Below are 72,089 nucleotides of genomic sequence, written 5' to 3'. Positions count from 1 at the left end.
CGCGTGCGGCCCAATGGCGCCTCCACGCTGAAGCCATTGGTGAGCAGCAGCGGCACGAGCACCTGGGCCCTTGACCCCCATGTTGAACACCCCCCACGCTGGGCAGCGTGGCTCCCTTACGCGATCTGTCCCAGTCTCTTATAGGGGGCGGGCAGCGATACGGAGGAAGAGTGGCAGACAACCGAAGAGGAGGAGACTGCTGAAGAGTGGCAAATGATGGAAAAGTTGGATGATGAGGACATGGAGAAGGAGGAATGGGAAGGGATGGAGGAGCTTGAGGTGGTGGTGGATGGAGGAGACAGTGGATAAGACAGAGATGGAGGAGCTGGAGGTGGTGGAGGAGGAGCTGGAGGTGCTGCAGGTAGGGGAGCTCTCGAATCACTCACCCCTCACTCACCCATCACCCAACCATCACCTGCCCTGACTCACCAACCAATCATTCAACCATCACTCACCACTCACTCACCACTCAACCATCAGCCACCCCTCAACCATCACCCAACAGTCACTCACCCCTCACTCACCAATCGCTCAAACATAACTCACCCCTTACCCCTCACTCACTACTCGCTTAACCATCACGCACTCACCAATCACTCAAGAATCACCCACCTCTTACTCACCCCTCACTCACCACTCACTCACCTGCCCCTTTGTCTCTGTGTATGGAGCAGCCCCACCCAAAGCAGCTGTTGGGAGAGCTGCACAGGGAGGTGACCCAGACTGCGACCATCAACCGTCCAGTGCGCATGCCCCTCGTCAGCAAATTGCCCGAAGGTGATCTCGCCAATAACAATTAATTATAATTTTTATTATTATCAACACGAATTTATTAGCACATTTGGCATTCACGCCCCCTCTTGTTCCATTCCGGGGATCTTTGTCTTTGTCCCAATTGAGTGATTTCTGGTGTAACTTTTTATATTTGGGCCAAACCTAGACCGTGATGAGTGACGTCGCGGGATCTTTAACGTCCACTTCCAAGTGAGCGGCGCAGGCCATTTTGCTACCGTGTGTGGAGTATTATCGGCCAAACTTCAAATTGCTACAAAGGTCACCTGGCAAGTGACTCGGCAGTCGGGGTCCCACACAGGAACATGCCCCCCCGGCCCCACCATTCCCTGCCGCGAAAGCACGGACAGGAGCCTCGTGAGACACGTTGAGGCTTTCCTGGGTAAACGAGCATCATCATTAACAATACAGTAGAACCTCTCTTAACTACCACCGCGGTTATTGACTTAACAACAGGCCTCCATAAAGTATAGTAGTTTAAGGTAGTGTATAGTGTAGTGTATAGTAGTTTCGTGTATTGTAGTGGTATACAGTAGTGTCGTGTATAGTAGTGTATAGTGTAGTGTAAGTAGTGTAGAGTACAACTCCTCTTAACGACCATCTCTATTAACAAATCGCTTAATGACCGACCTCCATAGCGCCCAATGTGTTCGCTTACCGACCATTCCCCTGTTAACGATGGGCTGTTTGTTGTAGGTGTAGTGACATCGGGGATGTCACTATATGGTGCTGGCCCGGAAGGGCCGTGGCGTGCGATGCATTGTCATCGTGTACGTCCCGTGGTGGGTGTAGTACCAGCCCTAGCGGGGCTTGGTGAGCGCTGGGATAGCGCAGGCACCACGCATAGCGTGCAGTGCAGTCTCCCACGAGGGGGAGCGGGAGAGTGTCAGCCCAAGGACAGGGTTGCCTCGGGCCATGGCACTCTAGTTGACCCTGCAGACACAGAGAGGCCCCCAAGTCGGGGGACTATGGGGTGATCACGTGTCCAGGGAGAGCTCTCGAGAGGGATCAAGGGGGAGCTAAAAGGCTCCAAAAGGCGGACGGGGCCAGGGGCGGAGTGGCCACGACCTGTGAGGGGATATAAGGCGGAACCCTGAGAGGGACCGAGGTCACTGCATTCTACAAGCTGAAGCTCCATGTCCACCAGCTGAAGCTCGACATCTCAAGCTGGAAGCTCTACGTCTTACGAGGCAAACACGTGGTCGCGGACCCGAGTGAGGCCCGACCCTTCGTAGCAGTAACTCCTCTGTATAGACTAGTTAGCTGGGTTGTCACCACCCCAGGCTGTTTCTGGTGAAGGGGCAGTTACCCCTTTGTGTTACGTATTTCAAATAAATGTGTTGCCTCTAAAAAGAACGTCTGCGACTCAATTGGACTCACTACATAGGTACTACAGTAAATATGAATTTATGCATTGATTAACCAGGTTTCTTTCGATATTACAGTATGTGTTTATAATGTTGTTAGAACCTTCATGTATTAATATATATTGTTTAAATATGATAAAGTATGTTTTTTGTGTGCAAAGGGGGTAACTTTCGATGCTCTCAGAACGAATTGAGCCTTGGACGTGTATTTCCTATGCTCGCTTCACAACCAAATCACTTAATGACCAGTTTCATGGAACCAATTAACATCATTAAGAGTTCTACTGTACAATACTGCTGCTGTTGTTCTTGCCTGCAGACATCATGCAACTCTACGGTCACCTACTGAGTGACGGCCAGTTAAAGGAGGTCCTGTCCACGCGTGAGGTTTGGTATCTTGGGATGCACAATCAAGCAGTGGGCTCCAAGAACGATGGCTATGATGCGATAGATGACCATTATAATTCGTTAAGAGTCCGGAGAATCTGGAGGAAACGCAAAACTAGGGGGAGAACGTACAAAGTCCACACACTCACGCACACTTGCACAATACAAAGATAAAGACAAATATTGTCTGTATAGTCTTTACAGGCTGTTGGGGCAAGTACTGTTAGCGAGCACCTATGAAGGCCCACACGTCTTATGTGCGGGTGGTGTGGCCAGCAGCACATGCCGGTTGCCTTTGTCTCCCCAGTGTTGATGTTTACACTCTGCTCCAGGTATTCATTTATGGCTGAGTTGACCTAGGGGGTGCCCAGGACCGGTTCAGGTATTCGCCACATGCACTCACACTCTGCAGAGCAGGGGGAGAACACACAAATTTCACGCAGAAAGGGGTGCTTGGGTCAAGAATCAAACCCAGAATCCCTTCCTTGCAGTGAAGCGTGAGTGTTACCACTGCACCACCCTGCCGCCCAAATTTCATCTGACGCCCTGTTATCCGGCACAGCAGACGAGAATCAAGACATATCATCTTTCACTATAATTGACAAAGCGAGGCTTATTCTACAGCCAGTGTTCTGATCGCAGCATGGATTTGGTCTCTGTTTTCTTTGTCTAATGAGCACTGAATGAGCGTTGATTAATCGTCGTGCGATTATGTGATTGTTGCAGGTCAAACACGAGCACCTGTACTTCAGGTATGAGGTGCTGCGCAGGATTGGCCACAGAGGCTTCGGCCAGGTCCTGCAGTGCGTGGACCACAAGACCAACACCCAGGGGGGCATCAAGATATTCAGAAATGCATTCAGGTGAAACTTCAAAGTGGCACGCATCACAATGAGGCTGTCATCGTTCATTTTACTATCGTGGGCAGCTGGGTGACAGCGCAGTGGTTAGTTACACTTATGCCTCATAGCAAGTAGTGTCTCATAGCAAGTAGATCCAGGGTTCAAATCCTGACCAGGGTGCTTCACTCATCGAGTTTGTATGAATTCGACCCTGTTCTAGATGGGTTTCCTCTGCATTCTCCAGTGACTTCCCACACTTACACGCAATGTAAGCGGTGTTGGCCAAACATTCCAATGCTGAAAATTACCCACAATTGACTCAACTGGGATCGCACATGACCAACATGACCCCTGACTGTGAACCTGTTGCACAAGGTGTCCATGAGACATCGTGCCTTCCTTCGTTGAAGCCTTGCGCTATTCTTTGTCATGGAATCACTCTGGATTGGCCGGTATCACTCAGTTGCTTTCACAGACACATAAGCGGCTCAGCCATGGTTCAGCTCAGCTCATGGAAATTCTGTGCATGCCTAGGACCGTGTTCCGAGCCAGCATGGCTTTTGAGCCGCAGAGGTTGGGAAACTGTTGGCACTGGCTCCCCTCCTGGCTGTTGCTGCCTTCACGCTTGTCTCTGGTTCCTCGGCCATCTGCGGAGTTATCTGTCTTCAAAAGCGAGTGACAACCGTGTGGTGCATCACACATCCACGTTATTGCTGATCATGATTGATAAATGGGGTCCTTCCTCTGTGCAGCGTCTCGGAGAACCAGGAGAAGGAGCTGCTAATTCTGTTCGAGCTGCAGAGCAGCGACGATGAGTACAACGGCAACGTCGTCAAACTTCTCCACTCCTTCCACTTTTGGAGGCACAACTTCATTGTCATGGAGTTCATGAGGTACCTACCGCAAATCCGCTAGGGTCCTCTATTTGACTTGCTCGTGATACCACACATTATGATCACACTGACGCTGCCACGTTACTGGAGGAATCCGATGAGCTGTAAAGCTCTTTTTTACAGATGTCCAGTAGGGGCGGGTAAGAACTTTACAACAACAAACAATACAACACACACGATAGGAGTGCAAAGTAAAAGAAAGGTAAACAAATCACCCAAACACGTAAAAATATACAACTAAACCATCCCCACAACTCCCTTTTCTCCAGCAGCCCTGCCCACTTTTACATTGCCATGCCCCCTCAACTGGCAGGGTGACACACTTGTGCCTTAGAGTAAGAAATACTCAATATTAGTGCTCACCCTTTATCTGGTTTTCATAGGTGGTCACCGCCATACTCCGGGTAAGGTACAGACATGGAGCGTGCCTGTGACCACAATACGAAAAAGACTGCGATTGTTTTCTCACTCAGGTTCCTTTCTGTGTGCAGTTTGTATGTTCTCCTCTGCTTATGCATGGGTTTCTCTCTGGCTTCTCAGGTTTCTTTCTGCAGCTAAAACTAAGCCACACAATGTTACTGGGAATGGCCAAGCATCCCAAATGCTGAAAAATTCCCTGCAAATTTCTCCCTCGGAATTACACACAGCAACATCGCCTACCACTCTGACAAATTTAGCTGGACCCTCTTGAACAAGAGTCTTGAGACTCGGTGAGGGTTTGCGTGGGGGACAAGCAGAATAACAACATTTCACAGGATACCACTGACTTTGTATTGTTACCTATTTCACAGGTGCAGTCTCCACAATGTCATAAAAGTGGCGGGAGTCTGCAGGTTGAATATTGGCTTGGTGAAAAAATACACCAAGTCAATCCTCAAATGCCTGAGCCACCTCCGTGACAAGAGGATCATTCATGGAGACCTCAAGCCGGTAAGTGGACACGATGGGCAGCACAACTCCAGTTTAACATTGCGCTGCTATGAGAGCCTCACCGCAGAGAAGAGCGACCACATCAATCAAATAGTAAATTTGTTAACTCTGTTAATCTGTCTGCAGCGGGAGAGTCATGATCAAATCTGCTTATGATGATCCAATATGAATAATGACACTTTCGTGTAAAGTTGTGGTGCTATTGGGGACTCATCAGAGAGAAAAGCGGCCACATCGAGCAAAGAATTGCAGCACATTTGGAGAGACAACCCAAAGGAAAAAGCACGATTTGAAAATGCACATTACCATCCAGCGACTTCTGTGGTGCTATTTGAATACTGTCAAATGCAAAACGCAATGGAAAGCATTGCTAAATCCATGCTGTGTATTTGATTTGCTTAATCGTTAACTCGCACTCACAGCTCTCAGCTTCGGGTTTCATGTAACTGCTTCTTTACGTGCAATATGTAACATGAATCTCATCTTATCACATTTAAAAGGGGCACCTCGAGTGGCAGCCATGAGAAAAAAATACTTCCTTTTCTAAAGTCAACAGACCTTTACCTCATTGGACACCTTTTAAATGAGCCATCCTCTGCTTCCCGAAATTTTGATTATCGTAACCTCTGAGCGTGAACGACCTCTGCCGCTCTTCATCTAGGGCAGGGATCGGTAACCTGCATCTCCGTAGCCGCGTGCGGCTCTTTAAGGACTGCTTCGTAACGTTATTTATTCAGGACCACCGTCTCGTATTCACCACACAGTGTATTACGGCTCTTGAAAGATTTGAGTTTTTTTTACCGAATAAAAAAAAATCTCTTGTTATTTTCGTTACCGACCCCTGGTCTAGGGCAACATCTTGGTCAAGGACCCCGTGGCTGGGACCGTGCGGGTAACGGACTTTGGTTGCAGCTTCCATGAGACTTCTCAGAGAAAGTGACCTCAACTGCATGCATGAGTATGTGTGTCGGTGTACGAGCGGTGGTGTAGCGGTTAGCGTGCTGAGTTACGAACCTGGCTACCCGAGTTCAATTCCCGCTCATGAGCAACACAAGTCGGGAGCCATTCCCTGTTCATCTTGGAGTGCGACAGGCAGCTCATCTGGCTCCTACATTGTTCACATCATCTTCGACCACATAGTTCGAGAAGCCTTCCATGGCTGTACCTGTGGAATTTTAATCTGGTACAGATACAATGGGTTAACCATGTTATGCACAGTGATTACCTGGTGGTTGCTGCATACTGATGAGTTGGAGGTTCTGCTGCTGAACCTGCAGCATGCCACTAAGAGATAGGCCTTACCATCAGCCCCACCAAATTAAGCACCTGGAGAAGTGTCCATACTTGGGCAGTGTGCTTATGACCTACTCCAGTTGGGCAGCAGAGATCTCCCTCCGAATCAGTCGAGCGGCATTGTCTTTGGATCAACTGCTTAACGCTGTGTGGAGCTACCTGGTCTGTTACTCCACACGAAGATCCCGGTATTTTCGGCAACAGTTTTGCCCTCCCTTCTCCTTGCTTGCGGAATGTGGACCCCTCTCATAGAATATCTTCACTGGTTCGAAATTATCAGGATGACCTGCCTATGATCCATATTGTGTTTAACCAGGCTGGCTTGTGCGAGGAGCACACAAATCCTTGAAAGATCGGACGGTTAGAGGCAACATGTTTATTAACAATTGCTACGATACAGCACGTAGCGAACCCTAACACTTGAAGGGGTAACGGCCCCTTCACCCGCTGCCTAAGGAGGTACTGCCTCCGGACTGGCGTGCCCTACTATTGGGGCTATGGTCTCTGGATCCTCCGGCTAAGGGTGACCTAGGGGAGGCTATTCTGACCTGACCCAGCCAAGGTACAGGTCCCGACCACTGGGCCGTTCCGTCCCGGCCCTTACCAGGATGTTGGGCCCCGAGGGTTCCAGGGTTGCACCACTGGCCCACTCAGACCCGGCCCTTACAAGGACGGTGGGTCAGGGGAGTCCCAGGGTCCTGGCTAGCTGGTCTTCAGTCTTCAACTGGCTCGACCCTTCCAGAGGTCCGGCTTTTATACAGCTCCGGAGGCGTGCCCGCCCCCAGCCACGCCTCCCTTCCAGAGAGTTCCAAGGGGGGTCCCGAGGGATCCCAGCACACCCCGCAGCCCCCCCCCCCTCCCCCCTTGCCTCGGAGCTGGGGAATCTAGCGGCCCCTATTCCGGTCCGAGGTATTGCCCCTGGTGGACCCTGTCTGCAGCTGCAGGTAAGTAGTGCGACCCATTTAGTATATATATAGCTCTAATTGAAGTGCTACACATGCCCAGGCAGTTTCTGTTTCGCCGGATAGAGGGGGTTAAACAGACACGGCACGGCCTGGAGAAGAGATGGAATGTTGCAATATGGGAAGGATGTGAAGCTGAGTAGACTTGCTTAAGACTCGCAATGTCATGAACGCTATTGGGCAGTTGGAGGCAGTTACCCTCCAACAACAGAGGGCAGAAGAGCGACGCTCACGACAATGAGCAGAGTGTCGAGTCACTAAAATGCAGCAAGTTGGCATGGTATACAGGAGGTTATGGGTACGATCCCGATCCTGATGTTTGTATGTTTGGAGTTTCCATACATTTCTCTCCTTGGTCACATGAATTTTTCTCTGGGTCCTCCGATTTTTCCCTCTAAATTTAGAAACATGCTTTTAGAGTGTTTGGCTGCTATACATTTGCACATGATAAGCAAATTCGCTGAGCTATCATTTGTAGCCAGATCGCTTCTGAAAAAGTATCTAAGTAGCTCAGTGGGCCTTACCTAGTAAAATAAAAATAAAAGTCTTCTGTCCTGTGACCTGTCAGCGAGCCTTTGGCACTGCACGTGATCTCGGAGTGCACCTGGCCTGGCACAAGCACCCTGGTGATGTCACCGCCACTGAGGGACGAATGGCAGCTGTTGTTGCTGTGTGTGAGTGTGTGTGGTTGTGTGTGTGTATGCAAGCATGTGTGTGGGGAGCGGTAATATAGCAGTCATTGTGCTGCGCTATGAAACCATTATCCTCAATTCGATTCAACACCAGTGACGATTATCGGAACCGATGATGGGCCTCCGCTCGCTCCACTCAGCCTTCAATGAGTACCCACCTACCTTACCTTAAAGGGCCACCCACCCACCTTACCTTAACGGACCACCCACCCACCTTACCTTAAAGGGCCACCCACCTACCTTACCATAACTTGCCACCTACATTACCTTAATGGGCCACCTACCTTAACGGGCAACTTACCTTAACGGGCAACCAACCTTACCTTAAGGGGTCACCTACCGTCCTTACTGGGCCACCAACCTTACCTTAACGGGCCACGTAGCTTAACGGGCCACTTAGCTTAACGGGCCCCCCATTTACCTTACCTTAAGGGGCCACCCACCTACCTTACCTTAACAGGCCACCCACCCACCTTACCTTAACAGGCCACCCACCTTACCTTAACGGGCCACCCACCCACCTTACCTTAACCGGCCACCCACCTACCTTACCTTAACGGGCCACCTACATTACCTTAATGGGCCACCTACCTTAACGGGCAACTTACCTTAATGGGCCACCTACCTTACCTTAATGGGCCACCTACTTACATTGATTTGGTGGATGAGTGGGTAAGAGATTGAGTGGGTGAGTGAGTGTGTGGGTGTGAGTGGGTGAGTGTGTGGGTGTGAGGGTGAGTGGGTAAGAGATTGGGTGGGTGGGTGAGTGAGGGTGAGTGGGTAATAAATTGATTTGGTGGATGAGTCGGTAAGAGATTGAGTGGGGGGGGGGTGAGAGATTGAGTGGGTGAGGGTGAGTGGGTAAGAGATTGAATGGGTGAGAGATTGAGTAGGTGAGAGATTGAGTGGGTGAGTGGGTAAGAGATTGAGTAGGTGGGTGAGTGGGTAAGAGATTGAGTGGGTGAGTGAGGGTGAATGGGTAAGAGATTGAGTGGGTGAGTGAGTGTGTGGGTATGAAGGTGAGTTGGTAAGAGATTGGGTGAGTGAGGGTGAGTGGGTAAGAGATTGAGTGGGTGAGTGAGTGTGTGAGGGTGAGTGGGTAAGAGATTGAGTTGGTGGGTGGGTGAGTGAGGGTGAGTGGGTAATAAATTGATTTGGTGGATGAGTGGGTAAGAGATTGAGTGGGTGAGTGAGTGTGTGGGTGTGAGGGTGAGTGGGTGAGTGAGTGTGTGGGTGTGAGGGTGAGTGGGTAAGAGATTGGGTGGGTGGGTAATAAATTGATTTGGTGGATGAGTCGGTAAGAGATTGAGTGGGGGGGGCTGGTGGGTGAGAGATTGAGTGAGGGTGAGTGGGTAAGAGATTGAATGGGTGAGAGATTGAGTAGGTGAGAGATTGAGTGGGTAAGAGATTGAGTGGGTGGGTGAGTGGGTAAGAGATTGAGTGGTGAGTGAGGGTGAATGGGTAAGAGATTGAGTGAGTGTGTGGGTATGAGGGTGAGTGGGTAAGAGATTGGGTGAGTGAGGGTGAGTGGGTAAGAGATTGAGTGGGTGAGTGTGGGTGTGAGGGTGAGTGGGTAAGATATTACCACCCACTCAATCTCTTACCCACTCACACCCACACACTCACTCAATCTCTTACCCACTCACTCACACTCACCCACTCAATCGATCTCTCACCCACGCTGTGTAGACCACGGCGTCTGGAGGCAGAATCCAGGCCCCCGCTGTTTCCGGTCACGTGCGTCACGTGCACCACCAGCACTCAAACGCGTCATACACCAGCCGGGCGCGTGGGGGCGGAGCCTCGTGGTAGTGACGTCACATCTGGTACGTCAGAGCCACGCTTCCGCTCACAGTCGATATAAATGCGAACGAGGCAGCGGCAGAAGCATTTGGAGAGCGAATCGACGACGAGGTGAGCGTCTCTGTGACATCCTGAAGGATTCTGCCATCTTCAACGCCACCACCACCACCACCGTCAAGGACCCAATCATGGAAGAGGGGGATACAGATGAAGATTGGGATACAGAGGAGGAGTGGGATACGGATGAAGAGTGTGATACAGAGGAAGAATGGCAGACGGCCGACGAGTGGGCTATGGAGGAAGAGTCGAGTATGGATGAAGGGGGGAGATGGCCAAAGTGTGGCAGATGGCAAAAGAGGGGCAGGATGGGCAAGTGCAGCAGGTGGAGATGGAGGTGGTGGAGGAGACAGAGGACATCGAGGTTATGGAGGCAGAGCTGGTGGAGGAGCTGGAGGCGGTGGAGCCGACACTGCAGAAGAAGGGGAAGAGCAAGTGGAGGAAGTCGCTCCGTGCGTTCCTCCACCGCGTGCTCCTCTGTGGCACGGCGGCTCCAGAAGATTAGGGTGGGGGGGGGGGTTGGGGGACCACGGCTGGACTGGCAGGAGGCTGGACATCAGTTGGCTGGGCAGGACTGGAGGAACAACCACGACCACGAGACCTGCTCACATTTAACATTGCCCCCCACACACCCCACACTTCCCACACACCACCCACCCCCCACACACACACAAATATACACCCTACAAAAATCCCGTATTTCGCCTTACCAGACTGTTGGGCAAGTGCTGTTAGCAAGCAGCTATGAAGGCCGTCACGGCGCTGGAGGGGTGGGTGGCCAGTACCATGGGCGGTGTGTGGGGTGTGTGGGGGGCGATGGTAAATGTGAGCACGTCCTCGTGGTCGTGGTTGTTCCTCCAGTCCTGCCCAGCCAACTGATGTCCAGCCTCCTGCCAGTCCAGCCGTGGTCCCCCATCTCCCCCCCCCCCACCCTAATCTTCTGGAGCCGCCGTGTCACAGAGGAGCACGCGGTGGAGGAATGCACAGAGCGACTTCCTCCACTTGCTCTTCCCCTTCTTCTGCAGTGCCGGCTCCACCGCCTCCAGGTCCTCCTCCACCAGCTCTGCCTCCATAACCTCGATCTCCTCTGTCTCCTCCACCACCTCCATCTCCACCTGCTGCACTTGCCCATCCTGCCCCTCTTTTGCCATCTGCCCCTCTTCATCCATACTCGACTCTTCCTCCATAGCCCACTCGTCGGCCGTCTGCCATTCTTCCTCTGTATCACACTCTTCATCCGTATCCCACTCCTCCTCTGTATCCCAATCTTCATCTGTATCCCACTCTTCCATGATTGGGTCCTTGGCGGCGGTGGTGGCGTTGAAGATGGCAGAATCCTTCAGGATGTCACAGAGACGCTCACCTCGTCGTCGATTCGCTCTCCAAATGCTTCTGCTGCTGCCTCGTTCGCATTCCTCTCGACTGTGAGCGGAAGCGTGACTCTGACGTACCAGATGTGATGTCACTACCACGAGGCTCCGCCCCCACGCGCCCGGCTGGTGTATGACGCGTTTGAGTGCTGGTGGTGCACGTGACGCACGTGACCGGAAACAGCGGGGGCCTGGATTCTGCCTCCAGACGCCGTGGTTTACACAGCGTGGGTGAGAGATCGATTGTGTGGGTGGGTGAGTGAGTGTGAGTGAGTGAGGGTGAGTGGGTAAGAGATTGAGTGGGTGAGTGAGTGGGTGAGTGAGTTGTGTGGGTGTGAGGGTGAGTGGGTAAGAGATTGATTTGGTGGATGAGTGGGTAAGAGATTGAGTGGGTGAGAGATTGAGTGGGGGAGAGATTGAGTGGGTGGGTAAGTGGGTAAGAGATTGAGTGGGTGAGTGAGGGTGAGTGGGTAAGAGATTGAGTGGGTAGGTGAGTGTGTGGGTGTGAGGGTGAGTGGGTAAGAGATTGAGTGGGTGAGTGAGGATGAGTGGGTAAGAGATTGAGTGGGTGAGTGAGTGTGTGGGTGTGAGGGTGAGTGGGTAAGAGATTGAGTGGATGAGAGATTGAGTGGGTGAGAGATTGAGTGGGTAAGAGATTGAGTGGGTGTTTGTGAGTGAGTGGGTAAGAGATTGAGTGGGTGAGTGAGTGTGAGTGAGTGAGGGTGAGTGGGTAAGAGATTGAGTGGGTGAGTGAGTGTGAGTGAGTGAGGGTGAGTGGGTAAGAGATTGAGTGAGTGAGTGTGAGTGAGTGAGGTGAGTAGGTAAGAGATTGAGTGGGTGAGTGAGTGAATGTGAGGGTGAGTGGGTAAAAGATTGAGTGGGTGAGTGTGACTGAGTGGGTAAGAGATTGATTGGGTGAGTGTGAGTAAGTGGGTAAGAGATTGAGTGGGTGAGTGAGTGTGTGGGTGTGAGGGTGAGTGGGTAAGAGATTGAGTGGGTGGGTGGGTGAGTGAGTGAGGGTGAGTGGGTGAGTGAGTGAGTGTGTGAGGGTGAGTGGGTAAGAGCTTGAGTGGGTAAGAGATTGAGTGGGTGAGAGATTGAGTGGGTGAGTGAGGGTGAGTGGGGAAAAGATTGAGTGGGTGAGTGAGTGAGGGTGAGTGGGTGAGAGATTGATTTGGTGGATGAGTGGGTAAGAGATTGAGTGGGTGAGTGAGTGAGGGTGAGTGGGTGAGAGATTGAGTGGGTAAGAGATTGAGTGGGTGAAAGATTGAGTGGGTGATAGATTGAGTGGGTGAGTGTGTAAGAGATTGATTGGGTGGGTAAGTGGGTAAGAGATTGAGTGGGTGAGTGGGTAAGAGATTGAATGGGTGAGTGAGTGTGTGGGTTTGAGGGTGAGTGGGTAAGAGATTGAGTGGGTGAGTGTGAGTGAGTGGGTGAGTGTGAGTGAGTGGGTAAGAGATTGTGGGTGAGTGTGTGGGTTTGAGGGTGAGTGGGTAAGAGATTGAGTGGGTGGGTGGGTGAGTGAGTGAGGGTGAGTGGGTGAGTGAGTGAGTGTGTGAGGGTGAGTGGGTAAGAGCTTGAGTGGGTAAGAGATTGAGTGGGTGAGAGATTGAGTGGGTGAGTGAGGGTGAGTGGGGAAAAGATTGAGTGGGTGAGTGAGTGAGGGTGAGTGGGTGAGAGATTGATTTGGTGGATGAGTGGGTAAGAGATTGAGTGGGTGAGTGAGTGAGGGTGAGTGGGTGAGAGATTGAGTGGGTAAGAGATTGAGTGGGTGAAAGATTGAGTGGGTGATAGATTGAGTGGGTGAGTGTGTAAGAGATTGATTGGGTGGGTAAGTGGGTAAGAGATTGAGTGGGTGAGTGGGTAAGAGATTGAATGGGTGAGTGAGTGTGTGGGTTTGAGGGTGAGTGGGTAAGAGATTGAGTGGGTGAGTGTGAGTGAGTGGGTGAGTGTGAGTGAGTGGGTAAGAGATTGTGGGTGAGTGTGTGGGTTTGAGGGTGAGTGGGTGAGTGAGTGTGTGAGTGAGTGGGTGAGTGAGTGTGTGAGTGAGTGTGTGAGGGTGAGTGGGTGAGTGAGTGTGTGAGGGTGAGTGGGTGAGTGAGTGTGTGAGGGTGAGTGGGTAAGAGATTGCGTGGGTGGGTGAGTGAGGGTGAGTGGGGAAGAGATTGAGTGGGTGAGTGTGTGGGTGTGAGATCCACGTCAAGCTTGAAGAAGCCTCCAGCCACGCGTTCTGGGACCCAGCTTGTGGTCAGACTGGGATAGTGGAACCGTGTCTAGTTCCGCCGTAGCGTGGTTAGTTGGGTGATCACCATCCGAGAGTTTGTTGTGCTAAGAGTTTCATTAAACGTGTTGCTCCCAAGACGTCTGCGACTCGGACTCCCTACAACTACAAAGACACCGACCAACACAAATATAAACCTACCCACACACCCACCCCATGCACTCCACGCACCCTATGCACTCCACGCACCCCATTTACCGTAACAGCAACATAGCATGAATCGAAAACGGCAGCACAATCCGCAATTGCAAGACATGACACACTGTTGTAAATGTTCTTAATGTGTTTATTTAAGAAAATATTTAAATACAATGCACATCAACGACAGTAGCGTTTCTAATCACATTTATCCTCACTGCTAACGGATGGCCCTGGGATTCGCCGCACGTCTGGCTTGGTCTGCGTCTCCACCACCACCAGGCCCTCCCTCCAACTCCCACAGCCCCGGGGCAGCCTGCCCCTTCCATGTCCTGGACACCGTGGCCAGGTCATCGTCTGAGGACCGCCTAGATGAAAACCAGCATGGAAGGGTCCGGGATGGGTCTGGCTACGGTTCTGGGCTAGTCCAATGTGTATGTTAGGCGTGCGTGTGGGGTGAGTGTGTGGGGGTATGCGTGTAGGTGTGCAGGGTATGTGCGGGGTTCGTTCGCGTGGGCGGGCGGGGTGCTCGTGTTTGTGTGCGGAGTGGCGTGTGTGGTGCATGGCGCTTGTCTGTGTGTGTGGGGGCACGTGTGTGTATGGGATGTGTGGAACAGTAGCGCAACGTTTAGCGTGCTGTGCTGCGAACCCGGCGACCCGAGTTCGATTCCCACTCACGGCCAACAACAGTGCCGATTATCCGAACCGGTGCTGGGCCTCTGCTAGGTCAACTTGGCCTCAAATGAGTAGCCAGTGCGGTCTGTAAACATCGTCACTTGGGAGGCAAAGGCGGCCGGCCATGGTATTGGCCACCCACCCCTCCAGCGCCGTGACGGCCTTCATAGCTGCTTGCTAACAGCACTTGCCCAACAGTCTTGGTAAGGCGAAACGGGGGATCTTTGTAGGGTGTATATTTGTGTGTGTGTGGGGGGTGGGTGGTGTGTGGGAAGTGTGGGGTGTGTGGGGGACAATGTTAAATGTGAGCAGGTCTCGTGGTCGTGGTTGTTCCTCCAGTCCTGCCCAGCCAACTGATGTCCAGCCTCCTGCCAGTCCAGCTGTGGTCCCCCAACCCCCCCCCCCACCCTAATCTTCTGGAGCCGCCGTGCCACAGAGGAGCACGCGGTGGAGGAACGCACGGAGCGACTTCCTCCACTTACTCTTCCCCTTCTTCTGCAGTGCTGGCTTCACCGCCTCCAGGTCCTCCTCAACCAGCTCCTCCTCTGCCTCCATAACCTCGATCTCCTCTGTCTCCTCCACCATCGCCACCTGCTGCACTTGCCCATCCTGCCCCTCTTTTGCCATCTCCCCCTCTTCATCCATACTCGACTCTTCCTCCATAGCCCACTCGTCGGCCGTCTGCCATTCTTCCTCTGTATCACACTCTTCATCCGTATCCCACTCTTCCTCTGTTTCCCAATCTTCATCTGTATCCCACTCTTGCATGATTGGGTCCTTGGCGGCGGTGGTGGTGGTGGCGTTGAAGATGGCAGAATCCTTCAGGATGTCACAACAGAGACGCTCACCTCGTCGTCGATTCGCTCTCCAAATGCTTCTGCTGCTGCCTCGTTCGCATTTATATAGACTGTGAGCGGAAGCGTGGCTCTGACGTACCGGATGTGTCGTCACTACCACGAGGCTCCGCCCCCACGCGCCCGGCTGGTGTATGACGTGATTGAGTGCTGGTGGTGCACGTGACGCACGTGACCGGAAACAGCGGGGGCCTGGATTCTGCCTCCAGACGCCGTGGTCTACACTGCGCGGGTGAGAGATCGATTGAGTGGGTGAGTGTGAGTGAGTGAGGGTGAGTGGGTAAGAGATTGTGTGGGTGGGTGAGTGAGTGTGAGTGAGTGAGGGTGAGTGGGTAAGAGATTGAGTGGGTGAGTGAGTGGGTGAGTGAGTGTGTGGGTGTGAGGGTGTGAGGGTAAGAGATTGAGTGGGTGAGTGAGTGTGTGGGTGTGAGGGTGAGTGGGTAAGAGATTGAGTGGGTGGGTGGGTGAGTGTGAGGGTGAGTGGGTAATAAATTGATTTGGTGGATGAGTGGGTAAGAGATTGAGTGGGTGGGTGAGTGAGTGAGGGTGAGTGGGTGAGAGATTGAGTGGGTGAGAGATTAAGTGGGTGAGAGATTGAGTGGAATGAGAGATTGAGTGGGTGAGTGGGTAAGAGATTGAGTGGGTAAGAGATTGAGTGGGTAAGAGATTGAGTGGGTGAGAGATTGAGTGGGTGAGAGATTGAGTGGGTGGGTGAGTGGGTAAGAGATTGAGTGGGTGGGTGAGTGGGTAAGAGATTGAGTGGGTGGGTGAGTGAGTGGGTGGGTGAGTGGAGTTGGTACGTGAGTGGAGTTGGTACGTTTTCTTCCTGGCCTACACAGCGTGGGCGAGTGTGGAGTTCTGTTCTCAAGAGAAAGTGTGGCGTCTATGTGTGCGTTTTGTGTAGCTGTGTGTACGCAGTGCTTCTAGTCTCCAATTATTCCACATTATGCTGCAGAAATTAAACATTTGCGCCCTCGCTCTGTGCTCTCTTTGATGTCCCCGTTCCTGCTGCGAGGACTGAAGAGAGGCCTTTAGGCCTGGCATACGCCTAGGCCTCAGGCTTCATATTGGTTAATCGTTATTTTTGTATAATTGGAATGATTAATTAACTTGTATTTCATAAATTACATTTAAAACGTATAAACACAATCTAATTGGTTAATGGTAGTGGTAGTAGTGTGAATGTGAGTTACTGTGCGTGTAGTTTATTGTGTCATGGATTGGTCTATGTGCACCTAGCCTGGCACGGGTATTATGTTTTTTTTTATTACACACAAATATACAAAGATATTGTACATTTGTGCGTGTCTGTTATGTGTGTCTGTGTCCGTTTTCGAATCTATGTCCGTAGCTGTGTGTGTGTTTATTCATGATGGGTGGTGATGATGATGGGTGGTGGTGTTGATAGGTGGTGGTGATGATGATGATGTTTATGGGTGGTGGTGATGATGATGGGTGGTAGTGATAATGGGTGGTGGTGATGATGGGTGGTAGTGATTATGATGATATTTATGGGTGGTGGTGATGATGATGGGTGGTAGTGATGATGGGTGGTGGTGGTGATTATGATGATGTTTATGGGTGGTGGTGGTGATGATGATGTTGATGGGTGGTGATGATGATGGGTGGTAGTGATTATGATGGGTGGTAGTGGTGATGGTGATTGATGGTGGTGATGATGATGATGGGTGGTGATGATGGGTGGTGATGATGGTGATGGGTGGTGATGTTGATGGGTGGTGGTGATAGGTGGTGGTGATGATGGGTGGTAGTAATGATTATGGGTGGTGGTGATGGTGGGTGGTGGTGGTGATGGGTGGTGGTGATGATGATGGGTGGTGGTAATGATGATTTATGATGGGTGGTGGTGATGATGATGGGTGGTGGTGATGATGGGTGGTGGTGATGATGGGTGGTGGTGATGATGATGATGGGTGGTGGTGATGATGATGGGTGGTGGTGATGATGATGATGATGGGTGGTGGTGATGACGATGGGTGGTGGTGATGATGGGGGGTGGTGGTGATGATGATGGTTGGTGGTGGTGATGATGGGTGGTAGTAATGGTGATGGGTGGTGATGATGATGGGTGGTAGTGATGATGATGGGTAGTAGTGATGATGGGTGGTAGTAATGATGATGGGTGGTGATGATGGATGGTGGTGATGGCTGGGTGGGGAGGGGCTGGGTGGGGAGGGGCTGGTCACCCCGTGGTGCCTTTATAAAACTCAATGTTTAACCTACTCACGCCGGCTTGTGCCCGCCCTCACAGTCGGGCATATTTGCGGAATACACCACGCCGCCGTTGACCCTGGCCATTGGCTGAGCAACCCAACGTGCCTACCAGCTCTCTCCGAAGGAATGTGTTTTAGATCATGGAATTCATCAAATGACCCCAGCTGGTCCACTAACGACAAAGAGGCGTGAGACTAATGTTTCCAGGTAAACAAAGTCTTAAATAGCTCTCCAATGTGATTTCGAGATGAACCACGGGTTTGCTCGACACGATGTCCGACGTTCATCTCCACCTACTGGGAGCTTCTTCAGGAACTTTTGTTTCTATCTACACGAGGTGCAATCCGAAAACACTTGAAAGAGCTACACAGCATACATGCCAGAACACATGCAATGATGTCATACGTGTTATTTTCATTTTCAGTATTGTGTGGTAAATCCGTGTGCCAGACTATGTGAACACCACGGTCGAGACAATTGTGAAAAATTCACAGCGATAACCTGAACTGAATGTGAACACACTCTATGTTAAGGATTAGTGAGAGTTTGACAGAGTGCTTGATAGTGTGACAGAATGCGTGAGAGTGAGTGTGTGACAGTGCGTGACAGTGAGTGAGAATGTGGCAGAGTGCATGAGAGAGAGAGTGAGTTAGTGAGAGTGATGATGGGTGGGTTTTGGTGGTGATTGTGGTAATGATGAGAAGTGGTGGTTATGGGTGGGTGGTGGTGTGTTGTGGTGATGATGATGGGTGTTGATGATGATAGGTGATGATGATGGGTTGTTGCGGATTTTTCTTCACTTTTTCGTCCAGTTCATTAATGCTTATTCATGTGCATGTGGTAGGAAACCAGATTGCCCAGAGAAAGCCCACCTGTGAGGATGACACAATCACATTCTACTTATAGGTCAGCAACCTACTCCACACACCGAAACAAGATTCTCTCCGTTCGATCCACCAACCCTGCCACAATGCCCCCATTGTGCGTTTGCAGGCTCGTCAGCGGCGTCAGTTTGCGTTGTAAGGGGGTCATCGCGTGGCCATGCTGGACGTGTTTGAGGCATTCGTCAAGGTGAGCCCTCACTGCCGCTATTCACAGCGTGTCCTGTGCCATGGGCCTGTATCGTTGTATGACATTGAAAATAATTTGTCCAGGCTTTGATGAGCTGAATCCAGAGAATAATACATGTCATGTATTTTTTATCATTTATTGTTGAAAGAAATCTATAGCTGCACTGTGCAGAAGTTTAGAACAAATTGGAAGTATTTAGAAAATAAGTCACTTACATTTTTTTGTGACAGATTCTAGTATTTAAACAGAATCTGTTTTTACAAATCCTTCATGACCCACAAAATGTGTGGGTTTGTGGAAGAGCCATCACCCACAATTCCTATTGATAGCCATTTAATTTTTAAAACGCCAAGTGGGGGCCTTGGGTTATGGGAATTAATTTTCTTTCTACGTGACTTTACCGAAAGAACCAAAGAGTAATTCCTGCAGTCACGAAAGCTCCAAATCAAGTTTTAACCACCTCTACCGGGAGGTTTGAAGTTTGTTTTCTCTCTCTCTGTGTCTCTGTGTCGTCTCTCTCTGCTTGTATGTCTGTCTGTGTGTCTCCGTGTCTGTGTCTTGTCTCTCTCTCAAATTTCCACTTAACTTCAAATTTAGCAATCTTTGAAAGAACGTAATCAACCAGGCTATACGTTAATTGTGTGTTGACCGACTCTCTGTGTTGCATTGCATTACATTTCCAAATGTTACTAAGTTTGTTTTAAGTGTGTTTTTTCTCTCTTGGTGTGTCCTCGTGTTGTAGTATTTCCTGCAGTCACGAAAGCTCCAAATCTCTCATTGACATGCTAATTTCTCTACCACCCTCTCTCTCTGCCCCCCTCTCTCTCTCTATTTAAGGCCTCGACACAGAGACATTGTTTCTCTGTGTGCCTGTGTGTGTGTCTCTCTGTGTGTCTGTGTTATTTCTCTCTGCTTTTGTGTCTATGCGTCTCCGTGTCTGTGTTTTGTCTCTCTCCCAAATTTATCAATTTTTAAAAGAACGTAATCAACCAAGTAGGGTGTTGACTGTTTTGTTAGCCGACTCTCTGTGTTGTATTGCATTATATGTCTAAGTTTACTAGGTTTGTTTTCTCTTTCATTTGTACCTGATGATGATTGCTTGTGTTGCAATCGAAACGTCGTATGCTATTATTTAATTTATTTTCTTTTCTTTCTACGTGACTTTACCGAAAGAACCAAAGAGTAATTCCTGCAGTCACGAAAGCTTGAAATCAAGGTTTCAATATGGGGTTGTAATGTAAGTTTTGAATCAATAAAACCGAATATTTGGAGCACTCTGTTCAATCATGTTTTTTCTGATATCCGTAATAAGTTAAGCGAATTAAACTAGACTCTTGTTTGATGAAAATAACATGTTAGTTAATTCTAGATTTAAAGCTTTCGTGACTGCTAGGATCCATACTCTTTGCTTCTATTGGGTAAAGTCACGTAGGTGTTATTTTATTTTCACCTACGTAACATGTTAGTTCTTTGGGGATTTAGGATAAATTTTAGTGATGACAATTGATGTTGAATCAAGTCAATGTTGGAGATTCTTTTTGACTTTGGAGATGTATCTGATACAAACATGACAATGTCACCAGCAAAGATATTTAATTCTGACTAATTTTAAGTTTAGTACAAAATTATCTATCTATATATATAAAAAATGGAAATTTGTGATTATGTGTGTCTGTTCAAAATGTTTAGCGTACTTCCCGACATGCAACAAACTTTAAATTTGGCATGTGGGTACTTTCCAGACTGTACACCATGCAAAAATTATAAAAAATACACTTTAGTATATTTTTTTTTGGCGGGAGGGGGGGTGTGTGCTCAATAATGCAAATATTTTTTGCACGGCAAGTGAGTTATGACGTCACATCTGTCATGTGACCCTTACCGGTGTGCGGAAGCATAACGGAGTGTGCCTGCTGATCGCGGGTAAAGTGAAATACAAATGTGTTGCAGGTCTAAGGCGTTCTTTGCGCAGCATTACTTTATTGTTTCAGTCGTTTACTGCCATACGCACCCTGAAAGTTGTGTGTGTCTGCAGCAAGCGCGTGTATGTGTACCTATGGGCGCGCGCGCGTGTGGGGGGAGCGGTACTGTAGTGGTTAGCGTGCTGTCTGTGTGTGGGGGAAGTGGTAGTGTAGTGATTAGCATGCTGCGCTACGAACCCGGCGACCCGAGTTTGATTCCCGCTCACGGCCACCACCGGTGACGATTTTTTGAACCGGTCCTGGGCCTCCCCTAGGCCGACTCAGCCTCAAACGAGTAACTGGTGTGTGTGAACATCGCCACTGGGGAGACGAAGGCAGCCGGGCATGGTGAATCCAAGTGCCGGGCGAAGCCGGGTAGTAAAGCTAGTCTATATATATAAAAGGGAAATTTGTGAATGTGTGTCTGTTCAAAATGCTTAGCATACTTCCCAATATGCAACAAACTTGAAATTTGGCATGTGGGTAGCTTCCAGACTGTACATAATGCAAAAAGTATAAAAATACTTTTGTATTTTGGTGGGGGGGGGCGCAAAATGGATATATTTTGCACGGCAAGTGAGCGGTGACGTCACATCTGTGATGTCACCCGCATGCGGCAGCGTCACGCAGTGTGCCTGCTGACGTCACGCAAACCCCCCCCCCCTACCCTCCGCATAGGCCGTGTATTAATTCAAGACAAGAATCTAAGTCTCGGTCGAAGCCGGGTAGTAAAGCTAGTTTAAATATAAGAAAATCATTGGACCTAGCATGGAACCTTGTGGAATGCCATTTGTTTTGTTACTTTTTGTGGTCGAGATGTTATTACTATTGTAGGGGACTGTATGTCAGAGGTATGTTTGGGGCACGCATTGCGATACAGTGGATACGTAAGCATGGGAAACTGCAAGGGGAAATATCGGGGAACGCACACGTTGAGTTAATTAACAGCAGGTGGTCTGTCCACGGGGGGGGGGGGGGGGGGGGGATGGTCTGATTTGGAGTGGGGCCTAAGGAGCCTGAACTCAGTTGGGGGCATAAGGCTGGGACAAGACTGAAGAAAGACGACCAAGGCGGAGTGCAGCTGGGCTAGGTTCAACTGAACTGTTTGTACTGACTACACGGAAATAAAGACTTACCTTGGTTAAAATGAACTCCTCAGGAACGCCTTTACACTTTGTACTTATTTAAGAACGATCTGAGAGGTAACTTAAATAATTTTTTTGTTAAATCTGAAAACCGTAATTGACCAAGTCTTGTGAGTGGAATATAATTTTCAACATACTCTGGCTTTTGAAAAGGCAATGAATATTGCACAGCAGTAGTGCTCTTTTATGCCGTTTACTGATGAGAACATTTAAAATATCCATAGCTGTGGTGGTGCAGTAATCCTCATGAAAAACAGACTTTGCTGTGTAGGAGATTGTGAGCTTTTAGGCAGCAGTTTGGGATGTAAGTTTTTCGAATATTTAAGTAACTGTTGAAAAAATAAAGATCGGTCTATAATTATTAGGGTCATCTGAAGCCATTTTCATACAGTGGACAAATGAAAGTAGATTTCTACAATAGTGGAAATGCACATTTGGTAATTGAGAGGTTGAAAATGTGAGGGTTTTATAGATGAGATTTGCCACAGCCACAAGTGCAAATGCAGGTAACTCGTCTTCTGCCATTGGATGACGTCTTAATTGACTCTAGCTTATGCAGTACGTTCAGTTCATATATAGGACTAAATGAAGAGTAGAGATGATGACTTTTTCACGAAAAAAATCTAGGGTTGGTGTGTGAAGAGGAAGAAGTGAGTGATGCAAACCGTGGTGTATTTGGATACATTTTGCTCTGGCGTGTTTTGTCAAAGACATAAAATGCGATTTTAATGTCACAATGTCTTGTTTTGTGAACACTTAGATGTATGTATATTATCTTATATTTATAATAATGGTAGATCATTTTTTCCATTGTTTTCAACTAAATTGAAGTTTCATCAGAAGCCTTTTTGCTTATTGTGAATTTAGCATAGTTTGATAGGATGGAAATGTAACGTTTCTTACTTGGCGACTACATCAAATTTTTAGCATTGGAGGTTATTTGACGATGTTGCATTATTCCAGGCTTTTCTCTAGTTTTTCATCATTTCTAGTTTTTGTTAAATATGGATGGTTACCCTTTATTCTTTACTTGTTTAAGGGGGAATGCACGCCAATGATTTTTAGGAATTGGTTCTTAAAATATGTCCGAGCACTTTCAAAAACTGGAATTTTTGTTCACTTCATTGCAGTCAAAATGTAGAGTGTAATGTATTGATGATTTAAGGTCAAAATGTTTAATTATCGTATTGGAATTATTTAATGAGTTGATTTTTGTCATGTTTTAAGACAAATGCCAAAGATAATGGCATGGTCACTGAGATGGTTACCGAAGACTCCCGCTTGAATAGTTACTGGGCTAATTTGTTTGGAGAATATCAAGCATGGATGAAGAATATTTTTTTACCTCTTGGGTCTAGTGGTTGAAATAATTTGTTTATTTAGATTGTACTGGTTTGTAAAGTTCAATGCATCATGTGGTAGGATTAGCTAACAATGATGACGTTATCCTGCACTATTTAAGACCGGAAGCAGGTGGATGGCTTCACTATTCTGCCAAATCGCCCAAAGATGCTGGATATAATTTACAGCGAAACGTCGTACAACTCAAATTGAAAATTTCGTGGATCCACTCTTCAACACACCAGTGCGCTAAAGTTAAATATTTGTCTTTTGTCAATGTGACACATTTTTTTACTGATTGGCCGTGTCGGGTGGTGGAGGGTTGCGACATTTATAAATAACGCGATCTAACCCAAAAACCTTTATTATGAAGAAGCAGTCCACTCTACTGATCCTAAACAGCCCAGTAGCAGCACAAACAGCAGCCAGGGGAGGACCACTCTCGAGTGGGAGCTCATCCCAGGGTCTTGACCGCGATCTGACAGCTGAGCTCGGGCGGGTTGAAGATGCACATGAGGTTTCCGAGCTGGTGGAGCGGCATGCCGACCATGCAGTTGCTGCTGGAGAAGGGGACGCGCACCTCGGCCACCAGCTGCTCGGCCTTGCCACGCGTGCGGCCCAATGGCGCCTCCACGCTGAAGCCATTGGTGAGCAGCAGCGGCACGAGCACCTGGGCCCTTGACCCCCATGTTGAACACCCCCCACGCTGGGCAGCGTGGCTCCCTTACGCGATCTGTCCCAGTCTCTTATAGGGGGCGGGCAGCGATACGGAGGAAGAGTGGCAGACAACCGAAGAGGAGGAGACTGCTGAAGAGTGGCAAATGATGGAAAAGTTGGATGATGGGGACATGGAGAAGGAGGAATGGGAAGGGATGGAGGAGCTTGAGGTGGTGGTGGATGGAGGAGATGGTGGATAAGACAGAGATGGAGGAGCTGGAGGTGGTGGAGGAGGAGCTGGAGGTGCTGCAGGTAGGGGAGCTCTCGAATCACTCACCCCTCACTCACCCATCACCCAACCATCACCTGCCCTGACTCACCAACCAATCATTCAACCATCACTCACCACTCAACCATCAGCCACCCCTCAACCATCACCCAACAGTCACTCACCCCTCACTCACCAATCGCTCAAACATAACTCACCCCTTACCCCTCACTCACTACTCGCTTAACCATCACGCACTCACCAATCACTCAAGAATCACCCACCCCTCACTCACCCCTCACCCATCACTCACCACTCACTCACCTGCCCCTTTGTCTCTGTGTATGGAGCAGCCCCACCCAAAGCAGCTGTTGGGAGAGCTGCGCAGGGAGGTGACCCAGACTGCGACCATCAACCGTCCAGTGCGCATGCCCCTCGTCAGCAAATTGCCCGAAGGTGATCTCGCCAATAACAATTAATAATAATTTTTATTATTATCAACACGAATAATTTAGCACATTTGGCATTCACGCCCCCTCTTGTTCCGTTCCGGGGATCTTTGTCTTTGTCCCAATTGAGTGATTTCTGGTGTAACTTTTTATATTTGCGCCAAACCTAGACCGTGATGAGTGACGTCCGCGGGATCTTTGACGTCCACTTCCAAGTGAGCGGCGCAAGCCATTTTGCTATCGTGTGGAGTATTATCGGCCAAACGTCAAATTGCTACAAAGGTCACCTGGCAAGTGACTCGGCAGTCGGGGTCCCACACAGGAACATGCCCCCCCGGCCCCACCATTCCCTGCCGCGAAAGCACGGACAGGAGCCTCGTGAGACACGTTGAGGCTTTCCTGGGTAAACGAGCATCATCATTAACAATACAGTAGAATTTCGATTTAAAGCTTTCGTGACTGCAAGGATTCATCTTCTTTGGTTCTTTCGGTAAAGTCACGTAGAATGAGAATAAAATAGTAAATTGATAAAATAAAATAACACAATAATATTCTCACGACGTTTCGGCCACAACACAAGCGGCCTTCATCAGGTGAAGGGACGAGACTGTCTGGTAGGACAGCGCTGGAGTGAAAAAAGCCACGTTCAGATCACGACCTTTAAGCTGTGTCAGAAGAAACAATGCGCCTTGACAAAGGAATTAGCATATAATTTAGCATTGAAATGGCCGAGTGATTAGCTTGTGACTGGTCACAGAAATGGCTATGTTAAAGTTAAAGCATACACATCCGCAGAGGCACCCCTTGACAAAGGAATTAGCATAGAATTTAGCATTGAAATAGCTAAGTTAAAGCATACACATCCGCAGAGGCACCCCTTGACAAAGGAATTAGCATAGAATTTAGCATTGAAATAGCTGAGTGATTAGCTTGTAACTGGTCACAGAAATAGCTATGTTTAAAGTCAGAGCATACACATTCACCGAGGCACCTAGTACAAATCAAACAGGAGAATTTAGCATTGAAATAACTAGGTGAATTTAGCATTGAAATAACTGAGTGATTAGCTAGTGACTGGTCACAGAAATGGCTATGTTGAAGTCAAGGTCTACACATCTGAGCTATTCACAGTAACTGGGTATACAATACAATGTATAATGAATACTACATAGTGAACCAATAAAAAACTAAAATATAAATTACCTTAATGTTATCAATAAACTCTATATTCTCCAATCAGCTAAGCTACCAACAATAAGTCGTTATATATCACAATGCTATATGGCGAAAAAAAAATGGGTGGATTCTTACCCTCAACTTTAGCAACACGGATAGCTACGGGCCCCGTTCAGACGGACGAGTTCATCCAAGGTCGGAACAGAGGAGGGGGAGAGAGACAGCTGCGAGGCGCTATTATACTCCATGTTGTAAACCATACCATTAACCGTGGTGTGAGAGGTATTAAGAGTCAATGCTGGTGAAAGAGCTGCGGTCTGAAGGTCATCATAAAATACAATTAATTAAGAACGGAAATGGTTTAAAACATCTTTCCAATGGTTACTAAGCCAGAATCCATCTTCTCGGTTGAAATTGTCTCTGTGCTTGTATATGTGAATGGCCTCATGAACGAATCTCTCATGGTAGCCGGTTGGTTTGCAAAGAACCTCCGTCTTGGAGAAGTCAATGTCATGTGAGCCCACTGAATTATAACAGTGATCTGCCACGGCAGAGGAGTTCGTCCTACCGTGTTTCAAGTCTGCTTTATGTTCACGGATGCGGTCCGAGATATGTCGTTTGGTTTCTCCAATGTAGCTACTACCACAGAGGCACTTTAGTTTGTAAATGCCCGGGTACTGTATGTCTGGAACAGCATCTTTTACAGATGGAACTAGATCACGGATTTTATGTATTGTGTTGAATCGGACCTGGATCTTGTGTTTATTCAGGATTTTGGAGATCTTTTTAGTGACCCCTGCAATGTAGGGTAAGGTGATGGTTTTGAGTGGCTCCACAAGAGAATCCTTCTTCATGACTGGAGTGATGGCTTTGCGGATTGTGTAGTCGGAGTAACCATTAGCCCTGAGAGCCTGGTGTACGTGCTTGAGTTCACTGGTAATGTGTTCCTGGTCGGAAATGCATTGGGCTCTATGGTATAGAGTCTTGATGAGGGAGTTCTTCTGGGATGGATGGTGGTGGGAATCCGGTTTCAAGTAAGCATCTGTATGGGTGGCTTTCCTGTAGACAGAGTGGCTCATTGAACCATCATGTCTCATTTTAATTAAGACATCCAAAAATGGTAGTTTGCCATCTTTTTCGACCTCCATGGTAAATCTGATGGCTGGGTGTATAGAATTGATGTGGTCACGGAATTGGTCTAGAGCAGGCTGGCCATGTGGCCAGATGACAAAGGTGTCATCCACGTACCTCTTCCATAAGGTCGGGCGTAGAGTGGCAGTCTGGATGGCGTCAGTTTCAAAATTTTCCATGAATACGTTGGCTACAACCGGAGATAGGGGGGAGCCCATTGGGGTGCCCTTAGTTTGTTTGTAGAAAGTTCCATTCCAGGTGAAGTATGTGTTGGTTAAGCAATGTCTCACCAGGGGGGGTACATCAGTGTGCAGTCCTTGATGAACCAGGTCTTCAATGATAGCGATGGTGTCAGGTACCGGGACTTTGGTGAACAAGGACACCACATCAAAACTGACAAGCAGGTCGTCTGGGGACAGGGAAATGCCTTTGATTGTCGATACCAGGTGAGTAGAATTTAGTACCGCAGAGGTGGTTTTTCCAGTGAAAGGTCGCAGTATATCAGCAAGAAAACGTGCCAGTTTATAGGTGGGGGAGTTGATAGTAGAGACGATGGGACGAAGGGGTGTATCTTCTTTGTGTATCTTTATATAATCTTGTTGGTCTGGCAGCAGAGGGTTTCAACGAGAACTGTTTGGTCTCATCAATTAATGCTGTTGAATCAGAGATGATTTTGTTCGTTTTGGTAACCAGGCTGTTGGTGGGATCTCTTTTTATTTTTGTATAGCTGCCATCGTTGAGTAGTTCTTGAATTTTGTTGTTATATTCTGTTTTGTCCATGATGACAGTGGCATTGCCCTTGTCGGCTGAGAGGACGACAATATCATCCCTCTTTTTTAATTGAGATAATTCAAAACGTTCGTCTTTGCTGATGTTGCTGGGTGGCAACTTAGCGTTTTTGAGGGTTGCAGCGATTTCAGATCTTGCTACGTCTGCAGCGATGGGACTCAAGCCCTTGAGTGCAACTTCGACATGGGCAATGATATCATTAACCGGTAAGTGTCTCGGTGTGACAGCAAAGTTTAGACCGTTAGCTAAAACGGATTTCAGACCATCAGAAATGGAACTGTTACTGCGATTAATTACGACTTTGTTGACGTCTATCTTTTCGGTGTGTGGGTCCGATTTTTTGCTGGAGAGGTGATTGAATTTGGAAATCAAATTGTCCCTACATTTGGTCGACATAGTGGCAGCCGAAGAGGTAGTCATATTGTCTACATGTTCCCAATCCGATGTAGACATTGTTGCTGTCAATGTTAAGTGTGATTTGTAGAGTGTCTTGTCTAACTGGTCGAGTTCGGTGCGTGTAAGCCTGATTTTTTCTGAGAAGAGCGAAGCTAGTTCTAGCTAGAATTCGTTTTGCATTGAGAGAAGTTGCAACAGCAGAGGGTAGTGTAAATGCGGTTGGTATTACCTTAGAGTCGCGGCATCTCTTCAGAAAGGTGAGAGACTCGATTAGTTGAGCCTTCTTATCCCGGAGTCTGTTGAATGATCTCAAGGATGTGTGAAATCCCTCCCCGTAGAGGCGGTTAAATTTCGATTTAAAGCTTTCGTGACTGCAAGGATTCATCTTAATGGGTTCTTTCGGTAAAGTCACGTAGAATGAGAATAAAATAATAAATTGATAAAATAAAATAACACAATAATATTCTCACGACGTTTCGGCCACAACACAAGCGTCCTTCATCAGGTGACGGGACGAGACTGTCTGGTAGGACAGCGCTGGAGTGAAAAAAGCCATGTTCAGATCAAGACCGTTAAGCTGTGTCAGAAGAAACAAAGCACCTTGACAAAGGAATTAGCATATAATTTAGCATTGAAATGGCCGAGTGATTAGCTTGTGACTGGTCACAGAAATGGCTATGTTAAAGTTAAAGCATACACATCCGCAGAGGCACCCCTTGACAAAGGAATTAGCATAGAATTTAGCATTGAAATAGCTGAGTGATTAGCTTGTAACTGGTCACAGAAATAGCTATGTTTAAAGTCAGAGCATACACATTCACCGAGGCACCTAGTACAAATCAAACAGGAGAATTTAGCATTGAAATAACTAGGTGAATTTAGCATTGAAATAACTGAGTGATTAGCTAGTGACTGGTCACAGAAATGGCTATGTTGAAGTCAAGGTCTACACATCTGAGCTATTCACAGTAACTGGGTATACAATACAATGTATAATGAATACTACATAGTGAACCAATAAAAAACTAAAATATAAATTACCTTCATGTTATCAATAAACTCTATATTCTCCAATCAGCTAAGCTACCAACAATAAGTCGTTATATATCACAATGCTATATGGCGAAAAAAAAATGGGTGGATTCTTACCCTCAACTTTAGCAACACGGATAGCTACGGGCCCCGTTCAGACGGACGAGTTCATCCAAGGTCGGAACAGAGGAGGGGGAGAGAGACAGCTGCGAGGCGCTATTATACTCCATGTTGTAAACCATACCATTAACCGTGGTGTGAGAGGTATTAAGAGTCAATGCTGGTGAAAGAGCTGCGGTCTGAAGGTCATCGTAAAATACAATTAATTAAGAACGGAAATGGTTTAAAACATCTTTCCAATGGTTACTAAGCCAGAATGCATCTTCTCGGTTGAAATTGTCTCTGTGCTTGTATATGTGAATGGCCTCATGAACGAATCTCTCATGGTAGCCGGTTGGTTTGCAAAGAACCTCCGTCTTGGAGAAGTCAATGTCATGTGAGCCCACTGAATTATAACAGTGATCTGCCACGGCAGAGGAGTTCGTCCTACCGTGTTTCAAGTCTGCTTTATGTTCACGGATGCGGTCCGAGATATGTCGTTTGGTTTCTCCAATGTAGCTACTACCACAGAGGCACTTTAGTTTGTAAATGCCCGGGTACTGTATGTCTGGAACAGCATCTTTTACAGATGGAACTAGATCACGGATTTTATGTATTGTGTTGAATCGGACCTGGATCTTGTGTTTATTCAGGATTTTGGAGATATTTTTAGTGACCCCTGCAATGTAGGGTAAGGTGATGGTTTTGAGTGGCTCCACAAGAGAATCCTTCTTCATGACTGGAGTGATGGCTTTGCGGATTGTGTAGTCGGAGTAACCATTAGCCCTGAGAGCCTGGTGTACGTGCTTGAGTTCACTGGTAATGTGTTCCTGGTCGGAAATGCATTGGGCTCTATGGTATAGAGTCTTGATGAGGGAGTTCTTCTGGGATGGATGGTGGTGGAATCCGGTTTCAAGTAAGCATCTGTATGGGTGGCTTTCCTGTAGACAGAGTGGCTCATTGAACCATCATGTCTCATTTTAATTAAGACATCCAAAAATGGTAGTTTGCCATCTTTTTCGACCTCCATGGTAAATCTGATGGCTGGGTGTATAGAATTGATGTGGTCACGGAATTGGTCTAGAGCAGGCTGGCCATCTGGCCAGATGACAAAGGTGTCATCCACGTACCTCTTCCATAAGGTCGGGCGTAGAGTGGCAGTCTGGATGGCGTCAGTTTCAAAATTTTCCATGAATACGTTGGCTACAACCGGAGATAGGGGGGAGCCCATTGGGGTGCCCTTAGTTTGTTTGTAGAAAGTTCCATTCCAGGTGAAGTATGTGTTGGTTAAGCAATGTCTCACCAGGGGGGGTACATCAGTGTGCAGTCCTTGATGAACCAGGTCTTCAATGATAGCGATGGTGTCAGGTACCGGGACTTTGGTGAACAAGGACACCACATCAAAACTGACAAGCAGGTCGTCTGGGGACAGGGAAATGCCTTTGATTGTCGATACCAGGTGAGTAGAATTTAGTACCGCAGAGGTGGTTTTTCCAGTGAAAGGTCGCAGTATATCAGCAAGAAAACGTGCCAGTTTATAGGTGGGGGAGTTGATAGTAGAGACGATGGGACGAAGGGGTGTATCTTCTTTGTGTATCTTTATATAATCTTGTTGGTCTGGCAGCAGAGGGTTTCAACGAGAACTGTTTGGTCTCATCAATTAATGCTGTTGAATCAGAGATGATTTTGTTCGTTTTGGTAACCAGGCTGTTGGTGGGATCTCTTTTTATTTTTGTATAGCTGCCATCGTTGAGTAGTTCTTGAATTTTGTTGTTATATTCTGTTTTGTCCATGATGACAGTGGCATTGCCCTTGTCGGCTGAGAGGACGACAATATCATTCCTCTTTTTTAATTGAGATAATTCAAAACGTTCGTCTTTGCTGATGTTGCTGGGTGGCAACTTAGCGTTTTTGAGGGTTGCAGCGATTTCAGATCTTGCTACGTCTGCAGCGATGGGACTCAAGCCCTTGAGTGCAACTTCGACATGGGCAATGATATCATTAACCGGTAAGTGTCTCGGTGTGACAGCAAAGTTTAGACCGTTAGCTAAAACGGATTTCAGACCATCAGAAATGGAACTGTTACTGCGATTAATTACGACTTTGTTGACGTCTATCTTTTCGGTGTGTGGGTCCGATTTTTTGCTGGAGAGGTGATTGAATTTGGAAATCAAATTGTCCCTACATTTGGTCGACATAGTGGCAGCCGAAGAGGTAGTCATATTGTCTACATGTTCCCAATCCGATGTAGACATTGTTGCTGTCAATGTTAAGTGTGATTTGTAGAGTGTCTTGTCTAACTGGTCGAGTTCGGTGCGTGTAAGCCTGATTTTTTTCTGAGAAGAGCGAAGCTAGTTCTAGCTAGAATTCGTTTTGCATTGAGAGAAGTTGCAACAGCAGAGGGTAGTGTAAATGCGGTTGGTATTACCTTAGAGTCGCGGCATCTCTTCAGAAAGGTGAGAGACTCGATTAGTTGAGCCTTCTTATCCCGGAGTCTGTTGAATGATCTCAAGGATGTGTGAAATCCCTCCCCGTAGAGGCGGTTAAATTTCGATTTAAAGCTTTCGTGACTGCAAGGATTCATCTTAATGGGTTCTTTCGGTAAAGTCACGTAGAATGAGAATAAAATAATAAATTGATAAAATAAAATAACACAATAATATTCTCACGACGTTTCGGCCACAACACAAGCGTCCTTCATCAGGTGACGGGACGAGACTGTCTGGTAGGACAGCGCTGGAGTGAAAAAAGCCATGTTCAGATCAAGACCGTTAAGCTGTGTCAGAAGAAACAAAGCACCTTGACAAAGGAATTAGCATATAATTTAGCATTGAAATGGCCGAGTGATTAGCTTGTGACTGGTCACAGAAATGGCTATGTTAAAGTTAAAGCATACACATCCGCAGAGGCACCCCTTGACAAAGGAATTAGCATAGAATTTAGCATTTAAATAGCTGAGTGATTAGCTTGTAACTGGTCACAGAAATAGCTATGTTTAAAGTCAGAGCATACACATTCACCGAGGCACCTAGTACAAATCAAACAGGAGAATTTAGCATTGAAATAACTAGGTGAATTTAGCATTGAAATAACTGAGTGATTAGCTAGTGACTGGTCACAGAAATGGCTATGTTGAAGTCAAGGTCTACACATCTGAGCTATTCACAGTAACTGGGTATACAATACAATGTATAATGAATACTACATAGTGAACCAATAAAAAACTAAAATATAAATTACCTTAATGTTATCAATAAACTCTATATTCTCCAATCAGCTAAGCTACCAACAATAAGTCGTTATATATCACAATGCTATATGGCGAAAAAAAAATGGGTGGATTCTTACCCTCAACTTTAGCAACACGGATAGCTACGGGCCCCGTTCAGACGGACGAGTTCATCCAAGGTCGGAACAGAGGAGGGGGAGAGAGACAGCTGCGAGGCGCTATTATACTCCATGTTGTAAACCATACCATTAACCGTGGTGTGAGAGGTATTAAGAGTCAATGCTGGTGAAAGAGCTGCGGTCTGAAGGTCATCATAAAATACAATTAATTAAGAACGGAAATGGTTTAAAACATCTTTCCAATGGTTACTAAGCCAGAATCCATCTTCTCGGTTGAAATTGTCTCTGTGCTTGTATATGTGAATGGCCTCATGAACGAATCTCTCATGGTAGCCGGTTGGTTTGCAAAGAACCTCCGTCTTGGAGAAGTCAATGTCATGTGAGCCCACTGAATTATAACAGTGATCTGCCACGGCAGAGGAGTTCGTCCTACCGTGTTTCAAGTCTGCTTTATGTTCACGGATGCGGTCCGAGATATGTCGTTTGGTTTCTCCAATGTAGCTACTACCACAGAGGCACTTTAGTTTGTAAATGCCCGGGTACTGTATGTCTGGAACAGCATCTTTTACAGATGGAACTAGATCACGGATTTTATGTATTGTGTTGAATCGGACCTGGATCTTGTGTTTATTCAGGATTTTGGAGATCTTTTTAGTGACCCCTGCAATGTAGGGTAAGGTGATGGTTTTGAGTGGCTCCACAAGAGAATCCTTCTTCATGACTGGAGTGATGGCTTTGCGGATTGTGTAGTCGGAGTAACCATTAGCCCTGAGAGCCTGGTGTACGTGCTTGAGTTCACTGGTAATGTGTTCCTGGTCGGAAATGCATTGGGCTCTATGGTATAGAGTCTTGATGAGGGAGTTCTTCTGGGATGGATGGTGGTGGGAATCCGGTTTCAAGTAAGCATCTGTATGGGTGGCTTTCCTGTAGACAGAGTGGCTCATTGAACCATCATGTCTCATTTTAATTAAGACATCCAAAAATGGTAGTTTGCCATCTTTTTCGACCTCCATGGTAAATCTGATGGCTGGGTGTATAGAATTGATGTGGTCACGGAATTGGTCTAGAGCAGGCTGGCCATGTGGCCAGATGACAAAGGTGTCATCCACGTACCTCTTCCATAAGGTCGGGCGTAGAGTGGCAGTCTGGATGGCGTCAGTTTCAAAATTTTCCATGAATACGTTGGCTACAACCGGAGATAGGGGGGAGCCCATTGGGGTGCCCTTAGTTTGTTTGTAGAAAGTTCCATTCCAGGTGAAGTATGTGTTGGTTAAGCAATGTCTCACCAGGGGGGGTACATCAGTGTGCAGTCCTTGATGAACCAGGTCTTCAATGATAGCGATGGTGTCAGGTACCGGGACTTTGGTGAACAAGGACACCACATCAAAACTGACAAGCAGGTCGTCTGGGGACAGGGAAATGCCTTTGATTGTCGATACCAGGTGAGTAGAATTTAGTACCGCAGAGGTGGTTTTTCCAGTGAAAGGTCGCAGTATATCAGCAAGAAAACGTGCCAGTTTATAGGTGGGGGAGTTGATAGTAGAGACGATGGGACGAAGGGGTGTATCTTCTTTGTGTATCTTTATATAATCTTGTTGGTCTGGCAGCAGAGGGTTTCAACGAGAACTGTTTGGTCTCATCAATTAATGCTGTTGAATCAGAGATGATTTTGTTCGTTTTGGTAACCAGGCTGTTGGTGGGATCTCTTTTTATTTTTGTATAGCTGCCATCGTTGAGTAGTTCTTGAATTTTGTTGTTATATTCTGTTTTGTCCATGATGACAGTGGCATTGCCCTTGTCGGCTGAGAGGACGACAATATCATTCCTCTTTTTTAATTGAGATAATTCAAAACGTTCGTCTTTGCTGATGTTGCTGGGTGGCAACTTAGCGTTTTTGAGGGTTGCAGCGATTTCAGATCTTGCTACGTCTGCAGCGATGGGACTCAAGCCCTTGAGTGCAACTTCGACATGGGCAATGATATCATTAACCGGTAAGTGTCTCGGTGTGACAGCAAAGTTTAGACCGTTAGCTAAAACGGATTTCAGACCATCAGAAATGGAACTGTTACTGCGATTAATTACGACTTTGTTGACGTCTATCTTTTCGGTGTGTGGGTCCGATTTTTTGCTGGAGAGGTGATTGAATTTGGAAATCAAATTGTCCCTACATTTGGTCGACATAGTGGCAGCCGAAGAGGTAGTCATATTGTCTACATGTTCCCAATCCGATGTAGACATTGTTGCTGTCAATGTTAAGTGTGATTTGTAGAGTGTCTTGTCTAACTGGTCGAGTTCGGTGCGTGTAAGCCTGATTTTTTTCTGAGAAGAGCGAAGCTAGTTCTAGCTAGAATTCGTTTTGCATTGAGAGAAGTTGCAACAGCAGAGGGTAGTGTAAATGCGGTTGGTATTACCTTAGAGTCGCGGCATCTCTTCAGAAAGGTGAGAGACTCGATTAGTTGAGCCTTCTTATCCCGGAGTCTGTTGAATGATCTTAAGGATGTGTGAAATCCCTCCCCGTAGAGGCGGTTAAATTTCGATTTAAAGCTTTCGTGACTGCAAGGATTCATCTTCTTTGGTTCTTTCGGTAAAGTCACGTAGAATGAGAATAAAATAGTAAATTGATAACATAAAATAACACAATAATATTCTCACGACGTTTCGGCCACAACACAAGCGGCCTTCATCAGGTGAAGGCACGAGACTGTCTGGTAGGACAGCGCTGGAGTGAAAAAAGCCACGTTCAGATCATGACCTTTAAGCTGTGTCAGAAGAAACAATGCGCCTTGACAAAGGAATTAGCATATAATTTAGCATTGAAATGGCCGAGTGATTAGCTTGTGACTGGTCACAGAAATGGCTATGTTAAAGTTAAAGCATACACATCTGCAGAGGCACCCCTTGACAAAGGAATTAGCATAGAATTTAGCATTGAAATAGCTAAGTTAAAGCATACACATCCGCAGAGGCACCCCTTGACAAAGGAATTAGCATAGAATTTAGCATTGAAATAGCTGAGTGATTAGCTTGTAACTGGTCACAGAAATAGCTATATTTAAAGTCAGAGCATACACATTCACCGAGGCACCTAGTACAAATCAAACAGGAGAATTTAGCATTGAAATAACTGAGTGATTAGCTAGTGACTGGTCACAGAAATGGCTATGTTGAAGTCAAGGTCTACACATCTGAGCTATTCACAGTAACTGGGTATACAATACAATGTATAATGAATACTACATAGTGAACCAATAAAAAACTAAAATATAAATTACCTTAATGTTATCAATAAACTCTATATTCTCCAATCAGCTAAGCTACCAACAATAAGTCGTTATATATCACAATGCTATATGGCGAAAAAAAATGGGTGGATTCTTACCCTCAACTTTAGCAACACGGATAGCTACAGGCCCCGTTCAGACGGACGAGTGCATCCAAGGTCGGAACAGAGGAAGGGGAGAGAGACAGCTGCGAGGCGCTATTATACTCCATGTTGTAAACCATACCATTAACCGTGGTGTGAGAGGTATTAAGAGTCAATGCTGGTGAAAGAGCTGCGGTCTGAAGGTCATCATAAAATACAATTAATTAAGAACGGAAATGGTTTAAAACATCTTTCCAATGGTTACTAAGCCAGAATCCATCTTCTCGGTTGAAATTGTCTCTGTGCTTGTATATGTGAATGGCCTTATGAACGAATCTCTCATGGTAGCCGGTTGGTTTGCAAAGAACCTCCGTCTTGGAGAAGTCAATGTCATGTGAGCCCACTGAATTATAACAGTGATCTGCCACGGCAGAGGAGTTCGTCCTACCGTGTTTCAAGTCTGCTTTATGTTCACGGATGCGGTCCGAGATATGTCGTTTGGTTTCTCCAATGTAGCTACTACCAAGTACTGTTAGCGAGCACCTATGAAGGCCCACACGTCTTATGTGCGGGTGGTGTGGCCAGCAGCACATGCCGGTTGCCTTTGTCTCCCCAGTGTTGATGTTTACACTCTGCTCCAGGTATTCATTTATGGCTGAGTTGACCTAGGGGGTGCCCAGGACCGGTTCAGGTATTCGCCACATGCACTCACACTCTGTAGAGCAGGGGGAGAACACACAAATTTCACACAGAAAGGGGTGCTTGGGTCAAGAATCAAACCCAGAATCCCTTCCTTGCAGTGAAGCGTGAGTGTTACCACTGCACCACCCTGCCACCCAAATTTCATCTGACGCTCTGTTATCTGGCACAGCAGACGAGAGCACTTCAAGAATCAAGACATATCATCTTTCACTATAATTGACAAAGCGAGGCTTATTCTACAGCCAGTGTTCTGATCGCAGCATGGATTTGGTCTCTGTTTTCTTTGTCTAATGAGCACTGAATGAGCGTTGATTAATCGTCATACGATTATGTGACTGTTGCAGGTCAAACACGAGCACCTGTACTTCAGGTATGAGCTGCTGCGCAGGATTGGCCAGAGAGGTTTCGGCCAGGTCCTGCAGTGCGTGGACCACAAGACCAACACCCAGGGGGCCATCAAGATATTCAGAAATGCATTCAGGTGAAACTTCAAAGTGGCACGCATCACAATGAGGCTGTCATCGTTCATTTTACTATCGTGGGCAGCTGGGTGACAGTGCAGTGGTTAGTTACACTTATGCCTCATAGCAAGTAGTGTCTCATAGCAAGAAGATCCAGGGTTCAAATCCTGACCAGGGTGCTTCACTCATCGAGTTTGTATGAATTCGACCCTGTTCTAGATGGGTTTCCTCTGCATTCTCCAGTGACTTCCCACACTTACACGCAATGTAAGCGGTGTTGGCCAAACATTCCAATGCTGAAAATTACCCACAATTGACTCAACTGGGATCGCACATGACCAACATGACCCCTGACTGTGAACCTGTTGCACAAGGTGTCCATGAGACATCGTGCCTTCCTTCGTTGAAGCCTTGCGCTATTCTTTGTCATGGAATCACTCTGGATTGGCCGGTATCACTCAGTTGCTTTCACAGACACATAAGCGGCTCAGCCATGGTTCGGCTCAGCTCATGGAAATTCTGTGCATGCCTAGGACCGTGTTCCGAGCCAGCATGGCTTTTAAGCCGCAGAGGTTGGGAAACTGTTGGCACTGGCTCCCCTCCTGGCTGTTGCTGCCTTCACGCTTGTTTCTGGTTCCTCGGCCATCTGCGGAGTTATCTGTCTTCAAAAGCGAGTGACAACCGTGTGGTGCATCACACATCCACGTTATTGCTGATCATGATTGATAAATGGGGTCCTTCCTCTGTGCAGCGTCTCGGAGAACCAGGAGAAGGAGCTGCTAATTCTGTTCGAGCTGCAGAGCAGCGACGATGAGCACAACGGCAACGTCGTCAAACTTCTCCACTCCTTCCACTTTTGGAGGCACAACTTCATTGTCATGGAGTTCATGAGGTACCTACCGCAAATCCGCTAGGGTCCTCTATTTGACTTGCTCGTGATACCACACATTATGATCACACTGACGCTGCCACGTTACTGGAGGAATCCGATGAGCTGTAAAGCTCTTTTTTACAGATGTCCAGTAGGGGCGGGTAAGAACTTTACAACAACAAACAATACAACACACACGATAGGAGTGCAAAGTAAAAGAAAGGTAAACAAATCACCCAAACACGTAAAAATATACAACTAAACCATCCCCACAACTCCCTTTTCTCCAGCAGCCCTGCCCACTTTTACATTGCCATGCCCCCTCAACTGGCAGGGTGACACACTTGTGCCTTAGAGTAAGAAATACTCTATTAGTGCTCACCCTTTATCTGGTTTTCATAGGTGGTCACCGCCATACTCCGGGTAATGTACAGACATGGAGCGTGCCTGTGACCACAATACGAAAAAGACTGCGATTGTTTTCTCACTCAGGTTCCTTTCTGTGTGCAGTTTGTATGTTCTCCTCTGCTTATGCATGGGTTTCTCTCTGGCTTCTCAGGTTTCTTTCTGCAGCTAAAACTAAGCCACACAATGTTACTGGGAATGGCCAAGCATCCCAAATGCTGAAAAATTCCCTGCAAATTTCTCCCTCGGAATTACACACAGCAACATCGCCTACCACTCTGACAAATTTAGCTGGACCCTCTTGAACAAGAGTCTTGAGACTCGGTGAGGGTTTGCGTGGGGGACAAGCAGAATAACAACATTTCACAGGATACCACTGACTTTGTATTGTTACCTATTTCACAGGTGCAGTCTCCACAATGTCATAAAAGCGGCGGGAGTCTGCAGGTTGAATATTGGCTTGGTGAAAAAATACACCAAGTCAATCCTCAAATGCCTGAGCCACCTCCGTGACAAGAGGATCATTCATGGAGACCTCAAGCCGGTAAGTGGACACGATGGGCAGCACAACTCCAGTTTAACATTGCGCTGCTATGAGAGCCTCACCGCAGAGAAGAGCGACCACATCAATCAAATAGTAAATTTGTTAACTCTGTTAATCTGTCTGCAGCGGGAGAGTCATGATCAAATCTGCTTATGATGATCCAATATGAATAATGACACTTTCGTGTAAAGTTGTGGTGCTATTGGGGACTCACCAGAGAGAAAAGCGGCCACATCGAGCAAAGAATTGCAGCACATTTGGAGAGACAACCCAAAGGAAAAAGCACGATTTGAAAATGCACATTACCATCCAGCGACTTCTGTGGTGCTATTTGAATACTGTCAAATGCAAAACGCAATGGAAAGCATTGCTAAATCCATGCTGTGTATTTGATTTGCTTAATCGTTAACTCGCACTCACAGCTCTCAGCTTCGGGTTTCATGTAACAGCTTCTTTACGTGCAATATGTAACATGAATCTCATCTTATCACATTTAAAAGGGGCACCTCGAGTGGCAGCCATGAGAAAAAAATACTTCCTTTTCTAAAGTCAACAGACCTTTACCTCATTGGACACCTTTTAAATGAGCCATCCTCTGCTTCCCGAAATTTTGATTATCGTAACCTCTGAGCGTGAACGACTTCTGCCGCTCTTCATCTAGGGCAGGGATCGGTAACCTGCATCTCCGTAGCCGCGTGCGGCTCTTTAAGGACTGCTTCGTAACGTTATTTATTCCGGACCACCGTCTCGTATTCACCACACAGTGTATTACGGCTCTTGAAAGATTTGAGTTTTTTTTACCGAATAAAAAAAAAATCTCTTGTTATTTTCGTTACCGACCCCTGGTCTAGGGCAACATCTTGGTCAAGGACCCCGTGGCTGGGACCGTGCGGATAACGGACTTTGGTTGCAGCTTCCATGAGACTTCTCAGAGAAGGTGACCTCAACTGCATGCATGAGTATGTGTGTCGGTGTACGAGCGGTGGTGTAGCGGTTAGCGTGCTGAGTTACGAACCTGGCTACCCGAGTTCAATTCCCGCTCATGAGCAACACAAGTCGGGAGCCATTCCCTGTTCATCTTGGAGTGCGACAGGCAGCTCATCTGGCTCCTACATTGTTCACATCATCTTCGACCACATAGTTCGAGAAGCCTTCCATGGCTGTACCTGTGGAATTTTAATCTGGTACAGATACAATGGGTTAACCATGTTATGCACAGTGATTACCTGGTGGTTGCTGCATACTGATGAGTTGGAGGTTCTGCTGCTGAACCTGCAGCATGCCACTAAGAGATAGGCCTTACCATCAGCCCCACCAAATTAAGCACCTGGAGAAGTGTCCATACTTGGGCAGTGTGCTTATGACCTACTCCAGTTGGGCAGCAGAGATCTCCCTCCGAATCAGTCGAGCGGCATTGTCTTTGGATCAACTGCTTAACGCTGTGTGGAGCTACCTGGTCTGTTACTCCACACGAAGATCCCGGTATTTTCGGCAACAGTTTTGCCCTCCCTTCTCCTTGCTTGCGGAATGTGGACCCCTCTCATAGAATATCTTCACTGGTTCGAAATTATCAGGATGACCTGCCTATGATCCATATTGTGTTTAACCAGGCTGGCTTGTGCGAGGAGCACACAAATCCTTGAAAGATCGGACGGTTAGAGGCAACATGTTTATTAACAATTGCTACGATACAGCACGTAGCGAACCCTAACACTTGAAGGGGTAACGGCCCCTTCACCCGCTGCCTAAGGAGGTACTGCCTCCGGACTGGCGTGCCCTACTATTGGGGCTATGGTCTCTGGATCCTCCGGCTAAGGGTGACCTAGGGGAGGCTATTCTGACCTGACCCAGCCAAGGTACAGGTCCCGACCACTGGGCCGTTCCGTCCCGGCCCTTACCAGGATGTTGGGCCCCGAGGGTTCCAGGGTTGCACCACTGGCCCACTCAGACCCGGCCCTTACAAGGACGGTGGGTCAGGGGAGTCCCAGGGTCCTGGCTAGCTGGTCTTCAGTCTTCAACTGGCTCGACCCTTCCAGAGGTCCGGCTTTTATACAGCTCCGGAGGCGTGCCCGCCCCCGGCCACGCCTCCCTTACAGAGAGTTCCAAGGGGGGTCCCGAGGGATCCCAGCACACCCCGCAGCCCCCCCCCCCCTCCCCCCTTGCCTCGGAGCTGGGGAATCTAGCGGCCCCTATTCCGGTCCGAGGTATTGCCCCTGGTGGACCCTGTCTGCAGCTGCAGGTAAGTAGTGCGACCCATTTAGTATATATATAGCTCTAATTGAAGTGCTACACATGCCCAGGCAGTTTCTGTTTCGCCGGATAGAGGGGGTTAAACAGACACGGCACGGCCTGGAGAAGAGATGGAATGTTGCAATATGGGAAGGATGTGAAGCTGAGTAGACTTGCTTAAGACTCGCAATGTCATGAAGAACGCTATTGGGCAGTTGGAGGCAGTTACCCTCCAACAACAGAGGGCAGAAGAGCGACGCTCACGACAATGAGCAGAGTGTCGAGTCACTAAAATGCAGCAAGTTGGCATGGTATACAGGAGGTTATGGGTACGATCCCGATCCTGATGTTTGTATGTTTGGAGTTTCCATACATTTCTCTCCTTGGTCACATGAATTTTTCTCTGGGTCCTCCGATTTTTTCCTCTAAATTTAGAAACATGCTTTTAGAGTGTTTGGCTGCTATACATTTGCACATGATAAGCAAATTCGCTGAGCTATCATTTGTAGCCAGATCGCTTCTGAAAAAGTATCTAAGTAGCTCAGTGAGCCTTACCTAGTAAAATAAAAATAAAAGTCTTCTGTCCTGTGACCTGTCAGCGAGCCTTTGGCACTGCACGTGATCTCGAAGTGCACCTGGCCTGGCACAAGCACCCTGGTGATGTCACCGCCACTGAGGGACGAATGGCAGCTGTTGTTGCTGTGTGTGAGTGTGTGTGGTTGTGTGTGTGTATGCAAGCATGTGTGTGGGGAGCGGTAATATAGCAGTCATTGTGCTGCGCTATGAAACCATTATCCTCAATTCGATTCAACACCAGTGCCGATTATTGGAACCGATGATGGGCCTCCGCTCGCTCCACTCAGCCTTCAATGAGTACCCACCTACCTTACCTTAAAGGGCCACCCACCCACGTTACCTTAACAGGCCACCCACCTTACCTTAACGGGCCACCCACCCACCTTACCTTAAAGGGCCACCCACCTACCTTACCATAACTTGCCACCTACATTACCTTAATGGGCCACCTACCTTAACGGGCAACTTACCTTAACGGGCAACCAACCTTACCTTAAGGGGTCACCTACCGTCCTTACCGGGCCACCAACCTTACCTTAACGGGCCACGTAGCTTAACGGGCCACTTAGCTTAACGGGCCCCCCATTTACCTTACCTTAAGGGGCCACCCACCTACCTTACCTTAACAGGCCACCCACCCACCTTACCTTAACAGGCCACCCACCTTACCTTAACGGGCCACCCACCCACCTTACCTTAACCGGCCACCCACCTACCTTACCTTAACGGGCCACCTACATTACCTTAATGGGCCACCTACCTTAACGGGCAACTTACCTTAATGGGCCACCTACCTTACCTTAATGGGCCACCTACTTACATTGATTTGGTGGATGAGTGGGTAAGAGATTGAGTGGGTGAGTGAGTGTGTGGGTGTGAGTGGGTGAGTGTGTGGGTGTGAGGGTGAGTGGGTAAGAGATTGGGTGGGTGGGTGAGTGAGTGTGAGGGTGAGTGGGTAATAAATTGATTTGGTGGATGAGTCGGTAAGAGATTGAGTGGGGGGGGGGGGGGGGGGGGTGAGAGATTGAGTGGGTGAGTGAGGGTGACTGGGTAAGAGATTGAATGGGTGAGAGATTGAGTAGGTGAGAGATTGAGTGGGTGAGTGGGTAAGAGATTGAGTGGGTGGGTGAGTGGGTAAGAGATTGAGTGGGTGAGTGAGTGTGTGGGTATGAAGGTGAGTGGGTAAGAGATTGGGTGAGTGAGGGTGAGTGGGTAAGAGATTGAGTGGGTGAGTGAGTGTGTGGGTGTGAGGGTGAGTGGGTAAGAGATTGAGTTGGTGGGTGGGTGAGTGAGGGTGAGTGGGTAATAAATTGATTTGGTGGATGAGTGGGTAAGAGATTGAGTGGGTGAGTGAGTGTGTGGGTGTGAGGGTGAGTGGGTAAGAGATTGGGTGGGTGGGTGAGTGAGTGTGAGGGTGAGTGGGTAATAAATTGATTTGGTGGATGAGTCGGTAAGAGATTGAGTGGGGGGGGCGGGTGGGTGAGAGATTGAGTGGGTGAGTGAGGGTGAGTGGGTAAGAGATTGCATGGGTGAGAGATTGAGTAGGTGAGAGATTGAGTGGGTAAGAGATTGAGTGGGTGGGTGAGTGGGTAAGAGATTGAGTGGTGAGTGAGGGTGAATGGGTAAGAGATTGAGTGAGTGTGTAGGTATGAGGGTGAGTGGGTAAGAGATTGGGTGAGTGAGGGTGAGTGGGTAAGAGATTGGGTGGGTGAGTGTGGGTGTGAGGGTGAGTGGGTAAGATATTACCACCCACTCAATCTCTTACCCACTCACACCCACACACTCACTCACCCACTCAATCGATCTCTCACCCACGCTGTGTAGACCACGGCGTCTGGAGGCAGAATCCAGGCCCCCGCTGTTTCCGGTCACGTGCGTCACGTGCACCACCAGCACTCAAACGCGTCATACACCAGCCGGGCGCGTGGGGGCGGAGCCTCGTGGTAGTGACGTCACATCTGGTACGTCAGAGCCACGCTTCCGCTCACAGTCGATATAAATGCGAACGAGGCAGCGGCAGAAGCATTTGGAGAGCGAATCGACGACGAGGTGAGCGTCTCTGTGACATCCTGAAGGATTCTGCCATCTTCAACGCCACCACCACCACCACCGTCAAGGACCCAATCATGGAAGAGTGGGATACAGATGAAGATTGGGATACAGAGGAGGAGTGGGATACGGATGAAGAGTGTGATACAGAGGAAGAATGGCAGACGGCCGACGAGTGGGCTATGGAGGAAGAGTCGAGTATGGATGAAGGGGGGAGATGGCCAAAGTGTGGCAGATGGCAAAAGAGGGGCAGGATGGGCAAGTGCAGCAGGTGGAGCTGGAGGTGGTGGAGGAGACAGAGGACATCGAGGTTATGGAGGCAGAGCTGGTGGAGGAGCTGGAGGCGGTGGAGCCGACACTGCAGAAGAAGGGGAAGAGCAAGTGGAGGAAGTCGCTCCGTGCGTTCCTCCACCGCGTGCTCCTCTGTGGCACGGCGGCTCCAGAAGATTAGGGGGGGGGGGAGGTGGGGGACCACGGCTGGACTGGCAGGAGGCTGGACATCAGTTGGCTGGGCAGGACTGGAGGAACAACCACGACCACGAGACCTGCTCACATTTAACATTGCCCCCCACACACCCCACACTTCCCACACACCACCCACCCCCCACACACACACAAATATACACCCTACAAAAATCCCCTGTTTCGCCTTACCAGACTGTTGGGCAAGTGCTGTTAGCAAGCAGCTATGAAGGCCGTCACGGCGCTGGAGGGGTGGGTGGCCAGTACCATGGGCGGTGTGTGGGGTGTGTGGGGGGCGATGGTAAATGTGAGCACGTCCTCGTGGTCGTGGTTGTTCCTCCAGTCCTGCCCAGCCAACTGATGTCCAGCCTCCTGCCAGTCCAGCCGTGGTCCCCCATCTCCCCCCCCCACCCTAATCTTCTGGAGCCGCCGTGTCACAGAGGAGCACGCGGTGGAGGAATGCACAGAGCGACTTCCTCCACTTGCTCTTCCCCTTCTTCTGCAGTGCCGGCTCCACCGCCTCCAGGTCCTCCTCCACCAGCTCTGCCTCCATAACCTCGATCTCCTCTGTCTCCTCCACCACCTCCATCTCCACCTGCTGCACTTGCCCATCCTGCCCCTCTTTTGCCATCTGCCCCTCTTCATCCATACTCGACTCTTCCTCCATAGCCCACTCGTCGGCCGTCTGCCATTCTTCCTCTGTATCACACTCTTCATCCGTATCCCACTCCTCCTCTGTATCCCAATCTTCATCTGTATCCCACTCTTCCATGATTGGGTCCTTGGCGGCGGTGGTGGCGTTGAAGATGGCAGAATCCTTCAGGATGTCACAGAGACGCTCACCTCGTCGTCGATTCGCTCTCCAAATGCTTCTGCTGCTGCCTCGTTCGCATTCCTCTCGACTGTGAGCGGAAGCGTGACTCTGACGTACCAGATGTGACGTCACTACCACGAGGCTCCGCCCCCACGCGCCCGGCTGGTGTATGACGCGTTTGAGTGCTGGTGGTGCACGTGACGCACGTGACCGGAAACAGCGGGGGCCTGGATTCTGCCTCCAGACGCCGTGGTTTACACAGCGTGGGTGAGAGATCGATTGTGTGGGTGGGTGAGTGAGTGTGAGTGAGTGAGGGTGAGTGGGTAAGAGATTGAGTGGGTGAGTGAGTGGGTGAGTGAGTTGTGTGGGTGTGAGGGTGAGTGGGTAAGAGATTGATTTGGTGGATGAGTGGGTAAGAGATTGAGTGGGTGAGAGATTGAGTGGGGGAGAGATTGAGTGGGTGGGTAAGTGGGTAAGAGATTGAGTGGGTGAGTGAGGGTGAGTGGGTAAGAGATTGAGTGGGTAGGTGAGTGTGTGGGTGTGAGGGTGAGTGGGTAAGAGATTGAGTGGGTGAGTGAGGGTGAGTGGGTAAGAGATTGAGTGGGTGAGTGAGTGTGTGGGTGTGAGGGTGAGTGGGTAAGAGATTGAGTGGATGAGAGATTGAGTGGGTGAGAGATTGAGTGGGTGTTTGTGAGTGAGTGGGTAAGAGATTGAGTGGGTGAGTGAGTGTGAGTGAGTGAGGGTGAGTGGGTAAGAGATTGAGTGAGTGTGAGTGAGTGAGGTGAGTAGGTAAGAGATTGAGTGGGTGAGTGAGTGAATGTGAGGGTGAGTGGGTAAAAGATTGAGTGGGTGAGTGTGACTGAGTGGGTAAGAGATTGATTGGGTGAGTGTGAGTAAGTGGGTAAGAGATTGAGTGGGTAAGTGAGTGTGTGGGTGTGAGGGTGAGTGGGTAAGAGATTGAGTGGGTGGGTTGGTGAGTGAGTGAGGGTGAGTGGGTGAGTGAGTGAGTGTGTGACGGTGAGTGGGTAAGAGCTTGAGTGGGTAAGAGATTGAGTGGGTAAGAGATTGAGTGGGTGAGAGATTGAGTGGGTGAGTGAGGGTGAGTGGGGAAGAGATTGAGTGGGTGGGTGAGTGTGAGGGTGAGTGGGTAATAAATTGATTTGGTGGATGAGTGGGTAAGAGATTGAGTGGGTGAGTGAGTGAGGGTGAGTGGGTGAGAGATTGAGTGGGTGAGAGATTGAGTGGGTGAAAGATTGAGTGGGTGATAGATTGAGTGGGTGAGTGTGTAAGAGATAGATTGAGTGGGTGAGTGGGTAAGAGATTGAATGGGTGAGTGAGTGTGTGGGTTTGAGGGTGAGTGGGTAAGAGATTGAGTGGGTGAGTGTGAGTGAGTGGGTGAGTGTGAGTGAGTGGGTAAGAGATTGAGTGGGTGAGTGTGTGGGTTTGAGGGTGAGTGGGTAAGAGATTGAGTGGGTGGGTCGGTGAGTGAGTGAGGGTGAGTGGGTGAGTGAGTGTGTGAGGGTGAGTGGGTGAGTGAGTGTGTGAGGGTGAGTGGGTAAGAGATTGCGTGGGTGGGTGAGTGAGGGTGAGTGGGGAAGAGATTGAGTGGGTGAGTGTGTGGGTGTGAGATCCACGTCAAGCTTGAAGAAGCCTCCAGCCACGCGTTCTGGGACCCAGCTTGTGGTCAGACCGGGATAGTGGAACCGTGTCTAGTTCCGCCGTAGCGTGGTTAGTTGGGTGATCACCATCCGAGAGTTTGTTGTGCTAAGAGTTTCATAAAACGTGTTGCTCCCAAGACGTCTGCGACTCGGACTCCCTACAACTACAAAGACACCGACCAACACAAATATGAACCTACCCACACACCCACCCCATGCACTCCACGCACCCTATGCACTCCACGCACCCCATTTACCGTAACAGCAACATAGCATGAATCGAAAACGGCAGCACAATCCGCAATTGCAAGACATGACACACTGTTGTAAATGTTCTTAATGTGGTTATTTAAGAAAATATTTAAATACAATGCACATCAACGACAGTAGCGTTTCTAATCACATTTATCCTCACTGCTAACGGATGGCCCTGGGATTCGCCGCACGTCTGGCTTGGTCTGCGTCTCCACCACCACCAGGCCCTCCCTCCAACTCCCACAGCCCCGGGGCAGCCTGCCCCTTCCATGTCCTGGACACCGTGGCCAGGTCATCGTCTGAGGACCGCCTAGATGAAAACCAGCATGGAAGGGTCCGGGATGGGGCTGGCTACGGTTCTGGGCTAGTCCAATGTGTATGTTAGGCGTGCGAGTGGGGTGTGTGTGTGTGGGGGTATGCGTGTAGGTGTGCAGGGTATGTGCGGGGTTCGCGTGGGCGGGCGGGGTGCTCGTGTTTGTGTGCGGAGTGGCGTGTGTGGCGCATGGTGCGTGTGTGGTGCATGGCGCTTGTCTGTGTGTGTGGGGGCACGTGTGTGTATGGGATGTGTGGAACAGTAGCGCAACGTTTAGCGTGCTGTGCTGCGAACCCGGCGACCCGAGTTCGATTCCCTCTCACGGCCAACAACAGTGCCGATTATCCGAACCGGTGCTGGGCCTCTGCTAGGTCAACTTGGCCTCAAATGAGTAGCCAGTGCGGTCTGTAAACATCGTCACTTGGGAGGCAAAGGCGGCCGGCCATGGTACTGGCCACCCACCCCTCCAGCGCCGTGACGGCCTTCATAGCTGCTTGCTAACAGCACTTTGCCCAACAGTCTGGTAAGGCGAAACGGGGGATCTTTGTAGGGTGTATATTTGTGTGTGTGTGGGGGGTGGGTGGTGTGTGGGAAGTGTGGGGTGTGTGGGGGACAATGTTAAATGTGAGCAGGTCTCGTGGTCGTGGTTGTTCCTCCAGTCCTGCCCAGGCAACTGATGTCCAGCCTCCTGCCAGTCCAGCCGTGGTCCCCCAACCCCCCCCCCCACCCTAATCTTTGGGAGCCGCCGTGCCACAGAGGAGCACGCGGTGGAGGAACGCACGGAGCGACTTCCTCCACTTACTCTTCCCCTTCTTCTGCAGTGCTGGCTTCACCGCCTCCAGGTCCTCCTCAACCAGCTCCTCCTCTGCCTCCATAACCTCGATCTCCTCTGTCTCCTCCACCATCGCCACCTGCTGCACTTGCCCATCCTGCCCCTCTTTTGCCATCTCCCCCTCTTCATCCATACTCGACTCTTCCTCCATATCCCACTCGTCGGCCGTCTGCCATTCTTCCTCTGTATCACACTCTTCATCCGTATCCCACTCTTCCTCTGTTTCCCAATCTTCATCTGTATCCCACTCTTGCATGATTGGGTCCTTGGCGGCGGTGGTGGTGGCGTTGAAGATGGCAGAATCCTTCAGGATGTCACAACAGAGACGCTCACCTCGTCGTCGATTCGCTCTCCAAATGCTTCTGCTGCTGCCTCGTTCGCATTTATATAGACTGTGAGCGGAAGCGTGGCTCTGACGTACCGGATGTGACGTTACTACCACGAGGCTCCGCCCCCACGCGCCCGGCTGGTATATGACGTGGTTGAGTGCTGGTGGTGCACGTGACGCACGTGACCGGAAACAGCGGGGGCCTGGATTCTGCCTCCAGACGCCGTGGTCTACACAGCGCGGGTGAGAGATCGATTGAGTGGGTGAGTGTGAGTGAGTGAGGGTGAGTGGGTAAGAGATTGTGTGGGTGGGTGAGTGAGTGTGAGTGAGGGTGAGTGGAAAAGAGATTGAGTTGGTGAGTAAGTGGGTGAGTGAGTGTGTGGGTGTGAGGGTGTGAGGGTGAGTGGGTAAGAGATTGAGTGGGTGAGTGTGGATATGAGGGTGAGTGGGTAAGAGATTGAGTGGGTGAGTGTGAGGGTGAGTGGGTAATAAATTGATTTGGTGGATGAGTGGGTAAGAGATTGAGTGGGTGGGTGAGTGAGTGAGGGTGAGTGGGTGAGAGATTGAGTGGGTGAGAGATTGAGTGGAATGAGAGATTGAGTGGGTGAGTGGGTAAGAGATTGAGTGGGTGGGTGAGTGGGTAAGAGATTGAGTGGGTGGGTGAGTGAGTGGGTGGGTGAGTGGAGTTGGTACGTTTTCTTCCTGGCCTACACAGCGTGGGCGAGTGTGGAGTTCTGTTCTCAAGAGAAAGTGTGGCGTCTATGTGTGCGTTTTGTGTAGCTGTGTGTACGCAGTGCTTCTAGTCTCCAATTATTCCACATTATGCTGCAGAAATTAAACATTTGCGCCCTCGCTCTGTGCTCTCTTTGATGTCCCCGTTCCTGCTGCGAGGACTGAAGAGAGGCCTTTAGGCCTGGCATACGCCTAGGCCTCAGGCTTCATATTGGTTAATCGTTATTTTTGTATAATTGGAATGATTAATTAACTTGTATTTCATAAATTACATTTAAAACGTATAAACACAATCTAATTGGTTAATGGTAGTGGTAGTAGTGTGAATGTGAGTTACTGTGCGTGTAGTTTATTGTGTCATGGATTGGTCTATGTGCACCTAGCCTGGCACGGGTATTATGTTTTTTTTATTACACACAAATATACAAAGATATTGTACATTTGTGCGTGTCTGTTATGTGTGTCTGTGTCCGTTTTCGAATCTATGTCCGTAGCTGTGTGTGTGTTTATTCATGATGGGTGGTGATGATGATGGGTGGTGGTGTTGATAGGTGGTGGTGATGATGATGATGTTTATGGGTGGTGGTGATGATGATGGGTGGTAGTGATGATGGGTGGTGGTGGTGGTGATGATGGGTGGTAGTGATTATGATGATATTTATGGGTGGTGGTGATGATGATGGGTGGTAGTGATGATGATGGGTGGTAGTGATGATGATGGGTGGTGGTGGTGATGATGGGTGGTGGTGATTATGATGATGTTTATGGGTGGTGGTGATGATGTTGATGGGTGGTGATGATGATGGGTGGTAGTGATTATGATGGGTGGTAGTGGTGATGGTGATTGATGGTGGTGATGATGATGATGGGTGGTGATGATGGTGATGGGTGGTGATGTTGATAGGTGGTGGTGATGGTGATAGGTGGTGGTGATGATGGGTGGTAGTAATGATGATGGGTGGTGGTGATGGTGGGTGGTGGTGGTGATGGGTGGTGGTGATGATGATGGGTGGTGGTAATGATGATTTATGATGGGTGGTGGTGATGATGATGGGTGGTGGTGATGATGGGTGGTGGTGATGATGATGATGGGTGGTGGTGATGATGATGGGTGGTGGTGATGATGATGATGGGTGGTGGTGATGACGATGGGTGGTGGTGATGATGGGGGGTGGTGGTGATGATGATGGTTGGTGGTGGTGATGATGGGTGGTAGTAATGGTGATGGGTGGTGATGATGATGGGTGGTAGTGATGATGATGGGTAGTAGTGATGATGGGTGGTAGTAATGATGATGGGTGGTGATGATGGATGGTGGTGATGGCTGGGTGGGGAGGGGCTGGGTGGGGAGGGGCTGGTCACCCCGTGGTGCCTTTATAAAACTCAATGTTTAACCTACTCACGCCGGCTTGTGCCCGCCCTCACAGTCGGGCATATTTGCGGAATACACCACGCCGCCGTTGACCCTGGCCATTGGCTGAGCAACCCAACGTTCCTACCAGCTCCCTCCGAAGGAATGTGTTTTAGATCATGGAATTCATCAAATGACCCCAGCTGGTCCACTAACGACAAAGAGGCGTGAGACTAATGTTTCCAGGTAAACAAAGTCTTAAATAGCTCTCCAATGTGATTTCGAGATGAACCACGGGTTTGCTCGACACGATGTCTGACGTTCATCTCCACCTACTGGGAGCTTCTTCAGGAACTTTTGTTTCTATCTACACGAGGTGCAATCCGAAAACACTTGGAAGAGCTACACAGCATACATGCCAGAACACATGCAATGATGTCATACGTGTTATTTTCATTTTCAGTATTGTGTGGTAAATCCGTGTGCCAGACTATGTGAACACCACGGTCGAGACAATTGTGAAAAATTCACAGCGATAACCTGAACTGAATGTGAACACACTCTATGTTAAGCATTAGTGAGAGTTTGACAGAGTGCTTGATAGTGTGACAGAATGCGTAAGAGTGAGTGTGTGACAGTGTGTGACAGTGCGTGACAGTGAGTGAGAATGTGGCAGAGTGCATGAGAGAGAGAGTGAGTTAGTGAGAGTGATGATGGGTGGGTTTTGGTGGTGATCGTGGTAATGATGAGAAGTGGTGGTTATGGGTGGGTGGTGGTGTGTTGTGGTGATGATGATGGGTGTTGATGATGATAGGTGATGATGGGTTGTTGAGGATTTTTCTTCACTTTTTCGTCCAGTTCATTAATGCTTATTCATGTGCATGTGGTAGGAAACCAGATTGCCCAGAGAAAGCCCACCTGTGAGGATGACACAATCACATTCTACTTATAGGTCAGCAACCTACTCCACACACCGAAACAAGATTCTCTCCGTTCGATCCACCAACCCTGCCACAATGCCCCCATTGTGCGTTTGCAGGCTCGTCAGCGGCGTCAGTTTGCGTTGTAAGGGGGTCATCGCGTGGCCATGCTGGACGTGTTTGAGGCATTCGTCAAGGTGAGCCCTCACTGCTGCTATTCACAGCGTGTCCTGTGCCATGGGCCTGTATCGTTGTATGACATTGAAAATAATTTGTCCAGGCTTTGATGAGCTGAATCCAGAGAATAATACATGTCATGTATTTTTTTATCATTTATTGTTGAAAGAAATCTATAGCTGCACTGTGCAGAAGTTTAGAACAAATTGGAAGTATTTAGAAAATAAGTCACTTACATTTTTTTTGTGACAGATTCTAGTATTTAAACAGAATCTGTTTTTACAAATCCTTCATGACCCACAAAATGTGTGGGTTTGTGGAAGAGCCATCACCCACAATTCCTATTGATAGCCATTTAATCTTTAAAACGCCAAGTGGGGGCCTTGGGTTATGGGAATTAATTTTCTTTCTACGTGACTTTACCGAAAGAACCAAAGAGTAATTCCTGCAGTCACGAAAGCTCCAAATCAAGTTTTAACCACCTCTACCGGGAAGTTTGAAGTTTGTTTTCTCTCTCTCTGTGTCTCTGTGTCGTCTCTCTCTGCTTGTGTGTCTGTCTTTGTGTCTCCGTGTCTGTGTCTTGTCTCTCTCTCAAATTTCCACTTAACTTCAAATTTAGCAATCTTTGAAAGAACGTAATCAACCAGGCTATACGTTAATTGTGTGTTGACCGACTCTCTGTGTTGCATTGCATTACATTTCCAAATGTTACTAAGTTTGTTTTAAGTGTGTTTTTTCTCTCTTGGTGTGTCCTCGTGTTGTAGTATTTCCTGCAGTCACGAAAGCTCCAAATCTCTCATTGACATGCTAATTTCTCTACCACCCTCTCTCTCTGCCCCCCTCTCTCTCTCTATTTAAGGCTTCGACACAGAGACATTGTTTCTCTGTGTGCCTGTGTGTGTGTCTCTCTGTGTGTCTGTGTTATTTCTCTCTGCTTTTGTGTCTATGCGTCTCCGTGTCTGTGTTTTGTCTCTCTCCCAAATTTATCAATTTTTAAAAGAACGTAATCAACCAAGTAGGGTGTTGACTGTTTTGTTAGCCGACTCTCTGTGTTGTATTGCATTATATGTCTAAGTTTACTAGGTTTGTTTTCTCTTTCATTTGTACCTGATGATGATTGCTTGTGTTGCAATCGAAACGTCGTATGCTATTATTTAATTTATTTTCTTTTCTTTCTACGCGACTTTACCGAAAGAACCAAAGAGTAATTCCTGCAGTCACGAAAGCTTGAAATCAAGTTTCAATATGGGGTTGTAATGTAAGTTTTGAATCAATAAAACCGAATATTTGGAGCACTCTGTTCAATCATGTTTTTTCTGATATCCGTAATAAGTTAAGCGAATTAAACTAGACTCTTGTTTGATGAAAATAACATGTTAGTTAATTCTAGATTTAAAGCTTTCGTGACTGCTAGGATCCATACTCTTTGCTTCTATTGGGTAAAGTCACGTAGGTGTTATTTTATTTTCACCTACGTAACATGTTAGTTCTTTGGGGATTTAGGATAAATTTTAGTGATGACAATTGATGTTGAATCAAGTCAATGTTGGAGATTCTTTTTGACTTTGGAGATTTATCTGATACAAACATGACAATGTCACCAGCAAAGATATTTAATTCTGACTAATTTTAAGTTTAGTACAAAATTATCTATCTCTATATATAAAAAATGGAAATTTGTGATTATGTGTGTCTGTTCAAAATGTTTAGCGTACTTCCCGACATGCAACAAACTTTAAATTTGGCATGTGGGTACTTTCCAGACTGTACACCATGCAAAAATTATAAAAAATACACTTTAGTATATTTTTTTTGGCGGGAGGGGGGGGTGTGTGCTCAATAATGCAAATATTTTTTGCACGGCAAGTGAGTTATGACGTCACATCTGTCATGTGACCCTTACCGGTGTGCGGAAGCGTAACGGAGTGTGCCTGCTGATCGCGGGTAAAGTGAAATACAAATGTGTTGCAGGTCTAAGGCGTTCTTTGCGCAGCATTACTTTATTGTTTCAGTCGTTTACTGCCGTACGCACCCTGAAAGTTGTGTGTGTCTGCAGCAAGCGCGTGTATGTGTACCTATGGGCGCGCGCGCGTGTGGGGGGAGCGGTACTGTAGTGGTTAGCGTGCTGTCTGTGTGTGGGGGAAGTGGTAGTGTAGTGATTAGCATGCTGCGCTACGAACCCGGCGACCCGAGTTTGATTCCCGCTCACGGCCACCACCGGTGACGATTTTTTGAACCGGTCCTGGGCCTCCCCTAGGCCGACTCAGCCTCAAACGAGTAACTGGTGTGTGTGAACATCGCCACTGGGGAGACGAAGGCGGCCGGGCATGGTGAATCCAAGTGCCGGGCGAAGCCGGGTAGTAAAGCTAGTCTATATATATAAAAGGGAAATTTGTGAATGTGTGTCTGTTCAAAATGCTTAGCATACTTCCCAATATGCAACAAACTTGAAATTTGGCATGTGGGTAGCTTCCAGACTGTACATAATGCAAAAAGTATAAAAATAGACTTTTGTATTTTGGTGGGGGGGGGCGCAAAATGGATATATTTTGCACGGCAAGTGAGCGGTGACGTCACATCTGTGATGTCACCCGCATGCGGCAGCGTCACGCAGTGTGCCTGCTGACGTCACGCAAACCCCCCCCCCCTACCCTCCGCATAGGCCGTGTATTAATTCAAGACAAGAATCTAAGTCTCGGTCGAAGCCGGGTAGTAAAGCTAGTTTAAATATAAGAAAATCATTGGACCTAGCATGGAACCTTGTGGAATGCCATTTGTTTTGTTACTTTTTGTGGTCGAGATGTTATTACTATTGTAGGGGACTGTATGTCAGAGGTATGTTTGGGGCACGCATTGCGATACAGTGGATACGTAAGCATGGGAAACTGCAAGGGGAAATATCGGGGAACGCACACGTTGAGTTAATTAACAGCAGGTGGTCTGTCCACGGGGGGGGGGGGGGGGATGGTCTGATTTGGAGCGGGGCCTAAGGAGCCTGAACTCAGTTGGGGGCATAAGGCTGGGACAAGACTGAAGAAAGACGACCAAGGCGGAGTGCAGCTGGGCTAGGTTCAACTGAACTGTTTGTACTGACTACACGGAAATAAAGACTTACCTTGGTTAAAATGAACTCCTCAGGAACGCCTTTACACTTTGTACTTATTTAAGAACGATCTGAGAGGTAACTTAAATAATTTTTTTGTTAAATCTGAAAACCGTAATTGACCAAGTCTTGTGAGTGGAATATAATTTTCAACATACTCTGGCTTTTGAAAAGGCAATGAATATTGCACAGCAGTAGTGCTCTTTTATGCCGTTTACTGATGAGAACATTTAAAATATCCATAGCTGTGGTGGTGCAGTAATCCTCATGAAAAACAGACTTTGCTGTGTAGGAGATTGAGCTTTTAGGCAGCAGTTTGGGATGTAAGTTTTTCGAATATTTAAGTAACTGTTGAAAAAATAAAGATCGGTCTATAATTATTAGGGTCATCTGAAGCCATTTTCATACAGTGGACAAATGAAAGTAGATTTCTACAATAGTGGAAATGCACATTTGGTAATTGAGAGGTTGAAAATGTGAGGGTTTTATAGATGAGATTTGCCACAGCCACAAGTGCAAATGCAGGTAACTCGTCTTCTGCCATTGGATGACGTCTTAATTGACTCTAGCTTATGCAGTACGTTCAGTTCATATATAGGACTAAATGAAGAGTAGAGATGATGACTTTTTCACGAAAAAAATCTAGGGTTGGTGTGTGAAGAGGAAGAAGTGAGTGATGCAAACCGTGGTGTATTTGGATACATTTTGCTCTGGCGTGTTTTGTCAAAGACATAAAATGCGATTTTAATGTCACAATGTCTTGTTTTGTGAACACTTAGATGTATGTATATTATCTTATATTTATAATAATGGTAGATCATTTTTTCCATTGTTTTCAACTAAATTGAAGTTTCATCAGAAGCCTTTTTGCTTATTGTGAATTTAGCATAGTTTGATAGGATGGAAATGTAACGTTTCTTACTTGGCGACTACATCAAATTTTTAGCATTGAAGGAGGTTATTTGACGATGTTGCATTATTCCAGGCTTTTCTCTAGTTTTTTATCATTTCTAGTTTTTTGTTAAATATGGATGGTTACCCTTTATTCTTTACTTGTTTAAGGGGGAATGCACGCCAATGATTTTTAGGAATTGGTTCTTAAAATATGTCCGAGCACTTTCAAAAACTGGAATTTTTGTTCACTTCATTGCAGTCAAAATGTAGAGTGTAATGTATTGATGATTTAAGGTCAAAATGTTTAATTATCATATTGGAATTATTTAATGAGTTGATTTTTGTCATGTTTTAAGACAAATGCCAAAGATAATGGCATGGTCACTGAGATGGTTACCGAAGACTCCCGCTTGAATAGTTACTGGGCTAATTTGTTTGGAGAATATCAAGCATGGATGAAGAATATGATTTTTTTACCTCTTGGGTCTAGTGGTTGAAATAATTTGTTTATTTAGATTGTACTGGTTTGTAAAGTTCAATGCATCATGTGGTAGGATTAGCTAACAATGATGACGTTATCCTGCACTATTTAAGACCGGAAGCAGGTGGATGGCTTCGCTATTCTGCCAAATCGCCCAAAGATGCTGGATATAATTTACAGCAAAACGTCGTACTACTCAAATTGAAAATTTCGTGGATCCACTCTTCAACACACCAGTGCGCTAAAGTTAAATATTTGTCTTTTGTCAATGTGACACATTTTTTTACTGATTGGCCGTGTCGGGTGGTGGAGGGTTGCGACATTTATAAATAACGCGATCTAACCCAAAAACCTTTATTATGAAGAAGCAGTCCACTCTACTGATCCTAAACAGCCCAGTAGCAGCACAAACAGCAGCCAGGGGAGGACCACTCTCGAGTGGGAGCTCATCCCAGGGTCTTGACCGCGATCTGACAGCTGAGCTCGGGCGGGTTGAAGATGCGCATGAGGTCTCCGAGCTGGTGGAGCGGTATGCCGACCATGCAGTTGCTGCTGGAGAAGGGGACGCGCACCTCGGCCACCAGCTGCTCGGCCTTGCCACGCGTGCGGCCCAATGGCGCCTCCACGCTGAAGCCATTGGTGAGCAGCAGCGGCACGAGCACCTGGGCCCTTGACCCCCATGTTGAACACCCCCCACGCTGGGCAGCGTGGCTCCCTTACGCGATCTGTCCCAGTCTCTTATAGGGGGCGGGCAGCGATACGGAGGAAGAGTGGCAGACAACCGAAGAGGAGGAGACTGCTGAAGAGTGGCAAATGATGGAAAAGTTGGATGATGGGGACATGGAGAAGGAGGAATGGGAAGGGATGGAGGAGCTTGAGGTGGTGGTGGATGGAGGAGATGGTGGATAAGACAGAGATGGAGGAGCTGGAGGTGGTGGAGGAGGAGCTGGAGGTGCTGCAGGTAGGGGAGCTCTCGAATCACTCACCCCTCACTCACCCATCACCCAACCATCACCTGCCCTGACTCACCAACCAATCATTCAACCATCACTCACCACTCAACCATCAGCCACCCCTCAACCATCACCCAACAGTCACTCACCCCTCACTCACCAATCGCTCAAACATAACTCACCCCTTACCCCTCACTCACTACTCGCTTAACCATCACGCACTCACCAATCACTCAAGAATCACCCACCCCTAACTCACCCCTCACTCACCCCTCACCCATCACTCACCACTCACTCACCTGCCCCTTTGTCTCTGTGTATGGAGCAGCCCCACCCAAAGCAGCTGTTGGGAGAGCTGCGCAGGGAGGTGACCCAGACTGCGACCATCAACCGTCCAGTGCGCATGCCCCTCGTCAGCAAATTGCCCGAAGGTGATCTCGCCAATAACAATTAATTATAATTTTTATTATTATCAACACGAATAATTTAGCACATTTGGCATTCACGCCCCCTCTTGTTCCGTTCCGGGGATCTTTGTCTTTGTCCCAATTGAGTGATTTCTGGTGTAACTTTTTATATTTGCGCCAAACCTAGACCGTGATGAGTGACGTCCGCGGGATCTTTGACGTCCACTTCCAAGTGAGCGGCGCAGGCCATTTTGCTACCGTGTGTGGAGTATTATCGGCCAAACGTCAAATTGCTACAAAGGTCACCTGGCAAGTGACTCGGCAGTCGGGGTCCCACACAGGAACATGCCCCCCCGGCCCCACCATTCCCTGCCGCGAAAGCACGGACAGGAGCCTCGTGAGACACGTTGAGGCTTTCCTGGGTAAACGAGCATCTTCATTAACAATACAGTAGAATTTCGATTTAAAGCTTTCGTGACTGCAAGGATTCATCTTCTTTGGTTCTTTCGGTAAAGTCACGTAGAATGAGAATAAAATAGTAAATTGATAAAATAAAATAACACAATAATATTCTCACGACGTTTCGGCCACAACACAAGCGGCCTTCATCAGGTGACGGGACGAGACTGTCTGGTAGGACAGCGCTGGAGTGAAAAAAGCCATGTTCAGATCACGACCTTTAAGCTGTGTCAGAAGAAACAAAGCACCTTGACAAAGGAATTAGCATATAATTTAGCATTGAAATGGCCGAGTGATTGGCTTGTGACTGGTCACAGAAATGGCTATGTTAAAGTTAAAGCATACACATCCGCAGAGGCACCCCTTGACAAAGGAATTAGCATAGAATTTAGCATTGAAATAGCTAAGTTAAAGCATGCACATCCGCAGAGGCACCCCTTGACAAAGGAATTAGCATAGAATTTAGCATTGAAATAGCTGAGTGATTAGCTTGTAACTGGTCACAGAAATAGCTATGTTTAAAGTCAGAGCATACACATTCACCGAGGCACCTAGTACAAATCAAACAGGAGAATTTAGCATTGAAATAACTAGGTGAATTTAGCATTGAAATAACTGAGTGATTAGCTAGTGACTGGTCACAGAAATGGCTATGTTGAAGTCAAGGTCTACACATCTGAGCTATTCACAGTAACTGGGTATACAATACAATGTATAATGAATACTACATAGTGAACCAATAAAAAACTAAAATATAAATTACCTTCATGTTATCAATAAACTCTATATTCTCCAATCAGCTAAGCTACCAACAATAAGTCGTTATATATCACAATGCTATATGGCGAAAAAAAAATGGGTGGATTCTTACCCTCAACTTTAGCAACACGGATAGCTACGGGCCCCGTTCAGACGGACGAGTTCATCCAAGGTCGGAACAGAGGAGGGGGAGAGAGACAGCTGCGAGGCGCTATTATACTCCATGTTGTAAACCATACCATTAACCGTGGTGTGAGAGGTATTAAGAGTCAATGCTGGTGAAAGAGCTGCGGTCTGAAGGTCATCGTAAAATACAATTAATTAAGAACGGAAATGGTTTAAAACATCTTTCCAATGGTTACTAAGCCAGAATCCATCTTCTCGGTTGAAATTGTCTCTGTGCTTGTATATGTGAATGGCCTCATGAACGAATCTCTCATGGTAGCCGGTTGGTTTGCAAAGAACCTCCGTCTTGGAGAAGTCAATGTCATGTGAGCCCACTGAATTATAACAGTGATCTGCCACGGCAGAGGAGTTCGTCCTACCGTGTTTCAAGTCTGCTTCATGTTCACGGATGCGGTCCGAGATATGTCGTTTGGTTTCTCCAATGTAGCTACTACCACAGAGGCACTTTAGTTTGTAAATGCCCGGGTACTGTATGTCTGGAACAGCATCTTTTACAGATGGAACTAGATCACGGATTTTATGTATTGTGTTGAATCAGACCTGGATCTTGTGTTTATTCAGGATTTTGGAGATATTTTTAGTGACCCCTGCAATGTAGGGTAAGGTGATGGTTTTGAGTGGCTCCACAAGAGAATCCTTCTTCATGACTGGAGTGATGGCTTTGCGGATTGTGTAGTCGGAGTAACCATTAGCCCTGAGAGCCTGGTGTACGTGCTTGAGTTCACTGGTAATGTGTTCCTGGTCGGAAATGCATTGGGCTCTATGGTATAGAGTCTTGATGAGGGAGTTCTTCTGGGATGGATTGGTGGTGGGAATCCGGTTTCAAGTAAGCATCTGCATGGGTGGCTTTCCTGTAGACAGAGTGGCTCATTGAACCATCATGTCTCCTTTTAATTAAGACATCCAAAAAGGGTAGTTTGCCATCTTTTTCGACCTCCATGGTAAATCTGATGGCTGGGTGTATGGAATTGATGTGGTTGAGGAATTGGTCTAGAGCAGGCTGGCCATGTGGCCAGATGACAAAGGTGTCATCCACGTACCTCTTCCATAAGGTCGGGCGTAGAGTGGCAGTCTGGATGGCGTCATTTTCAAAATTTTCCATGAATACGTTGGCTACAACCGGAGATAGGGGGGAGCCCATTGGGGTGCCCTCAGTTTGTTTGTAGAAAGTTCCATACCAGGTGAAGTATGTGTTGGTTAAGCAATGTCTCACCAGGGGGGGTACATCAGTGTGCAGTCCTTGATGAACCAGGTCTTCAATGATAGCGATGGTGTCAGGTACCGGGACTTTGGTGAACAAGGACACCACATCAAAACTGACAAGCAGGTCGTCTGGGGACAGGGAAATGCCTTTGATTGTCGATACCAGGTGAGTAGAATTTAGTACCACAGAGGTGGTTTTTCCAGTGAAAGTTCGCAGTATATCAGCAAGAAAACGTGCCAGTTTATAGGTGGGGGAGTTGATAGTAGAGACGATGGGACGAAGGGGTGTATCGTCTTTGTGTATCTTTATATAATCTTGTTGGTCTGGCAGCAGAGGGTTTCAACGAGAACTGTTTGGTCTCATCAATTAATGCTGTTGAATCAGAGATGATTTTGTTCGTTTTGGTAACCAGGCTGTTGGTGGGATCTCTTTTTATTTTTGTATAGCTGCCATCGTTGAGTAGTTCTTGAATTTTGTTGTTATATTCTGTTTTGTCCATGATGACAGTGGCATTGCCCTTGTCGGCTGAGAGGACGACAATATCATCCCTCTTTTTTAATTGAGATAATTCAAAACGTTCGTCTTTGCTGATGTTGCTGGGTGGCAACTTAGCGTTTTTGAGGGTTGCAGCGATTTCAGATCTTGCTACGTCTGCAGCGATGGGACTCAAGCCCTTGAGTGCAACTTCGACATGGGCAATGATATCATTAACCGGTAAGTGTCTCGGTGTGACAGCAAAGTTTAGACCGTTAGCTAAAACGGATTTCAGACCATCAGAAATGGAACTGTTACTGCGATTAATTACGACTTTGTTGACGTCTATCTTTTCGGTGTGTGGGTCCGATTTTTTGCTGGAGAGGTGATTGAATTTGGAAATCAAATTTTCCCTACATTTGGTCGACATAGTGGCAGCCGAAGAGGTAGTCATATTGTCTACATGTTCCCAATCCGATGTAGACATTGTTGCTGTCAATGTTAAGTGTGATTTGTAGAGTGTCTTGCCTAACTGGTCGAGTTCGGTGCGTGTAAGTCTGATTTTTTCTGAGATAAGAGCGAAGCTAGTTCTAGCTAGAATTCGTTTTGCATTGAGAGAAGTTGCAACAGCAGAGGTTAGTGTAAATGCGGTTGGTATTACCTTAGAGTCGCGGCATCTCTTCAGAAAGGTGAGAGACTCGATTAGTTGAGCCTTCTTATCCCGGAGTCTGAATGATCTCAAGGATGTGTGAAATCCCTCCCCGTAGAGGCGGTTAAATTTCGATTTAAAGCTTTCGTGACTGCAAGGATTCATCTTAATGGGTTCTTTCGGTAAAGTCACGTAGAATGAGAATAAAATAATAAATTGATAAAATAAAATAACACAATAATATTCTCACGACGTTTCGGCCACAACACAAGCGGCCTTCATCAGGTGACGGGACGAGACTGTCTGGTAGGACAGCGCTGGAGTGAAAAAAGCCATGTTCAGATCAAGACCGTTAAGCTGTGTCAGAAGAAACAAAGCACCTTGACAAAGGAATTAGCATATAATTTAGCATTGAAATGGCCGAGTGATTAGCTTGTGACTGGTCACAGAAATGGCTATGTTCAAGTTAAAGCATACACATCCGCAGAGGCACCCCTTGACAAAGGAATTAGCATAGAATTTAGCATTGAAATAGCTAAGTTAAAGCATGCACATCCGCAGAGGCACCCCTTGACAAAGGAATTAGCATAGAATTTAGCATTGAAATAGCTGAGTGATTATCTTGTAACTGGTCACAGAAATAGCTATGTTTAAAGTCAGAGCATACACATTCACCGAGGCACCTAGTACAAATCAAACAGGAGAATTTAGCATTGAAATAACTAGGTGAATTTAGCATTGAAATAACTGAGTGATTAGCTAGTGACTGGTCACAGAAATGGCTATGTTGAAGTCAAGGTCTACACATCTGAGCTATTCACAGTAACTGGGTATACAATACAATGTATAATGAATACTACATAGTGAACCAATAAAAAACTAAAATATAAATTACCTTCATGTTATCAATAAACTCTATATTCTCCAATCAGCTAAGCTACCAACAATAAGTCGTTATATATCACAATGCTATATGGCGAAAAAAAAATGGGTGGATTCTTACCCTCAACTTTAGCAACACGGATAGCTACGGGCCCCGTTCAGACGGACGAGTTCATCCAAGGTCGGAACAGAGGAGGGGGAGAGAGACAGCTGCGAGGCGCTATTATACTCCATGTTGTAAACCATACCATTAACCGTGGTGTGAGAGGTATTAAGAGTCAATGCTGGTGAAAGAGCTGCGGTCTGAAGGTCATCGTAAAACACAATTAATTAAGAACGGAAATGGTTTAAAACATCTTTCCAATGGTTACTAAGCCAGAATCCATCTTCTCGGTTGAAATTGTCTCTGTGCTTGTATATGTGAATGGCCTCATGAACGAATCTCTCATGGTAGCCGGTTGGTTTGCAAAGAACCTCCGTCTTGGAGAAGTCAATGTCATGTGAGCCCACTGAATTATAACAGTGATCTGCCACGGCAGAGGAGTTCGTCCTACCGTGTTTCAAGTCTGCTTCATGTTCACGGATGCGGTCCGAGATATGTCGTTTGGTTTCTCCAATGTAGCTACTACCACAGAGGCACTTTAGTTTGTAAATGCCCGGGTACTGTATGTCTGGAACAGCATCTTTTACAGATGGAACTAGATCACGGATTTTATGTATTGTGTTGAATCGGACCTGGATCTTGTGTTTATTCAGGATTTTGGAGATCTTTTTAGTGACCCCTGCAATGTAGGGTAAGGTGATGGTTTTGAGTGGCTCCACAAGAGAATCCTTCTTCATGACTGGAGTGATGGCTTTGCGGATTGTGTAGTCGGAGTAACCATTAGCCCTGAGAGCCTGGTGTACGTGCTTGAGTTCACTGGTAATGTGTTCCTGGTCGGAAATGCATTGGGCTCTATGGTATAGAGTCTTGATGAGGGAGTTCTTCTGGGATGGATGGTGGTGGGAATCCGGTTTCAAGTAAGCATATGTATGGGTGGCTTTCCTGTAGACAGAGTGGCTCATTGAACCATCATGTCTCATTTTAATTAAGACATCCAAAAATGGTAGTTTGCCATCTTTTTCGACCTCCATGGTAAATCTGATGGCTGGGTGTATAGAATTGATGTGGTCACGGAATTGGTCTAGAGCAGGCTGGCCATGTGGCCAGATGACAAAGGTGTCATCCACGTACCTCTTCCATAAGGTCGGGCGTAGAGTGGCAGTCTGGATGGCGTCAGTTTCAAAATTTTCCATGAATACGTTGGCTACAACCGGAGATAGGGGGGAGCCCATTGGGGTGCCCTTAGTTTGTTTGTAGAAAGTTCCATTCCAGGTGAAGTATGTGTTGGTTAAGCAATGTCTCACCAGGGGGGGTACATCAGTGTGCAGTCCTTGATGAACCAGGTCTTCAATGATAGCGATGGTGTCAGGTACCGGGACTTTGGTGAACAAGGACACCACATCAAAACTGACAAGCAGGTCGTCTGGGGACAGGGAAATGCCTTTGATTGTCGATACCAGGTGAGTAGAATTTAGTACCGCAGAGGTGGTTTTTCCAGTGAAAGGTCGCAGTATATCAGCAAGAAAACGTGCCAGTTTATAGGTGGGGGAGTTGATAGTAGAGACGATGGGACGAAGGGGTGTATCTTCTTTGTGTATCTTTATATAATCTTGTTGGTCTGGCAGCAGAGGGTTTCAACGAGAACTGTTTGGTCTCATCAATTAATGCTGTTGAATCAGAGATGATTTTGTTCGTTTTGGTAACCAGGCTGTTGGTGGGATCTCTTTTTATTTTTGTATAGCTGCCATCGTTGAGTAGTTCTTGAATTTTGTTGTTATATTCTGTTTTGTCCATGATGACAGTGGCATTGCCCTTGTCGGCTGAGAGGACGACAATATCATTCCTCTTTTTTAATTGAGATAATTCAAAACGTTCGTCTTTGCTGATGTTGCTGGGTGGCAACTTAGCGTTTTTGAGGGTTGCAGCGATTTCAGATCTTGCTACGTCTGCAGCGATGGGACTCAAGCCCTTGAGTGCAACTTCGACATGGGCAATGATATCATTAACCGGTAAGTGTCTCGGTGTGACAGCAAAGTTTAGACCGTTAGCTAAAACGGATTTCAGACCATCAGAAATGGAACTGTTACTGCGATTAATTACGACTTTGTTGACGTCTATCTTTTCGGTGTGTGGGTCCGATTTTTTGCTGGAGAGGTGATTGAATTTGGAAATCAAATTGTCCCTACATTTGGTCGACATAGTGGCAGCCGAAGAGGTAGTCATATTGTCTACATGTTCCCAATCCGATGTAGACATTGTTGCTGTCAATGTTAAGTGTGATTTGTAGAGTGTCTTGTCTAACTGGTCGAGTTCGGTGCGTGTAAGCCTGATTTTTTCTGAGAAGAGCGAAGCTAGTTCTAGCTAGAATTCGTTTTGCATTGAGAGAAGTTGCAACAGCAGAGGGTAGTGTAAATGCGGTTGGTATTACCTTAGAGTCGCGGCATCTCTTCAGAAAGGTGAGAGACTCGATTAGTTGAGCCTTCTTATCCCGGAGTCTGTTGAATGATCTTAAGGATGTGTGAAATCCCTCCCCGTAGAGGCGGTTAAATTTCGATTTAAAGCTTTCGTGACTGCAAGGATTCATCTTCTTTGGTTCTTTCGGTAAAGTCACGTAGAATGAGAATAAAATAGTAAATTGATAACATAAAATAACACTAATATTCTCACGACGTTTCGGCCACAACACAAGCGGCCTTCATCAGGTGAAGGCACGAGACTGTCTGGTAGGACAGCGCTGGAGTGAAAAAAGCCACGTTCAGATCATGACCTTTAAGCTGTGTCAGAAGAAACAATGCGCCTTGACAAAGGAATTAGCATATAATTTAGCATTGAAATGGCCGAGTGATTAGCTTGTGACTGGTCACAGAAATGGCTATGTTAAAGTTAAAGCATACACATCTGCAGAGGCACCCCTTGACAAAGGAATTAGCATAGAATTTAGCATTGAAATAGCTAAGTTAAAGCATACACATCCGCAGAGGCACCCCTTGACAAAGGAATTAGCATAGAATTTAGCATTGAAATAGCTGAGTGATTAGCTTGTAACTGGTCACAGAAATAGCTATATTTAAAGTCAGAGCATACACATTCACCGAGGCACCTAGTACAAATCAAACAGGAGAATTTAGCATTGAAATAACTGAGTGATTAGCTAGTGACTGGTCACAGAAATGGCTATGTTGAAGTCAAGGTCTACACATCTGAGCTATTCACAGTAACTGGGTATACAATACAATGTATAATGAATACTACATAGTGAACCAATAAAAAACTAAAATATAAATTACCTTAATGTTATCAATAAACTCTATATTCTCCAATCAGCTAAGCTACCAACAATAAGTCGTTATATATCACAATGCTATATGGCGAAAAAAAATGGGTGGATTCTTACCCTCAACTTTAGCAACACGGATAGCTACAGGCCCCGTTCAGACGGACGAGTTAATCCAAGGTCGGAACAGAGGAAGGGGAGAGAGACAGCTGCGAGGCGCTATTATACTCCATGTTGTAAACCATACCATTAACCGTGGTGTGAGAGGTATTAAGAGTCAATGCTGGTGAAAGAGCTGCGGTCTGAAGGTCATCATAAAATACAATTAATTAAGAACGGAAATGGTTTAAAACATCTTTCCAATGGTTACTAAGCCAGAATCCATCTTCTCGGTTGAAATTGTCTCTGTGCTTGTATATGTGAATGGCCTTATGAACGAATCTCTCATGGTAGCCGGTTGGTTTGCAAAGAACCTCCGTCTTGGAGAAGTCAATGTCATGTGAGCCCACTGAATTATAACAGTGATCTGCCACGGCAGAGGAGTTCGTCCTACCGTGTTTCAAGTCTGCTTTATGTTCACGGATGCGGTCCGAGATATGTCGTTTGGTTTCTCCAATGTAGCTACTACCAAGTACTGTTAGCGAGCACCTATGAAGGCCCACACGTCTTATGTGCGGGTGGTGTGGCCAGCAGCACATGCCGGTTGCCTTTGTCTCCCCAGTGTTGATGTTTACACTCTGCTCCAGGTATTCATTTATGGCTGAGTTGACCTAGGGGGTGCCCAGGACCGGTTCAGGTATTCGCCACATGCACTCACACTCTGTAGAGCAGGGGGAGAACACACAAATTTCACACAGAAAGGGGTGCTTGGGTCAAGAATCAAACCCAGAATCCCTTCCTTGCAGTGAAGCGTGAGTGTTACCACTGCACCACCCTGCCACCCAAATTTCATCTGACGCTCTGTTATCCGGCACAGCAGACGAGAGCACTTCAAGAATCAAGACATATCATCTTTCACTATAATTGACAAAGCGAGGCTTATTCTACAGCCAGTGTTCTGATCGCAGCATGGATTTGGTCTCTGTTTTCTTTGTCTAATGAGCACTGAATGAGCGTTGATTAATCGTCATACGATTATGTGACTGTTGCAGGTCAAACACGAGCACCTGTACTTCAGGTATGAGCTGCTGCGCAGGATTGGCCAGAGAGGTTTCGGCCAGGTCCTGCAGTGCGTGGACCACAAGACCAACACCCAGGGGGCCATCAAGATATTCAGAAATGCATTCAGGTGAAACTTCAAAGTGGCACGCATCACAATGAGGCTGTCATCGTTCATTTTACTATCGTGGGCAGCTGGGTGACAGCGCAGTGGTTAGTTACACTTATGCCTCATAGCAAGTAGTGTCTCATAGCAAGAAGATCCAGGGTTCAAATCCTGACCAGGGTGCTTCACTCATCGAGTTTGTATGAATTCGACCCTGTTCTAGATGGGTTTCCTCTGCATTCTCCAGTGACTTCCCACACTTACACGCAATGTAAGCGGTGTTGGCCAAACATTCCAATGCTGAAAATTACCCACAATTGACTCAACTGGGATCGCACATGACCAACATGACCCCTGACTGTGAACCTGTTGCACAAGGTGTCCATGAGACATCGTGCCTTCCTTCGTTGAAGCCTTGCGCTATTCTTTGTCATGGAATCACTCTGGATTGGCCGGTATCACTCAGTTGCTTTCACAGACACATAAGCGGCTCAGCCATGGTTCGGCTCAGCTCATGGAAATTCTGTGCATGCCTAGGACCGTGTTCCGAGCCAGCATGGCTTTTGAGCCGCAGAGGTTGGGAAACTGTTGGCACTGGCTCCCCTCCTGGCTGTTGCTGCCTTCATGCTTGTCTCTGGTTCCTCGGCCATCTGCGGAGTTATCTGTCTTCAAAAGCGAGTGACAACCGTGTGGTGCATCACACATCCACGTTATTGCTGATCATGATTGATAAATGGGGTCCTTCCTCTGTGCAGCGTCTCGGAGAACCAGGAGAAGGAGCTGTTAATTCTGTTCGAGCTGCAGAGCAGCGACGATGAGTACAACGGCAACGTCGTCAAACTTCTCCACTCCTTCCACTTTTGGAGGCACAACTTCATTGTCATGGAGTTCATGAGGTACCTACCGCAAATCCGCTAGGGTCCTCTATTTGACTTGCTCGTGATACCACACATTATGATCACACTGACGCTGCCACGTTACTGGAGGAATCCGATGAGCTGTAAAGCTCTTTTTTACAGATGTCCAGTAGGGGCGGGTAAGAACTTTACAACAACAAACAATACAACACACACGATAGGAGTGCAAAGTAAAAGAAAGGTAAACAAATCACCCAAACACGTAAAAATATACAACTAAACCATCCCCACAACTCCCTTTTCTCCAGCAGCCCTGCCCACTTTTACATTGCCATCCCCCCTCAACTGGCAGGGTGACACACTTGTGCCTTAGAGTAAGAAATACTCAATATTAGTGCTCACCCTTTATCTGGTTTTCATAGGTGGTCACCGCCATACTCCGGGTAAGGTACAGACATGGAGCGTGCCTGTGACCACAATACGAAAAAGACTGCGATTGTTTTCTCACTCAGGTTCCTTTCTGTGTGCAGTTTGTATGTTCTCCTCTGCTTATGCATGGGTTTCTCTCTGGCTTCTCAGGTTTCTTTCTGCAGCTAAAACTAAGCCACACAATGTTACTGGGAATGGCCAAGCATCCCAAATGCTGAAAAATTCCCTGCAAATTTCTCCCTCGGAATTACACACAGCAACATCGCCTACCACTCTGACAAATTTAGCTGGACCCTCTTGAACAAGAGTCTTGAGACTCGGTGAGGGTTTGCGTGGGGGACAAGCAGAATAACAACATTTCACAGGATACCACTGACTTTGTATTGTTACCTATTTCACAGGTGCAGTCTCCACAATGTCATAAAAGTGGCGGGAGTCTGCAGGTTGAATATTGGCTTGGTGAAAAAATACACCAAGTCAATCCTCAAATGCCTGAGCCACCTCCGTGACAAGAGGATCATTCATGGAGACCTCAAGCCGGTAAGTGGACACGATGGGCAGCACAACTCCAGTTTAACATTGCGCTGCTATGAGAGCCTCACCGCAGAGAAGAGCGACCACATCAATCAAATAGTAAATTTGTTAACTCTGTTAATCTGTCTGCAGCGGGAGAGTCATGATCAAATCTGCTTATGATGATCCAATATGAATAATGACACTTTCGTGTAAAGTTGTGGTGCTATTGGGGACTCACCAGAGAGAAAAGCGGCCACATCGAGCAAAGAATTGCAGCACATTTGGAGAGACAACCCAAAGGAAAAAGCACGATTTGAAAATGCACATTACCATCCAGCGACTTCTGTGGTGCTATTTGAATACTGTCAAATGCAAAACGCAATGGAAAGCATTGCTAAATCCATGCTGTGTATTTGATTTGCTTAATCGTTAACTCGCACTCACAGCTCTCAGCTTCGGGTTTCATGTAACAGCTTCTTTACGTGCAATATGTAACATGAATCTCATCTTATCACATTTAAAAGGGGCACCTCGAGTGGCAGCCATGAGAAAAAAATACTTCCTTTTCTAAAGTCAACAGACCTTTACCTCATTGGACACCTTTTAAATGAGCCATCCTCTGCTTCCCGAAATTTTGATTATCGTAACCTCTGAGCGTGAACGACTTCTGCCGCTCTTCATCTAGGGCAGGGATCGGTAACCTGCATCTCCGTAGCCGCGTGCGGCTCTTTAAGGACTGCTTCGTAACGTTATTTATTCCGGACCACCGTCTCGTATTCACCACACAGTGTATTACGGCTCTTGAAAGATTTGAGTTTTTTTTACCGAATAAAAAAAAAATCTCTTGTTATTTTCGTTACCGACCCCTGGTCTAGGGCAACATCTTGGTCAAGGACCCCGTGGCTGGGACCGTGCGGGTAACGGACTTTGGTTGCAGCTTCCATGAGACTTCTCAGAGAAAGTGACCTCAACTGCATGCATGGGTATGTGTGTCGGTGTACGAGCGGTGGTGTAGCGGTTAGCGTGCTGAGTTACGAACCTGGCTACCCGAGTTCAATTCCCGCTCATGAGCAACACAAGTCGGGAGCCATTCCCTGTTCATCTTGGAGTGCGACAGGCAGCTCATCTGGCTCCTACATTGTTCACATCATCTTCGACCACATAGTTCGAGAAGCCTTCCATGGCTGTACCTGTGGAATTTTAATCTGGTACAGATACAATGGGTTAACCATGTTATGCACAGTGATTACCTGGTGGTTGCTGCATACTGATGAGTTGGAGGTTCTGCTGATGAACCTGCAGCATGCCACTAAGAGATAGGCCTTACCATCAGCCCCACCAAATTAAGCACCTGGAGAAGTGTCCATACTTGGGCAGTGTGCTTATGACCTACTCCAGTTGGGCAGCAGAGATCTCCCTCCGAATCAGTCGAGCGGCATTGTCTTTGGATCAACTGCTTAACGCTGTGTGGAGCTACCTGGTCTGTTACTCCACACGAAGATCCCGGTATTTTCGGCAACAGTTTTGCCCTCCCTTCTCCTTGCTTGCGGAATGTGGACCCCTCTCATAGAATATCTTCACTGGTTCGAAATTATCAGGATGACCTGCCTATGATCCATATTGTGTTTAACCAGGCTGGCTTGTGCGAGGAGCACACAAATCCTTGAAAGATCGGACGGTTAGAGGCAACATGTTTATTAACAATTGCTACGATACAGCACGTAGCGAACCCTAACACTTGAAGGGGTAACGGCCCCTTCACCCGCTGCCTAAGGAGGTACTGCCTCCGGACTGGCGTGCCCTACTATTGGGGCTATGGTCTCTGGATCCTCCGGCTAAGGGTGACCTAGGGGAGGCTATTCTGACCTGACCCAGCCAAGGTACAGGTCCCGACCACTGGGCCGTTCCGTCCCGGCCCTTACCAGGATGTTGGGCCCCGAGGGTTCCAGGGTTGCACCACTGGCCCACTCAGACGCGGCCCTTACAAGGACGGTGGGTCAGGGGAGTCCCAGGGTCCTGGCTAGCTGGTCTTCAGTCTTCAACTGGCTCGACCCTTCCAGAGGTCTGGCTTTTATACAGCTCCGGAGGCGTGCCCACCCCCGGCCACGCCTCCCTTCCAGAGAGTTCCAAGGGGGGTCCCGAGGGATCCCAGCACACCCCGCAGCCCCCCCCCCCCCTCCCCCCTTGCCTCGGAGCTGGGGAATCTAGCGGCCCCTATTCCGGTCCGAGGTATTGCCCCTGGTGGACCCTGTCTGCAGCTGCAGGTAAGTAGTGCGACCCATTTAGTATATATAGCTCTAATTGAAGTGCTACACATGCCCAGGCAGTTTCTGTTTCGCCGGATAGAGGGGGTTAAACAGACACGGCACGGCCTGGAGAAGAGATGGAATGTTGCAATATGGGAAGGATGTGAAGCTGAGTAGACTTGCTTAAGACTCGCAATGTCATGAAGAACGCTATTGGGCAGTTGGAGGCAGTTACCCTCCAACAACAGAGGGCAGAAGAGCGACACGACAATGAGCAGAGTGTCGAGTCACTAAAATGCAGCAAGTTGGCATGGTATACAGGAGGTTATGGGTACGATCCCGATCCTGATGTTTGTATGTTTGGAGTTTCCATACATTTCTCTCCTTGGTCACATGAATTTTTCTCTGGGTCCTCCGATTTTTCCCTCTAAATTTAGAAACATGCTTTTAGAGTGTTTGGCTGCTATACATTTGCACATGATAAGCAAATTCGCTGAGCTATCATTTGTAGCCAGATCGCTTCTGAAAAAGTATCTAAGTAGCTCAGTGGGCCTTACCTAGTAAAATAAAAATAAAAGTCTTCTGTCCTGTGACCTGTCAGCGAGCCTTTGGCACTGCACGTGATCTCGGAGTGCACCTGGCCTGGCACAAGCACCCTGGTGATGTCACCGCCACTGAGGGACGAATGGCAGCTGTTGTTGCTGTGTGTGAGTGTGTGTGGTTGTGTGTGTGTATGCACACACGATAGTGTGGCGGTTAGCGCGCTGCGCTATGAACCTGGCGACCCGAGTTCGATTCCCGCTCACGGCCAACACCAGTGACGATTATCTGAACCGGTCCCGGGCCTCCCCTAGGTCGACTCAGCCTCAAATGAGTACCTGGTGCGGTGTGTAAACATTGCCACTAGGGAGACAAAGGCGGTCGGGCGTGGTGCTGGCCACCCACCCCCTCGTGTACCTTTCCGGCCTTCATAGGTGCTCGCTAACAGCACTTGCCCCTACAGTCTGTTAAGGCTATATGGGGGATCTTTGTTTGTATGCAAGCATGTGTGTGGGGAGTGGTAATATAGCAGTCATTGTGCTGCGCTATGAAACCATTATCCTCAATTCGATTCAACACCAGTGACGATTATCGGAACCGATGATGGGCCTCCGCTCGCTCCACTCAGCCTTCAATGAGTACCCACCTACCTTACCTTAAAGGGCCACCCACGTTACCTTAACAGGCCACCCACCTTACCTTAACGGGCCACCCACCCACCTTACCTTAAAGGGCCACCCACCTACCTTACCATAACTTGCCACCTACATTACCTTAATGGGCCACCTACCTTAACGGGCAACTTACCTTAACGGGCAACCAACCTTACCTTAAGGGGTCACCTACCGTCCTTACCGGGCCACCAACCTTACCTTAACGGGCCACGTAGCTTAACGGGCCACTTAGCTTAACGGGCCCCCCATTTACCTTAC

General features: G+C 47.5%; 2 long non-coding RNA genes across 2 annotated transcripts; both read left to right on the top strand.

Annotated features, from left to right (window-relative positions):
* Positions 1 to 32,787: 32,787 nt before the first annotated feature.
* On the top strand, positions 32,788 to 42,552 carry LOC142908213 (uncharacterized). The gene is made up of 4 exons (XR_012931636.1): positions 32,788 to 36,981; positions 37,713 to 37,853; positions 38,643 to 38,781; positions 39,633 to 42,552. It is a non-coding gene; the product is annotated as an uncharacterized LOC142908213 (long non-coding RNA).
* Positions 42,553 to 57,234: 14,682 nt separating this feature from the next.
* LOC142908212 (uncharacterized) lies at positions 57,235 to 70,386 on the top strand. The gene is made up of 4 exons (XR_012931635.1): positions 57,235 to 66,593; positions 67,325 to 67,465; positions 68,257 to 68,395; positions 69,247 to 70,386. It is a non-coding gene; the product is annotated as an uncharacterized LOC142908212 (long non-coding RNA).
* Positions 70,387 to 72,089: the final 1,703 nt, after the last annotated feature.

This window comes from Petromyzon marinus (genome assembly GCF_048934315.1).
Source record: "Petromyzon marinus isolate PM22_M1 ecotype Great Lakes invasive population chromosome 76 unlocalized genomic scaffold, UKy_Petmar_22M1.pri1.0 chr76_unloc.3, whole genome shotgun sequence".
Lineage (NCBI taxonomy): Eukaryota > Metazoa > Chordata > Hyperoartia > Petromyzontiformes > Petromyzontidae > Petromyzon > Petromyzon marinus.
The sequence above is the reverse complement of the archived record's forward strand: the minus strand, read 5'-3'. Positions and strand labels throughout refer to the sequence as shown.